The sequence below is a fragment of the Nicotiana tomentosiformis genome, chromosome 9 (genome assembly GCF_000390325.3).
Source record: "Nicotiana tomentosiformis chromosome 9, ASM39032v3, whole genome shotgun sequence".
NCBI lineage: Eukaryota > Viridiplantae > Streptophyta > Magnoliopsida > Solanales > Solanaceae > Nicotiana > Nicotiana tomentosiformis.
Window position 1 is genome coordinate 102,187,197 of NC_090820.1, and position 72,089 is coordinate 102,259,285.

Consider the following 72,089-nt stretch of genomic DNA (forward strand, 5'->3'; position numbering starts at 1 on the left):
TATTTATGTAATTTTAATGATTTTTTACATACAAATTTTTACTCTGCATAAAAAATTATGAGTTTAATTGAACCCGACGGTAGAATGCTACATCCGCCCCTACCACTAGCTGTCACGGATGCTAGTTTTTAGGGCGTACTTTATCAAGTAAATAATTTTTATAATACTACATAGTAATATTTTCTAATATTTTGTTATTATTTTTAATATATTAATTTTTAAATAAAGATAAGTTATACACATTTGGATGCTTAGCAATTAAATAGTACTATGCGGTCATCATATTTAGAGATAAGATCCTAATTTTCAAACATGTATTTAAGTTTAGATATATTATTAATCATGATATAAACCAACGAGTCCTTGATTTAGGTTGGCAATGAACTTAACTTCTGTTGAATTTTTATAACATTATCAGTGTCACGACCCAAAATCCGCTACAGGTCGTGATGACACCTAACGCCGCCGTCAAGCAAGCCGATGATGATCTACCAATTTAATTACTCATTTTAGCATTTTGAAATCGTGATTTTTCCTTAATTGAACAACATCAATTAGAATTTACCGGGTAAATGCAAATATTTATGCAATTACAACAACGAACAACTCGTAGAGAACCCCCAAAACTCGGTGTCACAAGTGCATAAGCATTTTATAAAAATATAATAATGATACAACGTCTGTCCCGAATGTAATAAGACAGAATAAAATAAATAGTACAATGGGGACTCGGTAGACCGCGATGCGAAGCCTGGAATGTAGCTCACATAAAGTCTCCATAACATGTGCGCCTATGCGCCAAGGTGATCGTCAAATGAACCTGTCAGATCCTGCACATTTAGTGCAGAAATGCAACATGAGTACGTAAATCAATGCGTACCAAGTAAGTATCTAGCCTAACCCCGAAGAAGTAGTGACAAAGAGTCGACATCGACACTTACTAAATGTCCAATAAAGAAATATAATAAAACTTAAGCAGATATGCAGCGTACGATAATAATAAGATAAATCTATAAGGTTTATAGTCTTCCAATTATTTCTTTTAAAGTATAACTTCTCGATCTTGTATCCTGCCTTAACAGCTCAGAAATTATCAAGTGCCAATCCGAACTTCCCAAAATTCAATTCCAGCCACACGTACGAGTCAATATACCTGAAGTGAAGCTACTCAAGGCCTCAAACTGTTGAACGACGCACTAGAGCTGAAAATAACTGGTCGGGTCGTTATATTCTCTCCCACTTAAACATACGTTCGTCTTTGAACGTGCTAAGGACTGCTCCGGAGTTGTCCAAATTTATTGTTTAACACCTTGTGCACCTTCACGTTCCATCACAACCCAGTTGGGCACATTAGCTCGAGCCAGACTGAAGGTCCTCTCTTTTATTTAGCCAATAAGTTTTAGAACCAAATTCCAACTTCCGAATTTCTTTATAAGACCTGACTCTAACACACAAACGTCGTGCCAATCACCACACATTGTACCAAAACATGATCATGCATCTATGCGAAAATCACACCACGCACCACATAAGTCAGTTTCCCATAATAACATCCCTCAACCACAATAGCTGAAATTTTATGAATCTGATGTCCGCAATACACCTCATAATATAAATAAGCCCGGTTTCAATCCTCACAATATTGCCATAACAGAGAAGAGTGTAGAAACTCATAACCACCTGCTGAATTAATCAAATCATTGAGTCGCTTCTCCTGACAAGGACCATAACCTCATTCTGAACTGAATAACGATAATCTCTCTTTAATATACCTTATATAAATCTGATTGCACTGATTTCAGGTCTAATAGTCTCGTCTCACCTGGTATAAGTTACACATGTAATAAGCCACCTCAAACACTGACCAAGATCTCGTACGGCGCCAACAATGCACCAACAAGCTACAAACTCGAATGCGATATATAAGGAAAAGTGAACTCTGGAATGAAACTTCCTAGCCTGTGTAACAAATAAAATGGCTGAATAGATGCTGTGAACCTACCTTAGGGATGAAAACAAGGCCCACAAAATAAGTGTAAGGAGCTATTCTCAACATCTCGTTATCGCAGTGTGCAACCTGATCCGACATGATATTGTTGCGTCATGCAACCCGATCCAAATAATATATACCCGTGGCAGTGATCCGCACATAAAAATCAAGAAGAAAATATACATCAAGCCGTAACGCTTGTTCTTACAAAATACCCGAATATAAACCACAAGTACATCGAGTGCATAATACAATTCCCTGGGGAGACGAATAGTGCCATACGCTACAAACCCAACCATAACTAAGGTGCGATAAATGGCTTGCATCTCGAGAGCCATCCTGCTTACAAAACACCACAAGCTATACGTGACCTCAATACATGTGCGAATAATCAAGCCACTTCACAACCCACAAGGCACAATAGAGATTTACATGGAATAGCTAAATCTAATGATCGACTCCTCCTCCTTAAGAAACGCTATGACGACTAAACACATCTGACCTGACGCAGGTCACACACTCATATTAGGCCCACCAACGGACCTCACACCGATTCTGATCATACCATACTGGCCAATAACTTCCCAAAGATACATAATGGCCCTATTCATGACACATAAGGACAACCGCCCAATCCGGAATGAACTCACACAGTCCACATCCCAAGGAGTAGAACCCCTCTCAGGCATAAACTCTCGCATTAACGATAGTACCATAATCTTCATTCTTAGTTTCAATCCTTAACAATATAGTGACTAACATGTCACACTGATACAGATTCCCCCATGGAATACTCTCCCACAACCTCCCGCTCAGGTGGCAAAGTCTGCACATCCATACCACCAACCATACGAATTCTTCAAGGCAAATCACAATCTGCCAATCAATACACAATGCCTCTTCCACAGAACACCATTCTCAGGCGACACTAAGATAATGCCAGTTCACTCTAAACATCTGAATTCTTCCCTGCTCATCGGAGCTCATGGCATTCCTATCAACATTGAACCGAAACCTTGATCCTCAACTTCTAATTCCCATGCCGCTTACTGTACCCATCACATCGCTACGCGATAATACACGCATTTACCATGACCTTCGATCTACTAGTAGATTAACCACTTTATTGTCTAGAAATCTTTCACTTAGCTCATTTAAGAAGAACCACTGCAACACACAACTGAATTCTCAAACCGCAGAAAATACAAACCTCAAGTCGTGAACTAGACCGTCATGAATCTTTCGAAATCCATTTACACAACGAGGCCTTTTGGATAAATTACTTCCCAAATCAATCAAGTTATGGTGGTTGTCAAGCCTGTACGTACAACCACAACCAACATGTATGAATTCAAACACCGAATGGGCTGTTCATTGCCACAATCGTGCCAATTCAACCATTACTAACCGACCCAACTTCTTTCAATTTACTCTTGACCTGACTGAGAAAAATTATAGCCCCATTCACAACATACGAACTCAATCCGCACTCATCTCGAGTGACCCGAATCGCGAGACCACATTGTCTCAACACCCATGAATCATCTCATAGTGCCTTACGCGCACAATAGCATCTTCAACTGGTACACCTATTCTGCAAGACCTTCCGCAAATCTGACTATCTCTTCCCTTCCTCTAATATTGCACCACATACCCGATGATAACGTAGAATATTCCAAGTCCCATTCGTAATCCACTTTGGAAACACGATCCTTAACCACATGACGCACCCGAAGTCCTTAGGCACTGTACTTTAATTCTTGAACCCACTAGGGCCGTTGTTTAGAGTCACCCACTCTGACATGATTTCGAACATAACCAACTTCAACGCTCTGCAAGAACATGAACACACTCTCAAGGAATCAACCAGTTGAATTCTTTTCCGTGTACATTACATCCACAAGAAGCATAAACTCGGAGTCTTCCCAAATCTTGCACCTTAATTGATAAGGTGGAATATAGCACACATTTATCAATTTCTCCGTTTGAATTACCCCTGATGTTTCCTTTTCTTAGTCACAATTAATCCACCAATACACCGATAACCAGAAGCTGCACAAGCCGATAACCACGCGATCCAATCATAGACGGTGAGGCTCCCCCACTTAGCTTTAAGATACCACCATATAATATAGAGCCCACAACAATTCCTCCTTCTTATTTACCATGATCCTGTATCGTTAACCCGCCAAATTTCTCGAAGTCTTTTGTTAAGCTTTGCATGAACATTCTGAATCATCAGTCACGATCACATACTCGACCTTTTATCGGGTAGCAAGTAGTATTCTTCGCAGAAGCTTTATCAATATCACACAACTACTAACCTTCTCGCAGGAGATAACCCACCTGTGGAATTCCATGCCGACATCTTCCAACGATGCTGCACTGGTTACAACTACCACGAAATAAGTAAAATTCTTTTGAGCCCATGCTCGCCCACCAGCTGTATAAGTTTGCTCCTTCCCCATTGACATCAACTGAAAGTTCAACAATACCTTCTAAACTCAAGTCATATTGCATCTGAAACGATACTCAAATCTTCACACCCCTCTTTAATTCAAGCAAACTCGTTTCTTCCATATTCAATCTTTCTTCGTACAGTAACCATCATTCCAAATGAAACCCGTAGACCAAATCACCTTCCATCACGATTCCCAAACCGTTCTACACCTTGTCAAGGAACGCTGCTAGCCTACCACAGAATCCATATGCTAATATGCCAATCTTACTTCGGCTAAACTATCTCCTTTAAGCAACTCCTCGACCTCTGTTGTGCGTACTTGACCATGCTAGAAATTCAACTACTGCAAGACATTTCCCGCCATGTCTTTCCTCAAACTTCGATACCCAATTTTTGCCTCAAATCAAATCCATACCTACAGCACCGGAACTAATGAATTGCCTTTCCTCCGATGGAATTAAATGCTGAACCCCTTAGTCATGCTCTGAGAAATTCTCTCTTCAAGTCATTCACTGCCTCAACACATAAACGAGCACCCTACCATTACACCAACATCATGGCAATCCGTGGATAGCCTTAAAACCATAGGAAGTATAGATACTGAACTGGAACGACAGAATAACCTCCTGCAAGGCGATGATAATAGCCTGCTCGAACACGTAGGGAAAAATATCATGCACCACATCTGCAGTACCACCACAACTATTCGATGCCCAATTAATAACAAGCGCTTCACGTCGCATAAGATTGAGTAGGAAATAACTAAATGCACAAGCCTCAATAGAATTAAATCGCACGATGAGGAATCAAGAAGGGAAGTGCTCCTAACAGCCTCGTAGCCTTTCGAAGATAAGTACAAACGTCTCTGTACCGATCCGCAAGACTCTACTGGACTTGCTCATGACTCGTGAGACCTAAGTGAACCTAACGCTCTGATACCAAGCTGTCACGACCCAAAACCTGCTATAAGTCGTGATGGCGCCTAATGCCACCGTCAGGCAAGCCGACGATGATTTACTAATTTAGTTACTCATTTTAGTATTTTGAAATCATGATTTTTTTTAATTGAGCAATATCAATTAGAATTTGCTGGGTAAATGAAAATATTTATGCAATTACAACAACGAACAACCCGTAGAGAACCCCCAAAACCCGGTGTCACAGTTGCATCAGCATTTTCTAAAAAATATAATAATGATACAACGTCTGTCCCGAATGTAATAAGATAGAATAAAATAAATAGTACAATGAGGACTCGGTGGACTACGATGCAAAGCCTGTAATGCGGCTCACATAAAGTCTCCTCAACAGGTGCGCCTATGCGCCAAGGTAATAGTCAAATGAACATGTCGGATCCTACACATTTAGTGCAGAAGTGCAGCATGAGTACGTAAATCGACGCGTACTCAGTAAGTATCTAGCCTAATCCCAGAGAAATAGTGACGAGAGGTCGACATCGATACTTACTAAATGTCCAATAAAGAAATATAATAAAACTTAAGCACATATGCAGCGTACGACAATAATAAGATAAATCTGTAAGGTTCATAATCTTTCAATTATTTCTTTTAAAGTATAAACTTCTCGACCTTGTATCCTGCCTTAACAGTTCAAAAATTATCAAGTGCCAATCTCGATTAAATAAGGAACACCGTATAATATGTTGGGCGTCCGTAGAAAGATTAACTCGTGAACGTTCGGACTACTAGCGATATAACGCACGATTCCATCGAGGTTGTTCGGCTCGATCCAGAATAATGTGTACACTGCCGACGATCGAGCGACACTAACCATAGATGCATCTATACACTGCCGAGGTGTTCGCCCTGCTCTACAAGAAAAGGAAAGAAGTTACTGAATTACGAGACACGTGTTTATAACACCGTACATGAATACATAAATGAATATAATCTTTACCGTTTTCTCAAATAACTCACCCACAACTCAAAGTGTTAAGTCCTAGCCTAGTGTACATATAATTATTTCTAGATTCATTTCGATTATAACTTCGATTGATTAAGCCAGCAGAATGGATTCAAATAATTCAATTAGTACATGATATGGTCCTAAATCTACCCGAACATAAACATGCTTTAGCTACGTACGGACTCTCGTCACCTCGTGTGTACGTAGCACCCATAACTAGTTGCACATTACAATAATTATCACCTAGGGAATAGTTTTCCCCTCACAGAGTTAGACATGAGACTTACCTCGCTCCGAAGTTCCATAACCGGATCCAAGGCCTCTATAACGCCTCAAACCAAAGCCCGTCGATCCAAAATTATGCAAACCAATCAAAATGTACTCTAATACCCATAATTAATCAATTTATATTACTTCCCAACTCCGCTCGAAAAGTCTATAAAATCAACCCTCAGGTCCACGTGCCAGAATTTCAAAAATGTTCGAAGATAAACCTTACCCATAACACTACAAACTCAAATATATAATATATTCTCAATTCCATGTCCAATTTCGTGGTCAAAATCCAAAAATACAAAATTCTAGATTTTCTACCAAAATCTCAAATTTATACTAATTTCTATGTTTAATCCCTATACAAACCATGTATTTATCTTGTAATATGGGGGAATCACTTACCTTGTGTTGCTTGATGACAATCTCCCCTTGAAGCTCTCCAAAATCACCCCAATCAAGTGAGAAAATGATAGAAAGTGAGCAAAACCCCGATTTAAAATGCCCAGCCGACTTTCCGCACATGCGGAACACTAGCCGCACCTGCGAAATTTCCATTGCAGGTGTGATTCCAACTTAGTCCAAGCACGTCCGCATCTGCGGACCTAAATGCGCATCTGCGCTTCCGCTTCTGCGCACATGCTTCTGCGAACCATGTCTGCTTCTGCGATCAACAGGCCTCCCAGGCCTTTCCGCTTCTGCGCTCCTTCCTCCACAGGATCGACTTCGCTTCTGCGGTCTTCGCGTCGCACCTGGGACCATAGGCCACCTTCTTCAGGTCCGCTTCTGTGAGCTCGCAGTTGCGGTCAATCTTCCGCAGGTGTGATTACCCCAGAGCTGGTGCACTTCAGCCATTCATACAAGACCAAATTGATCTGTTAACCATCCGAAAATCACCCGAGGCCCTCGGGACCTCGATCAAATATACTAACCAGTCCTAAAATATCATAGGGAGTTAGTCGACCCTTTAAATCACATCAAACAATGCTAAAAATATGAATCACGCATCGATTCATGCCTAATGAACTTTAAAATTTCATACTTCTACATCTGACGACGAAACCTATCAAATCAAGTCCGATTGACCTCAAATTTTGCACACAAGTCATAATTGACATTACGGACCTATTTCAACTTCCGAAATCGGAATCCGACCCCGATATCAAAAAGTCCACTGCCGGTCAAACTTTCCGAAAATCATCCAATTTCAAACTTTTGCCAATTGATGCCGGAATGACCTGCGGACCTCCAAATCAACATTCGGACACGCTCCTAAGATCAAAATCACCATGCGAAATTATTTCCATGCTCGCAATCCCAATCGGACATCGATAACATCAAAATCTACTCCAACCCAAACTTAAAAAATTCTTAAACCTTCAAAATGCCAACCTTCTGTAATAAGCACTGAAATACACCGGGGCCACCCGATACTCGATCCGAACATACGCCCAAGTCCGAAATTATCATACGAACCTATTGGAATCTTCAAATCCCGATTCCGAGGTCGTTTACTCAAAAGTCCAATCTTAGTCAATTCTTTCAACTTAAAGCTTCCGAAACTAGAATTTTGCTTCCAAATCAACTCCGAACTTCCCGAAATTCAATTCCGGCCACACGTACAAGTCAATATACCTGAAGTGAAGCTACTCAAGGCCTCAAACCGCTGAACGACATGCTATAGCTCAAAACGACTGATCGAGTCGTTACAATTAGATCACCAGAGGTGTTCTTATAAAATATGGATAATTTTAACATGAAAAATAAAACATCTTACCTGGAGTTTGAGTAAAGAATTGTATATATCAGTATATATAGTAAATCTGTTGGGAATTAACAGCTTTATCTTCTCTCACATTTTAATGAGTAAAGTCATCATTGGAGAATATCAACATATAAATTGTTGAAAAAAAGAGATTGTACTTCCAATAATTCAAAGAGATCTAGTTCACATTATTTTGAGAGACAATCTCTTGTGATTGATATAGACATTTTAGCTCTTCATGATAAAGTCATCATGGGAATATTTGACTTATAAATTGGTGAAAAATGAGATTTGGGCTACTAATAATTCTAAAATAAGAATGTCAAATGGCAAGTAGCTTGTTTAAAATTGAATTTGACAAGACAATGACCTCTTAAAATGGTAAAATTAGAATTATCAGCTTCAAAGGCCGCAAAGAACGATTAATTATAGATAGGTTCACACTAAAAACTCGTGTTGAGGGAGGCGGAGTGAGGTTTCTAAGTTTATGGGTTAAGGATCTTAATACTTTTAAGTTACTGGATTCTAAATTAATAATTTGTACATATTTAACAAAAATAATAAGACAAATATATAATTTAAATCAAAATTATTGAGTTCGCCGAACCAATCGCTGACATTATGGCTCCACCTATGCTCGTGTTGCACAACACATGTCGAACCCGCCGCCGACATTTATTAGCCAACGATGAACATCAAGATATCTAATGTTTTGAAATATTACAAGAAAAAGACAACGTTAAGCAGCTTATATAATTTGAAGCGGCAATCTGTCACGTCTAGAGCAACTTAATTATAATAACGACATAATTACTTTTTAAACTATAATTTTCCTATAGTTTGAATGTAAAAGATGACTTTCACTTCTGAGTATTACTATAATTGGAAAGTGAAAAAGTAATAAAAAAAATAGTAGAAATGGTTGAAAATTAAATTCAAGCAGCAAACCAACAAACTCTCTTATGAGTTGGCACTTTTCGGACTAGCTAAGTAATTATTTGTAAGTGACCGCTTTCATAATTTTTCCCGAATTTCATCAGTTCCAGACACTCAAAATTATCAAATGTATATTTGGTTATACATGTCTTTATAATCGTCGATTTCACTAGTAGGACCAAGTACTTAAACTCGAACTCAATTAAAAGTTAAAACTCATATCATTTATATTAAGTATGCTAACATTGGAATTTAGCAAATACTTTATTCTCCTCAATTTATGTGATACTTTACTTCTCGAAAGTAAATTTGATTAATCTTTGAAACTAAGTTAAATTAAATAATTTAACTTATTAAAATTAAAATTTAAATATTCAAAAACTAGATCAAAAGAACTATAAGTTGCAGGGATTATAGCACGTGCCTACGAACTAAGGTGTAGGAGGTTCAAATCCCTATTTGCCAGCAATTGGCCCCAAAGGGAAGTACCTTCTTTTTGGGGTAAGAAAATCATGATCGAGATAGCGAACTAAAAGTTATGAAACTTAGGTGTTGGTCTTTTATCAAAATATAATGACTTTTCTTTTTAACTTTTTATTTATTATTTATCAATGAATGGGGAGACATTGCACATATTTTGCCCGATTTAATAGTATGTATATGTATCATATAATTTGAATCTCAAGAAGTAAAAAGTATCATACATAAATTAAAATAAAGAAAGTATTATTAAATCCTTGCTTGCAAACTCATAGATTAAAATTTCAAACGAGTACTTCTCCTAGTGTATAGTGAGTTAGGATCTGGAAAATATATCAAAATTAAAGTCATTTGATTCTAATAGTATGTATATGTATCTGAAAGTCCAGAGAGGGTAGAATTGCCCTACACCGCGAAAAAAATCGCTAGTCATGATTTGGTGATTTTCCAGCCTCTATATATAAATGTTAAACTCAGACTAATATCTTAAATTAAAAATAGCCGATGGTTATATAATATATGTATAATTTATATATAATACATGTACAATCAATGTATAATTTATGAATATTACTAAAAAATATAAACAGTAAATTCGTTAGATTATTTGTGTAAATATCCCCTATTTCATTGGCTTTTCTTTGGGCTTGGAAGGCTTAAGATCAGTTAGATCTATTTGGCATAGCTTAGTTTTGGGCTTGCTACTTCTCTGAAGAGGTTTTTACACACTTGATCCCCTTTTAACTATTATTTAAAAAAATAGCATCATTTATTGTTTATTCCCTAAAGAGTACTTTTTTTTCTTTATTATTAGCATATTATAAAAATTAAGCCCAATATTCATCTTCTTCATTCCATTTTTTAAAATCTGATGTATATGTGAATGCCACCTAAATTCAAGATGTATTGATTTATATGTCTTTTATACTTTGTATATCAAGTATCACTTTAATTCAAAATGTATTTTTATGTATATAATTTTATATATTTATTTATGAAGTGCCATCTTATTTTAAGATGTATTTTTAATGTATATTTCAAATATATTTTATATGTCAAGTGCCATTTTAATTCAAGATGTATTTTTTATATATATGTTTTTTGTTTAAGATATATTTTTTATGTATATTTCACATGTCTAAGTGTCATCTTAATTGAAGATGTATTTTTATGTATATTTTATATGTGTTAATTCAATATATTCTTTTATATACGTTTTGTATATATTAACGTATATTATTATCGAAGTAAGATCTTTATGTTAAGAAAGGAAGAAAGAAGGAAGAGAAAATACTTAAGAAAGATAATTAAAAAGAAAACGAATGGAACAAATTTAGAAAATATATATTGGCTTCAGCAGAAAACAAAATTAAGAAGATGAAGAAAAAGAAGGAAAGCTTATAGATAAAGAGAAAAAAAGGCATGATTTTTGTATATAGAATTATTGACTTTCCATTCAAATTGCTTATGTTTAGAGACTAATATTTAATATTCCTATTTTAATTGAACTGTGTGCAATAAATATAAATATTTTCTTGCCACAACTGTAATATTGGATTTTATGCTAAGAATTTGATATATTTCTTTTAAACTGTAACAGTTATGTAAAGTTCCCAATTCTGAATCACTAGTGAGTGCAATATTAGACAAAATAATGCTTGTGTTTATGGTAATTGGTAAGTGAACATTCATTTAAACAGCTGCATTGACTTTTTATTAGTTTAAATTGAGTTTTGATCCTCTAAGCTAGATCTATTTCACCAATTAAATCCTTAAAATATTTTTGGAGTTCCCATTAAATTGTTTTGGGCAAAGATCACTTCTACCATGCAATCAAAACTATTTATATCCGGTAGCCGTAAAAGTATATAATATTTGTATATTTTTTGTATATAATATACAGAAATGTATCTATATACCAAAAAAAGTTTATTTTTCGGCTATTATTTTGAGAGCGGCTATACAATGTCATTTTTCCTAATTATGTTTTCTTTGAATTCTCATAATAGGATGGGTCAGTTTTCTTTAGTGTTTCTTTAGCTCAGACAAGACTTAAAATTTTAATTTTAAAATATAGCATTGAAAGTGCGTTATATTTTAATTAGGTATCTCTTTTAGCATAAATTTTACTCTAGTTAATGTATACTAGTATAAGGAAAAAAAAAACAAAGGTAAGCTAGAATCTCATAGTAACCATTCCTAGTTAGAAAATGTAGAAGGGTGAGGTAAAAATAACTATTAAAAACAGAGATAGTTTGGTGTGTGAACTTTTTAGAACTTGTCATTCTTAGTTAATATTCCAGTACAATTAAGGGTGGTAAGCCATAATTTCATTTCAATAGAATCATTGACACAAACTTTCTTCTTCTTTTTTTTTTTGGAAATATTGATTGAAGAAAATATTAAAGAAACAAAAAGAATTTCAGTCTATTCTGAGATTTGAAGTTTGACAATGTCCTAAAAAGACAAAAAAATAAAAAAATAAAAGTAAGATTCTAACTCAAAAAGTCACTGAAGATTAGGACATGAGAATAATCCTACATTTAGAATGTTTAATTTAGTGCGTGGGCTGACTCATTTTATTTTCCTTTTTTTAAAAATAATTATTTTCATATTTATAAAGAAACCACATCTAGAAATTTGTATTATAGAAGTTACTCCTTATGTTATTGACATGTTCAAACCTCAAATAATGTCAACCAATGAATGCTTTCGAAATTGGTTAGAATTTTAAGCTCAACACTACTATGGAAGAAATTAAAATATAGCCACTTTTAACCCCTACTGTTAGAATTTAGCCAGTATTTAAGTAGCTATTAGCATTTAGCAACTCTTTTGACACGAAAAAATATTTGAATAAAAATACTCCCAGCCTAAACACGGAAAACTCCAGGAATAACGACGGCACGTTGAATATTTATATGTTCAAGTTCTAGGAATTATTCATGGACGTTGAAATTCTCTATATGTGAAACTCCAAAACAACTACTAGACTTTGAACATATATATATAAATATTCAAATTTCAGGAATTGTTCCTGAAATTGAAATTCTCGTATATGTGGAAAAAAAAATTAAACGACTAACATTTGTAATTGGAGAGAGTACGATAATTCAACATATCTAATTTGATTTGAATTGGGATTCTCCATTAAGTTATAAAAACATGCACTAGTATTGTTCTGGTTAGGAGTGTCAAATGGATATTTAAAAATAGACTAAACCGATCGAATCGTATCGCGTCGAATTAATTTTTCGGTTTCTTTTAATAAAACCATATATTTTTTTATATAAATTTATAATTGTACCGATAATTAGGGTAGGTTTTTATTTTATGAAAATAAACCGAAAAAATACTGAACCGTACCGAATAAATTTACATATGAAAGATATTCTATATATTAAGTTTAAAAATAATAAAATATTAAATTTTTCCTTGGTACTTGGAATTATGAAAATGGTTACAAACAACAAGTAATTAAAATCAAATTCTAATTCCCAAACCTATTATGCTACTCCTACTGAAACTAAATTATTTCCAGCATATTCACTAGTAAGATGCAAGTATTCTAGCGATTATGGATAGAAAACTACAATGTATTGAATATGTTTTCTTTCATATGATTTAGATTTATCTTTTTAAATATTTAATCTTCTATAGACTTTATTTTTGAGTCCCAACTTGGTTAATATTTTTCTACTCGTGTAATTTATCTTCTTTTTTTCCCTTTGCTTAGTTTCTTTTATGATGTTTTACTGTAGTTGATGGATCTATACTCTAGCTATCTTTCATATTTTTTTAATTTATCACCATTTAAACAGTAAAACTGTCTAAAGAGTTTTGTTATGTAACGACCCGACTTGTCATTTTGAGAATTAACGTCCCGTTCAGCGACGTAAGGTCCCGAGCAGCTTCATAATTTGTATTATGACTTGCGTGTGTGGTTGAATTTGATTTTCGGATGATCCGAGATTAAATTGAAAGAACAATTCTTATTTTTGAAGTTTAAGTGAAAAGAGTTGACCGGAGTTTGACTTTTGTGCAAACGACTCCGGAATGAAATTTTTATGATTTCAATAGTTTCGTATGGTGATTTCGGATTTAGGCGTAACTCCGAATTTGGATTTGAAAGTTAGCAGGACGATTCGGTACATTTTGGCGAAAACTGGAAAGTTGAAGTTTTGAAATATTTATAAGTTTGACCGAGGGTTGACTTTGGTGATATCGGGGTCGAATTTTAATTCCTAGAGTTGAATTAGCTCTGTTACGTCATTTGGGACTTGTGTGCAAAATTTGACATCGTTCTGTGTTGATTTGGTATGTTTTGGCATAAGATATAGGATTTGGAAATTTGAAAATGTATAAGTGCGATTCGAGGTGCAATTCATAATTTTGACATTGTTTGATGTAATTTGAAACCCCGAGTAAGTCTGTGTTATGTTATAGGACTTATTGGTATAGTTGGATGAGGTCCCTAGTTGCTCGGATGAGTTTCAGACGGGGTCTGGATCGTTTGGAGCCTTATTGAAGTTGCTGGAAATTTTGGTTGATGATGCCTTCGCACCTGCGCTTTTAGGACCGCAGGTGCGTGCTCGTTGAAGCGGAGGAGAAGGCGCAGAAGTTGACTTGGGCGAGCTAGGCGTGTGCTCGCAGAAGCAGAAACAAGCAACGCACCTGCGTGTACGTAGAAGCGAAACCACTGCCGCATGTGGGGGGAAATGCGCAGATGTGCGAGGAAGTGTCGCACCTGCTATTGCGCAGGAGTGGAAGAATTTTCGCAAGTGCGATGGGGTTGCTGGCTAGTGTGCTCCGTAGAAGCGACGCTTGTGTCGCAAAAGCGACTCCGCGGGCGCGATGAAATCCTTTGCATGATGGGTCAGCGAGGAAATGGAAACAACGGCTTAAGCCATTAGGTGTAGGCAGAAACGAAACTTGGCAGAACATTTAGGGGTCGAAATTGGCCATTCTCTTCATTTCGTTTTGAGATTGAAAGCCTCAGTTTTTGGTGATTTTGGAGGAGTTCTTCACGACTTTGACTTGGGTAAATATTTTATATCCGGAATTGATTATATTTCATGATTCTATGATTATATTCATCGTTTTTTTCGAATTTAATGGAAGAAATTGAGAAAAATTGTAAAACCTTTCAAAAACGAAAAATGGAGATTTGGAGGACGATTTGTTATCATAAATTGATAATTTTGGTATGGTTGAAATCGCATCGGAATGGGTGTTCGGGTTTTGTGAATTATATCTGGTTCCGAGGTCCGGGCCCAGGGTTTGAATTTTGGGTTGACTTTTTAGTTTTTGTTAAAGATTGAAGCTTTATTATCCGACATTGTTTCCTATGAGTTTTATTTATGATTTGAAGTTATTTTGGCAAGATTTGTGCCGTCCGGAGGTTGTTTCTACCGAGAAGATTATTTTAGAGTAACGGTCTAGCTTCCTTAAGGTAAGTATCTTTCCTAATTTTCTGTGGGAGAAACTACCCCTTAGGATTTGAGTCCTCGGTGCTAATGGTTTCATGTGAAGGCCGAGTACGCGAGGTGACGAGTATGTGCTCGGACTTATTTGTGAAAATTTGACTGTTTAATGCTCTTAGGTTCTTATATTCATTAAATATGAAGTTGTTTTGTCATGTTAAATTCCTCATTTATTAAATTCACCCTTGCGTATCTTATTTGGAAATTATTGCTTCACGTTTTACCCTTATTGTCGATTAAACTCTTATGTGCCTTAACTGAAGTTGTTGCCTCTTTATTGCCATGCTATCCTTTACATAATTATTTATCCTTAATTGAAGTTATTATTATCTTTTCCGTAATTGCTTATCATTAGTTGAAGTTATTATTATCTTTTTCTATAATTTGCTTATCCTTAATTGAATTTGTTGTATTTCTTCCGTAATTGCTCAACCCTAAATGAAGTTTTGTTATCCCTTATCATTGTTGACTTATCCTTATTTGGAATCATTGATTCATGTTATCCCTCTTACCGTTGAATTGTACTTTTGTGGAATCATTACTATATATTATCTCTTCCTTGTTGAGCTATTGCTATGTTGTACCATTATCTCCTGTTGTGTCTTTCTTTGTGAGTTCGTTCTTCCATTTTCTTTGTATTCTGAAGTTACAAAATTATTTTACTTGTCGTATTCTCGTGTCATTTTCTTTGTTGTTGTATTTAGTATTGTGATCACGCCCAACTATGCTTCCTAAGAGGTATAGCGATCGATGCAAATATAATTTGGGTTATAAGTCCGGAGTTGAATCCCATAGGGAAATAACGTACTAATTACAACCAATAGTTTTGCACGAATTCAAGTAATCAACCTTCGGAAATATTATATAACGATTTGAGAAGTTAATAACTAATATCAAAGTAATTAAAAATACAGTAATTTATAACTATCAAAACAAATATTGTAGACAAGATTTAGAAAAGTCTAAGGTTATGATTTTCCCTATTGTCGGAATCTTCCCCGCTATATTTTCTATGAATTTGCCTAAATATTCTCTACCAATCGTGAGTACTTTGATTGTCGTAGCTCTCTCTCGAGCAACTACCATAATTTACTAGACGTATTCTCTCGAACTATGCTAACTGGCACTAATTTACTGCTTACTACGATCGCACCAAGGCTTTGTTATCTCTAATCCCGCCTTTAAACCCTACGTGTTGATCTCTCAACTACGTTAGGAGTGGTGTTGTTCAATAACTACCTAAATGTGTACTCTCTCTCGAGCAATATACACACTAAATAGGCACAGTTAATTGAGAGCTGTTCAATTAACAACAATGAAAATGTAGTTAAACAAGTAGAGAAAAATCAAAGGCAAATCTATATTAAATGTAGTAGGAAATCAGCATCCAATAGGTTCCATCAAACCTTAGATAAGAGAGTTTAGCTACCCATAAATACAACAACAATTAACATAATGTTCAAAGACATTAAACTACAAAGTAAAGAGATAAAGAAAGGGAAAACTCGTTTGATTCTTGCTCCACAGTGCTTGGCAGCCTGTTTCTTCTCCAAAATCATTTGCAACCCTAGAATAACTCGTTTGGGGAGTATTTATATGTAAGGCCGAGATCCCTCAGTCCAAATCCGGGTTAGGGTCTTTTAACCCGTGACTTTTAATTACCGTGTTATAGACCTCGCGAAGCCTGGTCTGTAGCGCGGTCAACCTAGCTATAGACCTCGCGAAGCCTGGTCTATAGCGCGGTCAACCTGGCTATAGACCTCGCGAAGCCTGGTTTATAGCGCGGTCAACCTGGCTATAGACCTCGCGAAGCCTAGTCTATAGCATGGTCAATCTGGCTATAGATCTCGCAAAGCCTGGTCTGTAGCACGGCTTGGGTACTTGATGCTTTTGCGCTTTTTTCTTGCATTTTTATCCTCTTTTTATGCAACTTTCATTCGACGATTTCTTCCGATGTTCCTACACATAAAACAACACAATTTAGCTAAAATATTGCACAATAACTCACTAAACCAACAAAATATAGGGTGAGTAATGTGTTAAAAGTATAGCATTTTGGCCTAACATCACCACCCCACACTTAAACGTTGCTCGTCCTCGAGTCAACCACCAATTCGTAGAGCACCTTTATTCTCTTTTAGCATATCTGAAGCACACCATACCTATGACTTTGGTTGATAGCAACAATTAAACTTTAGCATATGCCTTCAAACTTCCCTTTACTTTATGCCATACTTCAAATCTTTATTCAACAAAAAGATAACATGTTTATAACAATCCTAACCTCACAAACCGACTCAATATCATAATGCATTCATGGCTTGAACACTTAACATCATAGAAAAATCTAATAAGTGCACCCGGGGTTGGCTAAGGACATGTCTGTCCCTCGCCTAGAACTGAGCATTGCTCTCGCGTGCACAGTCTAATCCTCAAGCTTGACACTCGCCTTGTGCATCCGCACCCAGCTTGTGCTTCACCCGATTAAGGCAACCTTTAGTACTTGGCCTTCGTCATGTGCGTCTTTCATGGCATGCCCGTGGTTGTCTTATGGCATGTTCGAACATAGCCCTCATGACATACTTCCATCCCGAATAGTGCAATGTCGCCCCAAAACTGCACGTCTAGGCCAACGGACCCCTGCACCAAAATTTAATCACGCCCAACTATGCCTCCTAAGAGGTCTAGCGGTCGTTGCAAATATAATCCGGTTTACATGTCCGGAGTCGAATCCCACAGGGAAGTAACGTACTAATTACAACCAATAGTTTTGTACGAATTCAAGTAATCAACTTTCGAAAATATTATATAACGATTTGAGAAGTTAATAACTAAGATCAAAGTAATTAAAAATACAGTAATTTATAACTATCAAAGCAAATATTGTAGACAAGATTTGGAAAAGTCTATGGTTATGATTTCCCCTATTGTCGGAATCTTCCCCGCTATATTTTCTATGAATTTGCCTAAATATTGTCTACCAATCGTGAGTACTTTGATTGTCGTAGCTCTCTCTCGAGCAACTACCATAATTTACTAGACGTATTCTCTTGAACTACGCTAACTGGCACTAATTTACTGCTCACTACGATCGCACCAAGGCTTTGTTATCTCTAATCCCGCCTTTAAACCCTACGTGTTGATCTCTCAACTACGTTAGGAGTGGTGTTGTTCAATAACTACCTAAATGTGTACTCTCTCTCGAGCAATATACACACTAAATAGGCACAGTTAATTGAGAGCTCTTCAATTAACAACAATGAAAATGTAGTTGAACAAGTATAGAAAAATCAAAGGCAAATCTATATTAAATGTAGAAGAAAATCATCATCCAATAAGTTCCATCAAACCTTATATAAGAGAGTTTAGCTACTCATAAATATAACAACAATTAACATAATGTTCAAAGACATTAAACTACAAAGTAAAGAGATAAAGGAAGGGAAAACTCGTTTGATTCTTGCTCCACAGTGCTTGGTAGCCTTTTTCTTCTCCAAAACCATGTCCAACCCTAGAATAACTCGTTTGGGGAGTATTTATATGTAAGGCCGAGATCCCTCAGTCCAAATTTGGGCTGGGGTCTTTTAACCCGCGACTTTTAATTAACGCGCTATAGACCTCGCGAAGCCTGGTCTGTAGCGTGGTCAACCTGGCTATAGACCTCGCGAAGCCTGGTCTATAGTGCGATCAACCTGACTATAGACCTCACGAAGCTTGGTCTATAGCGCGATCAACCTGGCTATAGACCTTGCGAAGCCTGGTCTATAGCGCGGTCAACCTGGCTATAGACCTCGCGAAGCCTGGTCTATAGCGCGGTCAACCTGGCTATAGACCTTGTAAAACCTGGTCTGTAGCACGGTTTGGGTGCTTGATGCTTTTGCGCACTTTTCTTGCATTTTTATCCTCTTTTTGTGAAACTTTCATTCGACGATTTCTTCTGATGTTCCTACACATAAAACAACATAATTTAGCTCAAATGTCGCACAATAACTCACTAAACCAACAAAATATAGGGTGAGTAATGTACTAAAAGTATAGCATTTTGGCCTAACATCATGTTGTTGAGCCGAGGGCTATTTGTGGTTGTGATATTAAAACTGTTTTGAGGAAATGTTGTGGGATGTGGGCACATATTGTGAAAAGTCATTTATTTTAGTTGGTATGTTTTTGGCATACGTTTTTTGTTAAGAGAATTGTTATGTTGTTTGCACGAGGTTTCTGTCGTGCGGTTGTTATTGTGTTTGCATGAGGTTTCTTCCGTGCGGTTGTTATTGTGTTTGCACGCATTTTTTGCCATGCGGTTGTTATTGTATTGCACGAGGTTTCTGTCGTGCTGTTGTTATTATTGATACGCATGCGGTGGTATAAGGTCTGGGTATTAAAACGCATGTAGTGAGATAAGGTGGGCTTGAAATGGGTGGCTAGTAGGGGAACTACTAGAAGCCATGCAGTATGATAAGGTGGGCTAAAGCGCGGGATGCTATTTTGGAAAAATAATTTTCAAAACTAAATATAAAGGCTCCCGCGATGATATAATTGTGATTCATTTTACGATTTGAGACTACGAGGCGGTACCTCGGGAGGGCTCTTGTTGTCATTTCCCTTTTCTGTGCACTAGTCTTTGATTGTTGTTTTCTTTAGCATACTACTAATTATTTTCCTCCGTGATGCACTTTTTGATCAGTTCTATGTAATTAATCTTGTTGTGTTGGTCACTGCTTCAAACCTCATTGCTTCTTTTATTACACTTTACATTTCGTGGTGATCTATGTGCCATCCATTGTCTCTACTCCTGCTTGTTGACCGGTGATATTTAGCTTAAAGTATATATATTTATATGTATATCGCCTCATGTTTTACTCATGTTTCGTGGATTTTGGATGCAAAATATATTGATTTATATTAATTCGTGGTGTTTTTATGTGTAGAAATCATTCGGAAGTAATTGGGGGTGAAAGATGCGAGATTAGACCCAAAATGGAGGGAAAATGGGAAATGTTGAATTCCAGCGCCACAGGCAGTGCCCCACGCCACCTAGCGTCGTGAACAGAATGTTCAATTTGCCAGCACCAGCGCTAGCGCCCTACGCTGCCCTAGACGCTGGTGACGGGAATTTCTCCAACTTTGTACGGGACAAGGTTATTTCGGCCCTAGACCTACCCAATGTGTATAAAAGCAAGACTAAGCCTATTTTGAGAGGGGGGATGCCACTTTGAAGGGAAAATACACACAAGAAACATCGGGGAGCGAGGATATCTTAGTTTTCTTCATCATTTCTTAGTATTTTCAATTATCCAACACTTATGAAATTGTTTGATACTATCATGAGTGGCTAAAACCCATAGTTATGGGTTTGTGATTTAGCCATGAATATTGTTGTTTAATACTGACTTAATATTAATTATAATTCACCAATATATGGTTATTTCTTCAATTCTGTGATTAATTGCTTAATCGTCTGGCCAGCAGTTAGGTTCTATTTACTATCTATGCTATGCTTGGGAAATCTATGTTTAGATTCGAGAAGAATTGAAGAGAGCACGATCTTAACTCTGAGGGGGGCGGATTTGTGGTTATAATAGGAATATACATAGTCGTTGTGCTTAATTAAATATCTTAATTTAATGCGTTCTTAATAGATTAATTTCATAGGAATATAGGCGTTAATCTATTTTGAATAGGCGGGTAGTACTTCGGGAGAATGCTACGAGAGCAATTGTTTATTTAATTAGCAACCATGATTGAATTGTATGAAAGTGAGAGTTAACTAGAACACAATAGGATTGGTGAATCAATCAAAACCCTAGAATATTTGTCTCTACTGATTACACAATAATCATTTTGTTGTTTGATAATTTAGTTACTAGTTAGAATTATTATTTTGTATAATCACACTTTTGAACTCGAATTGGCTCGACTGAATAACAATCTTGGTGAATTTAGTGGGTAGTTAATACAAGTCTCAGTGGGTTCGATACTCGACTTATCATTTTATTGCTTGTACGACTATGTATACATGCATGTGCATTTTGGAGCAACATGTTTTTAGCACCGTTGCCGGGGACTTAAATATTGACTACTTTCTAGTTTTTGCTTTAATTGTTCACTTCGTCAAGTATAATGTTACTTGATTGTTGCTCTGCTCTCAGGAACTTTGATTGAATGCGGAGGGTCAGAAGCCAGGATAGACTTCAAGGCTTTGACCCCGAACCTGAGAGAATATTTCACAGGAGGTTGAGGGAAGCAAGGGACACAAATAATCTTCAGGTACTTGTTCAATTTCCTGTGAACATGGCAGAGGAGCAACACAGGGTTATTCTGGAGGTGGCGATGCCCAGCATTGCTAATGTCACCTCCAGCATTGTGAAGCCCAGAATCACTGGGAAATTTGAGCTGAAACAGAGCATGATCCAGCTACTACATGCGAATGGGCAGTTTATGGGTCTTCCACACGAGGATCCACAATAGCACATCCTGAACTTCTTGAAGATTAGTGATACTTATATCACTAACGGAGTCACTCCAGGCTATGTGAGGCTCACATTGTTCCCGTTCTCTCTGTTGTACGAAGCAAAGCGATGGATGGAGGCAGAACTATCTAATTCTATTACATCATGTAATGATCTAGCAAGGAAATTTTTGGCAAGGTTCTTCCCTTCAGGAAAAACTGCAAAGATCAGAAGTGAGATAGTCGCCTTCAAACAGAAATTGGAGGAGTCTTTATACTCAGCTTGGGAGAGGTTCAAGGGGCTGCTCAGAGACTATCCTCATCACAATCAGACAAACAAAGTATTGGCTCACAGTTTCATAGAAGGGGTACATCTTGAGACAAAGATTGTGGTAGATGTTGTAGCTGGAAGTCAAGTGTTAGAGAAAATCTTTGAAGAGATATATGCGTTATTGAACAAATTCTCCAAAAGCAATCCTGATTGGCAAGGAGAGATGGGAAGACACACAGTGCAAATATCTGTAGGGGTTCTCGAGTTAGATATTGTCTTTGCATTATCAGCGCAGATTTTCACATTGACTAACCAAGTTAATCAGATGACCCTGGTTATTAACAAGCAACAAGCCCAGCTAGTGCAACAGGTTCAATTATTTTGTGAAGTATGTGGAGAGGGTCACACAAGCGACTTATGCCCAGACAAACTAGTATGGGAAAACTTACAATCCTAACTGGAGAAACCACCCAAACTTCTCTTGGGGTGAAAACCAAGGTGCTTAGAATCAGTACAGGCCACAAGCATATCAACAACAATATAGACCACCTCAGGTTGAACAACATACAAACTCGACGATCACCTTGAGGAGATGATGAAGAGATTTATGGCTGACTAGCATGCCCAAGCAGCAGCGATGAGAAATTTGGAGCGACAAATGGGACAACTTGCTAGTGCCCAAAATACTCGACCAACTGGGGCTTTTCCTAGTGATACAGAGCCTAATCCCAAAGCTCAAGTCAATGCGGTTACCTTGAGAAATGGAAGAGTGTTAGAAGAAGTTCAAAAGAAAAAGAAGTATACGACTAGTCTTGAAGGAGAATTAGTTCCAAAGCCAGTTGAGGAGAATGAGAAAGAGAACAAAGTATCAGAGCCAGTAATTGTGACAAGGCAACCACTTTTGTTTCCACAAAGACTGCAGAAGCAAAAAGATGATGCTAAGTACAAGAAATTCTTAGATATTTTGATCCAAGTGCGTGTGAATTTTCCTTTGGTGGAATTTTTACAGGAAGTGCCTAAGTATGCAAGGTATCTCAGAGATATTGTGTCAAACAAGCGAAGACATACAGATTTTGAAACAGTTACATTTACTGAAGAGTGCAGTGCTATAGTTCAGAGTAAACTTTCTCCTAAGTTGAAGGATCTTAGGAGTTTTACAATTACTCTATCTCTTGGAAAACAAGAAGATGGTAGAGCTCTATGTGATTTAGGGGCTAGTATAAATTTGATGCCATCCTCTTTGTTCAAGCAACTTGGATTGGGGGTGCTTAGACCTACCACAATCACTTTACAGTTAGCAGATAGGTCACTAGTTATGCTAGAAGGAATTATTGAGGATGTGTTAGTTCGAGTGGGAAAGTTTATTCTTCCTACTGATTTTATTGCTCTTGATTACGAGGCAGATGAAGAAGTACCCATTATTTTGGAGCGACCATTCTTAGCCACTAGTGGAGCGATTATTGATGTGGGGAAGGGAAGTTGAAGATGAGAGTTGACGATGACGAAATAACTTTTAATGTGTACAAGACACTTAAGCTCCCTAAGCATTATACGGACTTTGTGCATGATTACTATGGTAGAATTTAAGGGGATAGAGCAGAGTCCTTATGTGAATTGTAATGATCCAGATGGGACAACTGAGATAGAGGAGGTGGTTTTGCAAGCCGAGTGTGTAAAGATGATTGAGAAAAGAGCGAGAGACGAAAGAGGAGACCTTTTGAGAGCGTGCAAAAAGGCTAGAATTCATGGGAGAAAGAAAAAGAGAAAGCACCCAGCCTGAGCAGAGTAGCAGAGTCGTGCCATAACTATAAATAAGGCGCTTGTTTAGAGGCAACCCAACTTGTATTTTTTTATTTATTATTTTTTTAATTGTCAAGTTTTGTGTTGTTTTTATTTTGCAGAGTAGGGGAAGTTTGAGGACTCGAAGTTGAAGTTGAGGAGCATGTTTGAGCTTAAGTGTGGGGTCATCCCGACCCTTAATATCGAGGATCATGTCCGAGCTAGGCCCGAGAGGGTCTCAGGGAGTATTTCTCACCCATGTTTTAATATTTTTTTTTCTGTGATCATGTATCGAGGACTATGCATAAAATAAGTGTGGGGTGGGGGAGACTACTTTTTGAAGTGTAATTGTACTATTTTTTTATTAATTTTTATTTTAGAACTCATAGTAGACATAGTCAAGGTTCGCAAAAAAATGAAAATAGAAAAAAAAAATCAGAAAAAGCTCGGACTTTTCCCGACAATGGATCTTTTGGACAATTTTCTTGAGGGATTAAAGTTCGATTAAAAAAAATACCAAAAAGTTTTTTTTAGGATAGTTAGGTAGTATCCAAGGGTGTAGCTCGAACCGGATACTTTGTTTTTTTAGGAGTAGGATAGGAAGAAACTGAGTTGCTCTAAGGTACCTAGTGACGTGTTTGGTGCCGGCACATTAAGCTATGGCATGCACTATGTCTTTCCGTACATTTGATTTGAATTGTGATGCCTGAGTAAAATAAATAGCCTACTCTGTGATGCCTTTTCTCAGTTGTTTGACTTGTATGTCACATAGTGCAATATTGATTAAAATTTCTCAATTATATGTGCTTGCTTGACTTGAGAGTTGAACGGAACTGTTTCGATTGAGTCATGTACAATGTGTATGTGAGAATTTGTGATTTTTTGTGCTATCTTGTGTAGTCTAGAACTATCCCCGTATATTAATCGAAGCGAAATCAGTAAGTTGTGCTAGTCTAGGAGATGACGTAGGCGTTTCTTGCTTGATCATAGATGTGCTTGTCACTTAAAAATAAAATTTCTGTTGCTAGCCCCTTTGAGTTTATAGACCTTTTCTTTGGCACCCACATTACAATCCGTACCCCTATTTTGTTCTTAATTTGAGATTATTGAACCTTTACCTCCTAATGAACTTAGTCGCTAAAAGAAGTAAGGTGAGAGATTGGGGAGTAGCTTTCGATTGGAACCATGGAAGGGCCCCTTGGTGCAATAAAGTTGAAAAAAGTTCATTAGCCAATGAACCTTAATGTATGGAGTGTGTGTAGAAAAGAAAAAAAAAAGAGAGAAAAAGAAAAAATTGCAAGAAACAAAATGATAGTCAAATAATGTAAAAAAAATACACACCTCCTAATCTTACTAATTTGTGCTAGTGGGAGTATAGAAGTGCTTAATGAAAAAAGGCTATGTCCTATGTGGTATATGGTTTGTAGAGAGTGAATTGGTTGAGAAGAATATATGCTCGATTTGTGAGTGTAGTGTATTAAAGTGCTTAGAAGGATTAGTCACTATTTCTAAATATATCCTACCCATCCCTTAGCATACATTACAACCTTAAAGTCCTAATTGATCCTAGATTTGGCTAGCTTAGATTAGTAGAGATGTACACTACGGAAAAGCTTATGGTACGACCACGGGATGCATATGAATTCTTTGTGAGAGTGAGCGAACTTTGCTCAATTATGTGATGTCCTTAATTTATATTTAAAAGCATACTTGAATGTGTGGACTATTCTATATGCATTCTTTTATTTGTTGGTGAGGGAACATGATCTCATGAAGGATTGGTAATGTTGTAAACGTCTCTTATTGGGTAAGTGCGCGAGTTGAGAGCGCTTAGTAGTAACGAGTTGGCTTTTGAGGTAGGGTGGTTACGGATAGGTTGTTTGAATTGATTGAATTGAAATGGATATAGTTGGGCATGTTTAGAATGGGAAGAATGTGAATTTTGTATGTTCATGCTTGATTGCCGGTATCGATCATAGTCAAGGGTAGAGTGTATGGTTAATAAAATTGAAGTGCTCCTCTCTAGTTGAGATTTGTACGTAGTTAGGATATAGTTGATAGTCCCATTGCTAGAGGACAAACAAGAGTCTTAGTGTGGGGTGTTGATATTTAGCTTAAAGTATATATATTTATATGTATATCGCCTCATGTTTTACTCGTGTTTCGTGGACTTCGGATGTAAAATGTATTGATTTATATTAATTCGTGGTGTTTTTATGTGTAGGCATCATTTGGAAGCAATTGGGGGCGAAAGGTGCGAGATTAGACCCAAAATGGAGGAAAAATGGGAAATGTTGAATTCCAGCGCCATAGGCAGCGCCCCACGCTACTTGTGGTGCCGTGGACAGAATGTTCAATTTGCTAGTGCCAGGGCCAGCGCCCCATGCTGCTCTGAACGCTGGTGACGGAAATTTCTCTAACTTTGTCCGGGACAAGGTTATTTCGGCCCTAGACCTACCCAACGCGTATAAAAGCAAGACTAAGCCTACTTTGAGAGGGGGCGCCACTTTGAAGGAAAAATACACACAAAAAACATCGGGGAGCAAGGATATCTCAGTTTTCTTCATCTTTTCTTAGTATTTTTAATTATCCAACACTTATAAAATTGTTTGATACTATCATGAGTGGCTAAAACCCATAGTTTTGGGGTTATGATTTAGCCATGAATATTGTTGTTTAACGTTGACTTAATATTAATTATAATTCACCAATATATGATTGTTTCTTCAATTCTGTGATTAATTGCTTAATCGTCTGGCCAGTAGTTAGGTTCTATTTACTATCTATGCTATGCTTGGGAAAGCCATGTTTAGATTAGAGAAGAATTGAAGAGAGAACGATCTTAACTCTGAGGGGGGCGGATTTGTGGTTAGGATAGGAATATACCTAGTCGTCGTACTTAATTAAATATCATAATCTTAATGCGTTCTTAATAGATTGATTTCATAGGAATATAGGTATTAATCTATTTTGAATAGGCGGGTAATACTTCGGGAGAAGGCTACGAGAGCAATTGTTCGTTTAATTAGCAACCATGAGTGAATTGTATGAAAGTGAGAGTTAACTAGAACACAATAGGATTGGTGAATCAATCACAACCCTAGAATATTTGTCTCTACTGATTATACAATAATCATTTTATTGTTTGATAATTTAGTTACTAGTTAGAATTAATGTTTAGCATAATCATACTTTTGAACTCGAATTGGCTCGATTGAATAACAATCTTGGTGAATTTAGTGGGTAGTTAATACAAGTCTCTGTGGGTTTGACACTCGACTTATCATTTTATTATTTGTATGACCACGTATACTTGCGTGTGCGTTTTGGAGCAACAACTGGAATTGTGGTAGGACACTTGCACAAGTATACATGTAGTTAAATCCTAACGTCATTAACCATTATACGTACTCTTGTCTACTTGCCTACTGTGTGAGGAATGCTCTATTGGCATGTGAGTCGTCCGTACAGATATAAGTTGTAATGTGGGCACAAGATGCCAAGTGATCAGGGTTCAAGAATTGGGACCCGTGATCTGTGATTATGAGGTTCGGTACCTCATGAAAATGCTTGAACAAATCTGGTGTGACAGCGGTTGTTCTTATTGAGTTGTTGCTGATTTTTCCTTTATTTTGATTTCACTGGACTTAGACTGTGTCCAGCTTACTCTACGACATTATTACATGACTGTTTCCTGTTAAATATTATTGTTATCGGTGTCTCGTTACAAGTATTATTTGGTATTCTTTATCCTGTTTAGTTGTATATTAATATTGTTTTTCTTTGTTAGCTCACCTTCACATTTGTTCAGGTTGTTTAGTCCGGTAGGTATCTTGAGTGTCCCTCGTCACTACTCCACCGAGGTTAGTCTTGATACTTAATGGGTACCTCTGTGGTGTACTCATACTATGCTTCTGCACATTTTTTGTGCAGATCCGGGTGCCACGGTTGTTGTTGATTATTAGCTGGCTGGTCGAGCTGTGGAGACTCAAGGTAAATCTGTCGTCACGTTCGCACGCCTCAGAGTCATCTTTTGATATTTTCATTGTATTGTTAAATTCTATCCCGAATAGTTGCATTTAGGAATTTTGTTTTCTAGCAAACTTAATAGAGCTTATGACTTGTACTACTGGTTTTGGGAATTGTAATTGTGTATAAGATTTTTATTTCGTATTTATCATTCGATGGTTGAATTCTTCTATTTATTTAGTAAGTGTTTGACTTGCCTAGTCTTAGAGATTAGGTGCGGTCACGACATCCTACGGAAGAAAATTGAAGTCGTGACATGTTAAGTCCTATAAAAGTATGTATGTTATTGCATTCTACTTTTACTTGTGACTTTTACATGACAGTTAAAAAATTACCGAAAATAAATCGAACTGTACCGATACAGAAGAGAAATCGACATGATTGAGACGGTTTTGAAAAGTCGAATTTTGGTTATACATAATAGAATAACCAAAAAATTAGTATGATATAAATTTTATAAAATAACCGGCCGAACCAAACCATTGACACCCCTAGTTGTGATCATGGTAATGGCTAAGGACAGTATCTAAACCTTGAAACTAACAAAGTCCAAAACTAAAACAGAATTTAGCTCTAGGCCATGTGATGTTAATTAAGTTCATATAACTAAAATTCGAGAATAAATAATTAAACTGCTACAACAACAAAAATAACAACATACTCAATATGATCCCATAAGCTAAAGAGTGTGAGGTGTACGTAAACATTATCTCTATCTTTATAGGGTAGAAAGACTATTTTAGATAGACCCTCGTCCCAAAAAAAATTAAATTGCGACAGGAAGAGTAAATTATTTTGCAGTATATAATTTCATTCTCTCGCAAGTATATTCCTTCCAAAAAACCTTAAAACCAATATCCTAAAATTCAATCATTGAAATAAACTTCTCAATAAAATTAATGTATTGGTAAAAAATAACTCTATCTGTAGCCAGAAAACCAAGAATTGAGCTGTGAACTTCTGGGTGAAATTTGATTGAGCATTGTAAGAAATGAACTCGAATTTCCCTCCATTAATGGCGTATCATCGCCATTTTCATATTCATTTTTGGCTATTTTCATGTCATTTTCCAAAAACTCATCAAAATTAGAACCTACTCTTAAAGCTCCTATACTTGGATTTTGGTCGAAATAATTCATTGATGAAGCTGGCAATATCGAAGTTGAACCTGTTGTGTCCTCAATAGAATCCTCCTTGTCCATTTCCATTATTGTACTTGAACTGTTTTTCTTGTAAATCCGACACAATACCCAATCATCAAGCTACACAAAATAAATAAATTAATAAATTAATAAAACATCATGAAATTATATTAATATAAGCCGACAAAAAAAATTAATTTATTGAGACTTAGGTATCGAGAAACTAGGGCAGAGCTACAACAATCAATGGATTAACAGTTAAACATCTTCCGGGAAAAATTATACTATGTATATAAGTTCTACGGATTCTAAGGTTCTACGGTGTAGTGGTTAGCACTCTGGACTTTGAAGCCAGCGACATGGGTTCCCAGTAGGACCTTCACTATTTTTGTACCCCTTCCTTTTTTCTTTCTTGAGCCGAGGGTCTACCATAAATAGTTTTTTTACCTTCTTAAATGCAAGGGTAAGGTTTGCGTACACTCTACCCTCCTCGGACCCTACTTATGAAACTATACACCTTATTGTTGTAAAACTTAATAGTCTATACTTTTTTTGATTTTATTTTCTCTCTTTTATTTGTTTTTGAAATGAGAAAGTTACCTTACCCGTAAAGAGCATTTCTTGGTTAGAGAAGAATTATTATCAACAAGGCGATATTCATGCATGACCCAATTGGATTTCATTCCTTTAAGAGGCTTTCCCCGGTAGAAAATAAGTGTCTTTTTCACACCAATCTTTTTAGTACCATTGCTTGTAAATATTGGCTTGTCTGTTCCAGTAGCCTTCCAATAACCTGAAGTTGCCGCCCGATTAGGCCTCGCCCCGTTCGGATACTTTCTATCTCTCGGACTAAAAAAATACCATTCTTGCTCCCCAAAATTTGCCTTACCTACAAATATAATCAAAAACTTTCATATGTATGATCCTATTCCCTTTAAAAAGGAAAGCATTTCACATAAAATGAAACGAAAAGAAAGCAATAGTTACTTGGTAATTCCCATGGATCGAATTTGTAAAGATGAACCTCAGCTATGATTGTGACCGACAAAGGAGCGGAAGCTACCTTTTTCTCGAGGTAATGAACCACGAGCTCCTCGTCGGTCGGGTGGAACCGAAACCCCGGTGGAAGTTGAAGGTGGTTCGAACCGGACATCAAACCGGTGCTCTCCATTTTTTTTATACAATATCTACACAAAATTTTGTAAGTTTTGGGACAATTTGAATGTTACATAGAGAAATCATGAACAAAATTGACATTAGTAGAATGAACTATATGGCATATGAGGAAGAATATATACTAGGGATGGTCCAAGGTAACTAACTTCTTACTTCCACCAATCGTAATGCGACACATCGCGTACTGGTGACGAATCGGATTAGGCCACGACAGCTGGAAGTGATGTTTGTATGGACCAAATGTTTGTATGGACCAAATATACAACAAAAAAATGGAACTAACACCAACATGCTTTCGATGTCATGTTTTTTTTTTAAAAAAAATGTAACAGACGAAATCCCCTTTCGTGACCTTCCCCAACAAAACTTCCAACAAATTTATTTTTTTTTTAACTTCTTTCTCCATTAAATCAAGGAGTCGTCTTTTTTAGTTAATTTTTATATATTTTTTCAAAATTGTGGTAGGGGGAGAAGGCGGGTGTTTGGCCGTTGTCAACCCCAATGCAGCATTTATTGGTTTGTATTTATTTTTTTTATAATAATGGTGTTTGGATCAATTTTAAATATTTCAATTATTTCTTCGGATATATGCTATCTTACATCAACACAACTATCGACAATGACAACGCCTTGATTTCAAGAGAATGAGTGATTACTACCTAGTACCTAATATACTTCATCCGTCTCAAAATATATGTCGTGTTTCTTTTTTATATGTCTATTAAGAAATATTAATAAGGAGAGGTTTTAGACTATTTTGCCCTTATTTATGTCTTAAGATATAATATCTATTCATTGAATATTTACTCTATTTATCTATCTTCATTTTCTAGAACAATTGCTATTAAGGGTAAGATAGGAAAAATATAATTTATTATCTTGAACTTTTAAAATAACAAATAATTTTGAGACAACTATTTTTAAAAATCATTAAAAATATTTTGAGACGGAGGGAGTAACCGCTAGAGCCAACGACCACTAGGCATTTGTTTTAAATATAAATGTTTGAAGGCCGCCGCAAATTATACTATTATGTTATAAAATCATCATTAATATAAAATTTCCCAAAACTTTATACTTTCTTTTTAAATTTAAGAGAAAATGCATAAAGATTCCATTCAACTTGTCCTAAACATCATTTACACACTTAAACTTTACGGGTGTCCTAATACCCCACTATTATTAAAATAATTATATTTATTTACTCCCTCCTAAGCCCTGGCCCAACTATAATAACTTGAGTGGAAACACGCACTTTGATTATGAAGTCACGTAATTAAAATATTCAGTAAATTAAAATATAAGCCTTCCACTATTACTAACACTCCTCGTTAGTTAAAAATTCCCTAATTGAAGAACCCTAATGCCTAACCTTCAAAGATTCGATTTGCCTCACCAAAATCGATTTGCATGACCAAAATCAAAGGGACCTGTTGCAAAATCCTTTGATTTCATTGTTCTTTAGGGTTATGTTTGTTGTTATTGTTTCATTTGACGAGTTGGTGGAAGACCCGTTCGAAGCTGAAGGTCTTTGAAGAATCAAGTTCAAATGATTTTCTCTGTTTTAGTTTGGAGGTAAATCCATCAACCCTAGCCTTTTCTATCAGCAACCTTAAACGTTATCTTTGTTTTAGTTTGTTTAATATCATCCGTAACTAGGGTTTTGAACTTGCTTCAAATTTCTTCACTGTATCTTTTTCAATGTAAAATCGAGTAACAGAAATACAATTTTTAAGGTGTAATAATAACCAAATTTCAATTTTTTCTTGTTGCATGGGTTGTCACTTGTAAGGATCAGGTCTAATAGTAACTATTAATCCTTAATTAGTTTATTTTCTACTATATTAAGGTATTTCAATGTCTTTTGTACTTGTTATACTGAGGTTTTTCCATGGCGAAAAAATCTCCATGGATAAGTTACATTCCTTTGCAATGGAGGATTATGTTAGTGGGATGATTAGTGATTGTGTTGATGTCGATGTTGATAGGTTCTCATATTTTGAGTTTCTAGGTTATGTGAAAGAGTTTGGGTACAATAGTTTTTCTACTTTTATTTATGTTAGACCGCCTAATTGTCCCAGTTTAGTAGTAATTAAAGTTAATAGGGACCTTATGGGTATTTGTGAAGAGTTAAAAAGTAGGAATATTTTGGAGGTATATGTAGATCACATGGTTGATGATGTTGTAGTGTTCCCCTCCCCCCTCCAAATTAGAATATGGCAGCCAAGTGGGGGTGATAGTAATGTTACTTTTGAGAAGGAATATGGTCAAGATTTGGGGGGCTGTGAGGGTTTGGAAACTTTTGAAAAGGCATCCAATGCTGCTGAAAATTAGTGCCAATAATAGTGTGCATGCAGCTGTTACTACTGATGATAGTTCAAACTCCTCATCTGAATCTAGCAGCAGCACTGATAATAGCTCAGATTCAGAGTATGAGGAATTATTTGAAGAAGGAGAAGCTGATTATGGCAGTGATACACATGAGGAGTACAAGGCATTTAGGGCAGAAAGAAGGACTGTAGAGAGAAGGAAGAGAAAAGAAAGTGCTCCTAAACAAGAACATGTTAAACTAGGTAAGAGAGGGATGTGGGGTATGATGAATATGAATCTAGGAAGAAGAAGAATTTAGAAGGTAAGATAGGTGGTGATGAGCCTTATTACTATTCAGATAAAGTTACTAGCTTTGAGACAGATCCAGATGATGTTGATGATAAAGGTGAAGGGGAGGTTCAACAAAAAGTTAAAGCTAGAAGAAGAAAGACTAAAAGAAGAGTAATCTTTGATAAGACGTGCAAGAAAATAGTTAGGGAAACTGGACTTATATTTGCAAGTGTGAGAGATTTCAGAGAAGCCGTAACTAAATATGTTGTTCAACAAAAGGTTTTTATAGAAGAGTATGTAAATGAACCTACAAGGGTGAGGGTTAAGTGCAAGAAGGTATATTGTCCTTGGCTTCTAGTTGCTAGTTATGATTCTAGGACTAAGGATTTTGTAGTCAAGAACTACAATCCAGTTCACAAATATGACCCTACTAACAGAAACAAGCTATGTAATTCAAAGTTCTTGGCCAAAAGGTTCAATGAGAGGATAAAAGAACAACTTAACATTAGAATATTCAAGTTTCAGGAGTTTATTAGAAAGAAATTGGGATTGTATGTTGGGAGGACAGTTTATAGGAGGGTAAGAAATATTGTGTTGAATGAGATAATGGATGATCATAAACTGGAGTATGGCAGAATATTAGATTATAGTGATGAGTTTCTTAGATCTAATCCAGGGAGTACATGTGTAGTGAAGCTTAGTGATGAAACTTTTGAAGGTAGGAAGAAAATGTTTGTTGGGTTCTATATTTGTTTTGATGCAATGAAGAAATCATACTTGGCTGGTTGTAGGCCATGCATTGGGTTGGATGGATGTTTTCTGAAAGGGATATGTAGAGGCCAACTACTTGTAGCAGTTTGCTAAGATGGAAATAATCAGATGCTTCCACTTGCTTGGGCTGTTGTTGAGATTGAAAATATGCACAATTGGAGGTGGTTTGTCAACCTTTTAAGATGATCTTCAGGTTGGAGATGGTACAAATCTGACCATTATAACAAACATGCAAAAGGTAAGCAGTTGTAGTTTATTGTTATTTTTCTACTGCTATTTAACTTAAAACTAACTATCATTGTTCATTTTGCAGGGACTTGAGAATGCTATAACAAATCTACTTCCAAATACTGAGCATAGGATGTGTGCAAGGCACATCCTAGCTAACTGGTCAAAGAAATGGAGGGGCATAGAGAGAAGGAACTGCTTCTGGAGGTGTACAAGGTCTATCTATGAGTGGGAGTTAAAGAAAAATCTGGATGAAATAAAGAAATTGGGTAATAAGATAGTTGATGAACTGTTGTACTACAACATAGAAAGATGGAGCATGATGTATTTCAACACATTCTGCAAGTGTGACAGTGTTGACAATAATATGGCAAAATATTTCAATGCTTGGATTTTGGCAGCAAGGTAGAAGACTATAGTGACAATGCTTGAAGAAATAAGGGTGAAGATGATGAACAGAATAGGTCAACTCATGCACTTTGGAAACACTTGGATTACATATTTTTCACCAATGGCTATGAAAGTCTTAGAAGAGAACACAGAAAGGTCAATAAAATGTAACATTTCCTGGAATGGTGAGTTTGGATTTGAAGTGAAGCAAGGATCAGGTATAAGTGAAGTGAAGCATCCGGTGGATATCAAAAGGCAAACATGCACCTGTAGAGCTTGGATGTTAAAAGGCATAACATATGCTCATGCAGTTGCTGCCCTACATTATAAAAATCTGGAGCCTTTGAACTATATTTCTCACTGGTATAATCATGCCACTTACATGAAAACATACAGTTATTTTCTTCAGCCTGTTTTGGATATGAATATGTGGCCAGAGTCACAAAACCCAACTGTTATACCACCTCATGTCAAGAAGATGCCAGGCATGCCAAAGAAGCTTAGAAGAAAAGAGCCAGGTAAAAATAAGACAGAAAAATTGACCAAAAGTGGAGGGGAAATGACATATAGCAATTTTCATAACAAGGGTCATAACAAGAGGGGTTGTCATAAAGTTGCTGGAAGTAATACTGGTGCTACTTCAACAAGTTCTGTGCCTGCAAGTGTTGGTAGTTCAAAGCCACCAAAGCAAAGTACTGGAAGAGCAAGGGGTAAGCCAAAAGGTTCTAAAGAAAAGGTGAGGGTCTTCCCTTTAATGTCTTCTTTCTCTTTTTTAAATAATTGACAGATTCTTACTTTTAATTGGTTGATGTAGGGTGTTAGTACTAGCAGTGATGTAAGAACACAATATAACAGGCCAAGGATGGTTGGGATGAGAGTTTTACACACTCAAAATGGCTTCAAAATTCAAAATGTAAGTTCTAACACACCCTCTCATATTTAGGTGAATTCATTGCCTAATTTTCTGTTGGATTTTGGCAGCCTGGAATGTCCTCTACGAACTTTAAGAATGTGAGGTATTCAACAGAAGTAATTAGAGATCTAGTCCATTAACCAACATGAGGTGTTAAATAAAAAGGTAAAGAAACTATGACATCAAGGCAACTTCAACAATTGGGAAGCAAGAAACTCATTCAAACAAGGTCTAGGGCTGCTAAGTTGAGCCAGGAAAGCACCACTGTAAAACCACCATATTGATCAAGATACTGTTTTGTGAATTACTGTATTGCAATAGACTGCATTATGATAAAATTTTAGGCAGCTATAGACTGCAATTCTGTATTATGATAAGGATTTTTAGGCAGCTATAGACTGCATTTCACATTTTGTTATCTTATGGTGTCTTTTTTGCTGCTGCTACAATGAGAACAAATAGATGTTTTGTTATCTCATTTTGTGACTGTTTATTAGGACTGCTTCTTTTAGGTCAATGAGACCAAATATGTGTTTTAATACAGTTTATGTAGTTGCCATATTAAGTCTTTTATCTGTCTATTATTGATATTAAACAATAAAAATAGATGTATGAAGATACACACTTGATTGATTGACAAGTTCTGGGCATACAAAGAAATAACAAGAACACATCCACAATATTTCAAAATGTAAAAATATCACTTCATTAGAAACAACACTAGATTACATTCCGTTGAAAGGCTCATTACATTCAAATGAACTGTCCATTACAAACATACAAAACAATACCTACAAGCAATAACTACATACATATTGAGATGACAAAATTAGATTCAAAATGGCAACCTCATTGTATCTTCTTTCAATGACATTCCTGGATACCTACAAGTAACAAGTATAATACACATCCCCAATATAATGAACCAAAGTACATTTTCCCTAGTCTTTGACTTAGCCAATTTGCTCTTCCACTTCTTTTCCTTCTCTTTCATCTTCTCCATATCAACTTGCAATTTCACCAATTGAGCCTCAATCTTCTTCATCTTCTCCCCTTTTATGGTGTTTTCAACCTTTAAAGTTGCCCTCATCTTGGCAAGATTTTCAAAGCCTTCTAATGCAGTCTTAAGTTCACCCATTTTGTCAAGCAATTTTGGAATAACAAATTTGGACCTAGGATCAATTTCGGAATCCTTCCAAACCCAGAAATCACAAGATCATGGACCCTAAGATGAATAATAAAAGAAAATTAATCAATACTATTTTTTCGCAACTCAATTATTGAAAGAATTTTTACTATCATTTACCCCATAGTATGGACAAACCCAATATCTTCTTCCTGGGTTTCGAGGGGTCCAAGCTGTTAACAAAGGCAGCACATAGCCATGGTTGTATCGAATTTATCCACTTGACGCATTTTCTTCCTCTTCCGTGCAAAGCCTTGTTAAATTCAAGCCTTTTGAAGGCATTGCAACAACTACAACACAAACAAACAATACCAAAGTCAGATCATATGCCGACAAAAAAATTAAAAACATCAGCCACATTACAATGTTTAACTGGGAGAAATTGAATTTTAGGAGAAAGAAATAATAATAATAATAAAAGAAAGAAATTAGGGTTCTTAAGAAGCAGAAAGATCTACCTTTGCTTTCAAAGATCAAAACTTCAAAAGGCAATTTAATGCAATTTCGGCAGAATTTAGATGAAGAAGAAATTAGGGTTCTTTAATTGGGTTTGGTAAAATGTTTGGGAACAATGGATTTTACCATTGGTTGGGGTTATATTGAAGTTAAAAATTTAATTTCTTTCTTTTTCTAGGTGTTTTTAACGATTAAAAGAGAGCAAAGACGCGCTCAATTCCGTTGTCAAAGACACGCGGCTGGCCAGGTCTTAGGAGGGAGTAAATAAATACATTTATTTTAATAATAGTGGGGTGTTAGGGCACCCATACAGTTTAGATGTGTAAATGATTTTTCAAGACAAATTGAATGGGGTCTTTATGCATTTTCTCTCTAAATTTGATTGAGGTTGCTTGGACAAGTATATCTCAGTTTTTCAATAAACATACAACATGTAGAAAGTAACAATCTGATAACACGTCGATAATAAAACAACAAAATCTTTGAAAAATCGTTTTGACTTGGTTAATTCTTAAAAGATATGGTGGATCAATTCATTTTCACTTCCAAATATATTAAACTATTCAAAATGTATAAAATTATTCTTAAACTTCTGGATAAAATTTTGAGATCAATATGTAGATGCTAATAATTAAGAAAAGAAATTACCTTAGTCTTCTCAGAAACATTACCCGAACCTTGGGGGGTCGTGTAACCTCACGTTTCTATTAGTGTGATATAGTAGATAACTAGTAAATAGTCGAGGTGCATGCTGCTAAGATGGTCTGAACACCATCGTCATAAAATTCAAATAAAACATACACAAATTTTATAGAATAAACTTAATGTTACTTATTAAAATTTAGCTTTAGGCCACAAAATTTATCAATCCTCCCCTTCATCCAGCCAAGACAGCTCCAAACTTTAAAAAAAAAAATACTAATAGTCCTTTATCTAAATTAGTACTAATTACTGATGGTAGACTATAATTGCGTATTTTCGTCGCTTATTATACTCTAAATTACTGTACTTTAATTGTGTTTCAGCTTTAATCGCTAGTGTCTTGCACAAATTACGTATTTTATGCCTTGTATGAGTGATTTTGAGTTATGCATATATTATGGAGCTAATTCGAGTTATTTGGAGCTTTGAAATCTAAGTAAAAGCCCAAAGAATTAAGCCGAGATCGTGTTCGGAGGTCGAAGATCAATTCTGGACGTAAAAATTCAAGGAAGAAGCAACTGTTGAAGAAATGCACTAGTACGATGCACAGTGCGATGCATTAGTGTAATTTTATGTCAGAAATTTCTAAAGTTCAGAGACTAAGTTTTTTGGTCTTACAGGAAAAAGCACTAGTGCGACGCACGGGGCGACGCACGGTGTAACACATGAAAATCAATAAGTTTGCAAGTTTTCCTATTTCGGCTAGAAAATGTATTTTCGTCTGGGCCCGACCCTAATTAGTATAAATACATGTAAAAATATTTTTTATAGGACTTTTGACATACTTTAGACCTAGGGAGATCACGGAGCCGTCGTGGAGGCCGGAATTGATTAGATTCCATCTTTCTTTCATCAAACTTATTAATCTTTATTTTTTTTGATAATTTATTGTTTAGCTACCATGTCTATGTGGAGCTAAATTTCACGTTCTAAGGTTGTGATTGTCATGAATATTGAAGTTTATTAATTATACTACCGTTAATTTGAGTTATCATCTTTGGTTATTTCTCTAATTCTGTGCATAATTGCTTAATTATTTGGCCAGCAGTTGAGTTCTATTTACTATCTATGCTATGCTTGGGAAAGCCGTGTTTATATTAGAGTAGAATTAGAGAGAGCTTATTTCTGCACCCGTGGCTCGGGGAAAGATTTCGCAGTTAGGATAGGAATATACCTAACAGTCTTGCTTAGTTGAATACCGTATTATATTTCTTCATGATAGATTCAAGACCATGGGAATATAGGGTTGATATATTATGGATAGACGGATAGTATTGTGGGAACATTCTATTTATATAAACGATATAGTCAACTAGCAATCATAGATAATTTGGATTAACAGGTATAATTACGAACTCAATAAGATTGATAAACCGATTACAGCCCTGAAATCTATATCTCCCTGTGTAACGTGTTTAAATTTCACAATAGTAGTTGTAATGGAAAAATCAAACTCTTGATTATCTTGGACAATTAACTGATTTTAGCTTGCTTAGTAACGGTTAATCTAAGTCTCTGTGGGTTCGACATCCGACTTTCGAGTCACTTTATTACTTGACGGCCATATATACTTGCGTGTACTTGGGGAACCAATAAGTGTTTGGCGTCGTTGTCGGGGACTTTGTTCTTGATTGTTTATCCAAGTTAAGCTTTTAATTGATTTCTGTTCAAGTTTTAATTTTCCTATTTAGTTATTTTTCTTTATTAGACTTTTACTTTTATCTTTACAGGTTTTGCTTATTTCTTTTTTTTAGTAAATATTTTTTATTTTTATAACAATTTGATTTTTCTCTAAGTTTGTTCATAGTTCTCCTAACATGACATCTGGGGATGAAATATCCGGAGATAAGGTTATTGATGAAGACGCTTGATTGATAGAAGACTTTTATAGCCCGTCTTTTTGGGCTTGTCATGACCTGAACTTTAGGAGGTCTGAATTTGAATATAGGAGTAAGGGTTGGTATTGGGATGGATATTCACGATTAAGAGAATATGCGGAACGACGTTATCTTCTAACAAAGTTGGTGAATGATTGGTCGGAGGAGAGAGTTGATCTTGCACAAGAAATTGACAAGTTTGGCTCGGGTTTGCACAACTTGGATGCAGATTTGAGTGCAAAGGTTGGTGCGTTCAATGCCCAATAATTTAATGATGAGCTGTGTGAAACTGAAAAAAATCTTCTAGACCAAATTGAGGAGCTAAAACGAGAATTCCAATCATTAGACCATTTTTTTCTTGATGATGCCAATATTAGGAAAAGTGCTCTAGAGTCATATGAGACAGTAAATAACATTACTTTTAGGGAATTGAGTGTCTGTGTAAATGGGGATATAAATAGTAGTACAATTCATGAGTTTGGGCGCATTAGACCTCATTCCAATCATTTTTCCACATTGTGTTTAGATAGTGAGATGCTAATCAAGTCATCTGAGCCTATGGGGGAGTCAAAGGGTGAGTATGAGAGTGCCGATACTCTTGAATTTATTGTGCCAAAAAGTAAAAATTACATTCCTCATCTAAAGGAAGTGTAGAGTGAAAAATTTATTACTTGGCCTGGTTATCTTTGTAGCCCCACCACTGGAGCATAGCTGCAGACTGGATGCCATGTTAGGGGTACAATTTATAAGTTCAAGGTGGATGAAAAAGTGGTTCACATCGTGCTGCGATGTTAAATCAGGCGCTTGTTGGGAGGCAACCCAACTTTACTGCTTTCTTTTGTTTTTATTATATTATTTTTGTAGTGTTTGTTTTTATTTTGTAGGATTATAAGCATATGAAGCAAATCCATTGGAAGAGTGCAAAAGCGAGCTAGATGGTGAGAACTACATGTGGGGTGCCCACACAAAGGGCCATGCCTGGGGGAAGTCTGAGTACCTGTGAGCCGCTATTGCTTCGGCTTTTGGCCTTTCAGGGAGTTTTTTGTCCACCCTCGTTATTATTTTATTTTATTTGTGCATTGGGGAAACTGCACTCATTTAAGTGTGGGGTGGGAGAATTTCTTTAGATCATTAGCAGTATTATATTTCTTTTTTTTAGTTTCATATTTTTGTTTTTTATAGTTGTGTAGTATTTTAGTAGCTCCTGAGAAAAATCAAAAAACAAAAGTAGAAAAAATTGGACTTTTCCCGATGATGGATCTCCTAGATAGTTTTCTTGAGGGATTTAAGTCTAAAGAAAAAGGACGAAAAGATTTTCTTTGTATGTAGTGTAGTAATTCCACCTTGTTTTTTCTTTGTGTCATGGTTCTTTTCCAAGGATTTTGTTTGAACCGGATGTAGTTAGTTTTATTTTTTTTAGGAGTAGGATCCATTATGCTGTGAACTGAATTGAAGCAACATGTAACGACCCGACCGGTCGTTTTGATCTCCCGTATCATTTTCTGCTTATATGACTTGCCGGGAGGTTTTATTGTTGGTTTTGGAGTATTTTGAGATACTTAGTCCATAAACGGAAGCTTAAACCTTAAGATTTTGACCGCACTCAGAACTGTGTGAAGACGACTCCGGAATAGAGTTCTTTCGGTTCCGTTAGCTCCGTGATTTTGGACTTAGGGGGCAGGGGCGTGTCCGGTTTGTGTTTTGGAGGTCTGTAGGTGATTTAGCCTTGAATTGGCGAAAGTCAAATTTTTGGAGATTTTGACCGGTAGTGAAATTTTTGATATCGGGGTCCGATTCTAATTCTGGAGGTTGGAGTAGGTCCGTAATGTCAATTATGACTTGTGTACAAAAATTGAGGTCAATCGGACGTGATTTGATAGGTTTCGGCATCGCTTGTAGAAGTTTGAAGTTTCAAAGTTCATTAAGTTTGAATCAGAGGGCGATTCATATTTTTAGCATTGTTTGATGTAATTTGAGGGCTCGACTAAGTTTGTATGGTATTTTAGGACTTGTTGGTATGTTTGGTTGAGGTCCCGGGGGCCTCGGGTGTATTTTGGATGCTTAACGGATCGAAATTTGGACTTGTGTAGTTGCTGAAGTTTCTGGTTTCTGGTGTTTTCACACCTGCGTTGGGGAGACCGCAGGTGCGGACTCTCGCGTGCAGATGAAGGAGAACAGATGCGGGATTTGGCAGCCCAAGCTGGGTTCACAGGTGTGTAGGTAATTGCGCAGAAGCGGCCTCGCTTCTGCTGTTGGCCCGTGCGCTGGAGCGGTGAGGGTCGCAAGTGCGGTTCCTTGGTCGTAGGAGCGTATCCGCAAGTGCAACACTTCTCTCACAGATGCGGATCCAGGGGACTTAAGTTAAGTCCACACCTGCGATGGAATTTCTGCAGGTGCAGCATCGCAGGTGCGATTATAGGCCCGCAAATGCGAAATCGCTGGGCAGAAAAGGCCAAGTTCGAGGGCTTTATCCTATTTTCAATTTTGGAACTTTGAGAGCTCGTATTTGGGCGATAATTTGGGAGATTTTCAGAGGAAGCTTTTGGGTAACGATTCTTAATCCATTTATGATTATATTCCACTAATCTATCACTAATTTCGTCTTTTAATTTAGGATTTGGGTGAAAATTTGGGGAAAATGGGAAGAAGTTCTTCAACTAAGATGTTGGGTTTTGATTAAGATTTTGATATCGGATTTGGATAATTTTGGTACGAGTGAACTCGTGAGTGAATGGGTGTTCATATTTTGTGACTTTTATCCGATTCTGAGACGTGATCCCGGAGAGGCTTTTTGGGGCGATTTTCTAATTTCTTGCTTTAGCTTTGATTTCATTAATTAGATTAGTTTTTTATTGTTGTATTTATGGTATGTAATTGATTTTGGATAGATTTTGGTCATTCGGAGTCGGATATTCATGGAAAAGGCATTCTTACTGATTGATTAAGCTTGGTTCGAGGTAAGTGGCTTGCCTAACCTTGTGTGGGGGAAATCCCCTTATGATTTGGTACTGTTGTGATATGTGAGTGTTGTGTACATGAGGTGACGAGTACATACACGGGCTATTTGTTGTAATTCCCGATTTATTTTACTGAGTAGTAATTTGCTTTTCCTTTAATTTGAGTTATACCGTTTGAATGAGTATTAGTCTATTTTCATTCTTAATTGAGCTATTCCAATATGTGTAGCTATCCTATTTAGTCTAATATCGCATGTCTACATGCTTTAACTGCTTATTTGAACTCTTTGCAGCATGCCTAGTGAATTCCTGCTTCTTTTCTTGACTTGTACTTAGTCTAAACTGTAGATTCTCTTGTTGTACCTATCATCTATAATTGTTTGAGTTGTGTGTTTACTTTTGAGACTACAAGGCTGTTCCTCTGGAGTTCTCCCTGCATATTTACTTTTGAGACTACGAGGCGGTTTCTCAGGAGTTCTCCCTGCATATTTACTTTTGAGACTACGAGGTGGTACCTCGAGAGTTCTCCTTGGACATTTACTTTTGAGACTATGAGGCGGTACCTCGTAAGTTCTCCCTGTATATTTACTTTTGAGACTACGAGGAGGTACCTTGGGAGTTCTCCCTGTATATTTATTTTGGGACTATGAGACGGTATCTCGTGAGATCCCCTGTTATTTATCTCTGTGTTGCACTGTTATTTTGTTGTATGTTTCTTTTGTTAAATTCCAGTCTCTTATTATACTGTGATATTCTCCCGCTTTATTTATTATATACCAGTGGGCCTGACTTGACCTCGTCACTACTCTATCGAGGTTAGGTTTGGCACTTACTGGTTACCGTTGAGGTATACTCATACTACTCTTATGCATATGTTTTTGTGTGCAGATCCAGATACTTCTTATTAGCCCTGCTATTAGCTAAGAGTACTTGCTATTGTACGGAGACTTCAAGGTACATCTGCCGCGTTCGCAGACCTCGGAGTCCCCCTCTATTCTCTCCTATGTCATTTACCTTCCGTACTTCTTTTGTTATACTCTGGTGTATAGAGATACTAGTTTCCTTCTATAGATTGTGACTTATGATGTTCCAGGTTTTGGGAAGATTGTGTATTTATAGAGTATTAGTTATTATACATGCCGAGCGACATTGTTACTAGTTATTTAATTATCCACTGTTGTTAGTTGCCAAGTTTTACTTTTGTTTTGTTATTTTCCGCAATTTGTTAGGCTTACTTAGTCGTAGAGACTAGGTGTTGTCACGACATTATACGGAGGGAGTTTGGGTCGTGACAAGTTGGTATCATAGCTCTAGGTTCATAGGTGTCGTGAGTCACAAGCCGGTTTATTAGAGTCTCGCGGATCGGTACAGAGACGTCTGTACTTATCTTCGGGAGGCTATGGAACTGTTAGGAAAAATTACATTTCTTTGATTCCTTGTCGTGCGAAATTTGTTGACATCAAAAATTCTAAACTTCTATATTCTATTCTCTCATAGATGGTGAGGACACGTACATGCGGATCTGATGACCAGGCACCCGCGCCCCCTACTAGAGCCGCAAGAGGCCGGGGCTGGGGTAGAGGTCGAGGACGTCCATGCGGTGCAGCCAGAGCACTCGTACGAGCTGCTACAAAGGATCCCCCAATAGCTCCAGCTGGAGGGTAGACACCTGAGATACCTGTTGCTGCACCAGCCCTCTGATGTCACCCAAACTCACACCACTAATTGGGATTGTGAGGCGGTCGATGCAATTATAAATACCCAACGTGAGTCGGGGTCGATTCCACAGAGAGCTTTATGTTGGATTAGATATATACCTAGTCTAAGTATATGACGTGCCCAAGATTGCACTTCCACATATTCAGTTGTTTCTTTACTACTTCTAATTTTTATGCTAATGCTTGTAATTGTAAAGCTAAGGGACAATGTTTTTGATATTGTTATTTTAAGGTTATAAAAGATCTAGGCTAAATATCATATGCCCAATCATAAATAAGCCCTAAATCAATCATCCATTAGATACCCATACTAGGGTTGGGTCACAGCCTTAGCTAAGGGTTTAGATACTCATAGGAAATGAAGAAATTAAAGAATAAACTAAGATAAAACTCATAATAGATGATAAAAGGGAAGAAAATCTAATGTTAAAATGATAAAATATTACAAAGTTGCCCAAAACAGTAAAGAAAAATGATTATCTATTTTCTGGAGTTCAAAACATAACCTAAAAATGAGAAAAAGATCTTTTTATACCCGCTAAAATTATCGGACAAAATTGTCCCTGCGGAGGTTGTGCGGCCGCATAATTCTGTGTGCGGTCCGCACTTTGAAGCTGACATGACAGGGTGGTCTTCTGCGGCCGCATAAATCTGGTGTGCGGCCGTACTTCCTATGATTGTGCGTACTGCACATTTCTGAGTGCAGACGCACTCTTGATCTTGGGTTGGACATGGAAAATTTCTGCGGACCCCACATTTATGAGTGCGGCCGCACTTTTGCATTTTGCGGCCGCACAATAATAGTGCGATCCGCACATCTTCAGGTACCCAAAACACATCTCTTTGAACCTTGTCTACTATGGCCGTACAATAATTGTGCGGTCCGCACTTTATTAAGGAATTATGATAGTGGTTCTTGTCCAATGTTTACTCCTTCTTAGTTGATTTTTATTTCTTTGGCTCGTTTTCCAATATTCCTGCAAGAAAGCACATTTCATTAGTTCTCGGGAATACATTTAAGCATTTTGAGCTAAAACGTAAGTAAAAGAGAGAAAATAAGCAGTCAAAATCCCTACTTATCAACTCCCCCAAACTTAAGCTTTTGCTTGTCCTCAAGCAATTAAGGCAATTCCCACCTCCACTAGAAAAGGGCTATTTCAGCTAGCCTAAGTTGAATCAAACACACATCAATTGGGACCAACAATTACCCACACACTCATGAATCATTAACAAGCCTATGATTTGAATGTTAAAGTACAAATAGCTCTAATGTGACGCTTGAGCATCATGAGTTGATTTAATTCCTCAAGGAAGTTTGTACTTTTATATAGGTCGTTATGGATCCCAAACTCCTCCTCATATACTCTCTGGAAGCTCATCTCACTTAATAATATAGCACACAATGCAATGAATAGAGAAAGGTTCACTCATCACTCTCAAAAGAATGTCACAAGCCCGGCTCTAAGTACCATATGCTTGCCCCTCTTGTAGATCACCACTAATGTAAGTTTACCCGGCTTGAAATCACGTAGGACTTTTTCAGCATGTAACGAAGGCTTTTGGACTAAGGAGGGAAATATTGGAATGGAATTGATTCATCTTTCCTTTAGCACTACATTTCCTCTTTGTGGCTCATATTTTGCCGACTCTTTGAGTCATTTTATTTTTTCTTAGGGGGAACTAGAGAGACTTGACATCACTCTTTCTTGGTCATGCTATTCATATTCTCCTTCTTTGTTTTCTCCATGCTTTGCACTTTTGCTTTCTTTTGAATCTTTTCAACCCTTTCACATTATTCACTTTATTTTTGTGTTTTTCTTTTGTTCTTCCTTCTTCTTTTTTTGCCTTTCCTCTTCTTCATTTCTTTTCTCTTTTTGTGCCTTGATACCATCTTTAAACTCCCCGTCTCTCCCTCCAAACTTATGTTTTAGCCATTTGTTTCTCATGAGTGCTAAAGAAAGCTTGGGTGCCAAGAGAGGGTCACTATAAAATGGGTAAAGGCTTGTAACGCGGTAATCGAATAAAAGAGGTTTTAGGGTCAAAAGGGTTGACTAAGGATGATATCATTGGTGGGCCATGGAAGGTTTCAAAACGGGTTAAGGAGAGCCTACAATCACTTTTCAAGCCAAGCTAACTTAGAATTTCGCCTAGAAACACATTCGGGGCAAGTTCTAGACCATTTGTACGGGTACTTGGACTTGTAACAAAATACCTCACTTCTCACACCACCGGATTGTTAAAGAGAATAGAGTCGAGGGGCCACAACAACCGCATTCAAGTTTGAAAGTCGCTAATGGTTCAACTAAACCACCCGATAATTACCTAAGTCAACACAAGAGTCACAAGGTCACTAAATAGAGCCATTTCTTTCCAAAAACTTATTTTTAACCATAAGCGTGTAGTTAAGTGTGTTGGTACCAAGTGAAGCCTGCTCGACCCTTATTTATTCATTTTTAATATTGTTTCTACCTAAACATCAAGAACGGACTTGATCCCTTAAGAAGGCTGTCACGCCATCCATCGTTGGGAAGAGCCACCCGGTTCACACAAAACCTACCTTGGAAAGAGCTGTGGCATAAAGAAAACCAAAGGCTTATTGTTCACTTAAACGTAAAAAGAAACTAACAAATCAAAAAGAAGCTAACAAATCAAAAAGAAGCTATTAAACTAACTAAGAAGCTATAATATTAAGAAAACAAAATGAAGAAGTTATGAAATAAACTACTGAAAGTAAGGCAAATGAATATACAGACCGAGAGAAATATAATATATACAAGAGGGATGAATATATACATAATGAGGGAGGAAATAAAGATAAAAGAAAAAGAGTATTAAAGTTATTACAGGCCAATGTCATCAAATCAAACCAAAATAGACCACCCCCCTGAATAAGAACAAGCATTATCCTCAATGCTTAGCAAAATCAAAATAAGGAAGGGTAGAGAGTAGAGAAAACTCCTTATCTCGTCTCAGGGTGACTGTCAGTATCACCACCCTCGGGCTCCTCCAACTGTATCTCATCATCATCTGGCTGGGGAACAACAGGGTTGGCGAGCATCTGAAGCATCTCCTCAACAGTGTGGGCAGCAAGATCTGGCTCGTCAGACTGGCCAGCTGGTGCCTCTACTGATGGTGCTGCTGGGTCTGCTGGTACTGATAGATCTGTCTCTATCAGTAGGTCAAATGGCAAATCACCCACGGCTGCGATCTTCGTCACCTCCTTCCTCAATCTCTCCACTGATTTCTTTGAAGCCTGGGATTTCCTCATCTTCTTTGCTTGCTTGCCCAACTCCTCAATAGCTCCCCCATAAGCCACCAGTGTATACATAATGATCTTCTGGTTCTCCAAAATCTTCTTCAATGTTTTCTCCACTGATGGAGGGACCTGTGGTGCTGCTGGGGTAGAAGATTGTGCTGCAACAATGCTGGATATGTCAGACAGCTTAAAAGTGGTTGTCTTCATCCAGTTGTTGAGACTCGCCAATGTCTGGGAGACACACAGCGCAGTAAGTGGATAAGTGGATGAAGCTGGCACTGGTTCTGAGGCTGATGGTCTAGAAGATAAAGGTGGTGGCATGTCAGATGTCCCAGTGGAAGGCCCGGCTGCTCTAGGAGGTATGGGAGATGTAGATGGCTCACCAGCAGACTCTGTACCCACCACCGATGGCTCATCAGATTGACCAACAGTGGTAGTGGCCTTAACGGTGGTAGTGGCCTTACCCTTGAACTTTGGGTTGTCTGTACCCTGCAGGTGGTACCATGAGAAGGGCTTCTTGGCCCTCACTTTCATATCAAATGTCCTTGGCTCCACCTTTGCATCGTTGAAATATTATGTGAGGGTGCTGGAATATGGGTATGAGCTTTCACCTTTTCGAACATCTATTGTCATGTTGTCCGACATGATGGCACCCACATTGATTGGGTACCCCGCCATAATCGAAGCCACCAAAACTGCTCGGGGAAGAGGAAGATTGTTCTCATTTCTGCTCGAGTTGATACGGCTGCACACAAAGGTCTGCCACCTTTTTGCTTCAAAATTTATGGTGTCCCGGAGGATAGGAACCCTTGCTGTGATCCACGATGGTGGTGGTCCTCGAGCAGCCAAAATCGTAGCTAGCCAAGGGCAAGCTGCATCACCCATAGCGTACTTGACTGCCTCTACCTCCTCAAAGCCCAGTTAAGTGTTCAAAGTGCTGGGGTCGAACTTGACTTTAAAATTTCTCACCTTTGTTATCTTGGTACCCTTCTTTATGTGAGTCACATTGGCACAGAACTCCCGAACCAAGTGCTCATTTACATTGATGACACTTTGGGTGAACCCCATCCACCCCTTTCACTCCCAGAACTGTCGAAGGACATTTGGATTGTATTTATCCAAATCCTTCATTAAGATTTATCGCTCAAGTGTGAGCGATCTCTGGGGCCACCACTCTTTAAATCTTGTGAAGGCTGTCAAACTCACAAACTGATCCTCCCATGCTTCCTTCTTTTTCGACCTCTCTAGGTCGCCCACTCGAGTGTCACCTCCTCTACCATCATCATCATCATCTATTGCCACTGGTACCGGAGGAGCATGTGTAGATGAGGGCTCTAAACCCTGGCTACCGGCATCGGAACCCTCAGAAGAACTTGCTGCATTGGAGGGTTCGTAGCGCAATTGTTATCTCCCAGTGGGTTGTGGTGGTTGGGACTGGGCCTCAGGTTGTACCTCCATTGACTGACCCTCAGAAACTTCCCTAGACGGGTCATAGGAACTAGATTCAGAGGGCTCTATGGCCCTACCTCTCCCAGTGGTCGGCTTTTTGGCGATTAATTTAGATTGCACTCCCAGTGGGTTAGTGCCCTTTCCTCTGCCTCGGGAGGGCTCACCTCTCCCTTTGGATGTATCGCCTCTACCTCGTGAACGAACCATTATCTGCAATATAAGGCACATAAGTCAGTTGGAGTTCAAAACAGGTTAAACATTTGCAGTACAGTTGTAGGACAATAATTTACAAAAGAGACAGTGTAGACTGCACAGTTTTGAGTGCGGCCGAACTATCATGTGCGGACCGCACAATTTTAAAATGCGGTCGCACACCCTGAAATACGGACCGCACAATTTTAAGTGCGGCCGCACATGCTGAAGTATGGACCGTATAAATTTGAGTTCGGCCGCACAATTCCAAGCTGAAACACTGGTTCTATGAAGTTCCAATGTGCGGTCGCACACATTTTTCTGCGGCCGCACAATTGTTTCTACGGACCGCACAATTTTGAGTGCAGTCCGCACTTTTCAAACACATGTTTGCCCTAATCGACAGATCTGCGGACCGCACAATTTTATGTGCGGCCACACAATTTGAAAACATACGGCTGTGACTTTAGGTTTCTTGCAATTCTTTCAAAAATTAGACATGGTATTAGCAAATAAACATGATCAATGGTCTACCCAGTCCCCAATTAGCATACATGAAAATACCCACATGGTTTTAAGCACATATGAAGAACATTTGACATTTTTAGGCCTAAAAATAACTAAACTAATGAAGAACAAAAATTAAGAAAAATGGAGAAAGTCAAACATGGGTTGAACATACCAATGATGAAGGAATGCAGGTGAGAATCTAGACTTGATGAATTGATTATGAAGTGTGAACTATTTTGTGATGCACAGTGTTTGCTTAGGGTTCAAGAATTCAAAGAGTGTAAAGTGTGAATAGTATTCAAAAGCCCTATTTATAGTTTGACCGTTTGAGCTGAGATTCTGAGGTCCGCACAAAAGTGAGTGCGGCCGCAGAAATTTGTGCGGTCCGCACATTTTTGTGTGCGGCCGCAGATTGGCCTATTTTCTACAACTCAAAACTTCAGAGAGTTCACATTTTTGGGTCTCCAGTTGTGCGGTTGCAATCATAATTGTGCAGTCCGCACAATAAATGTGCGGTCCGCACGTTTTCAACACTTGGCCAATTTTTCAATCATAGTATCTGCAATGCACACTCATTCCTGCAAATCACTTCAAACCCAGTTAGCTCAATAAAAAACCTATCTAAAAAGGAAGAGAATGAAAAATGAAAAATGAAAAGAAACATGGGTTTCCTCCCAAGAAGTACCTGATTTAACGTCGCGGCACGACGCAGGTTACCATCAATCACTTGAAATGGATTAACGCCACAACGTGGCCATCATCAACTTTGCCAAGATAATGTTTCACCCGGTGACCATTGACTCTAAATACTTCATTATTCTTGTTCTTCAAGTCTAGTTCACTAAAGGGTGTTACATGCACAACCTCAAATGGACCACTCCATTTGGACTTCAACTTTCCCGGAAACATCCGCAACCAAGAATTGAACAATAGCACAAGATCACCTTCTTTGAACTCCTTATTCCGTACTTGTCATAGAGGTACTTCATCTTGTCCTTGTATAAGGACGAACTTGAATATACATGGTACCATAATTCATCAAGCTCATTCAATTGTGCCACCCTTAAGTTGACGGCAATATCCCATTCAAGATTAAGCTTCTTCAATGCCCACATAGCCTTGTACTCAAGTTCCACCGGTAGGTGACAAGCTTTCCCGAACACTAACCGATACGGAGACATACCAATCGGTGTTTTGTAAGCCGTCCTATAAGCCCAAATAGCACCATCAAGTTTCTTCGACCAATCCATCCGGTTGGCATTCACAGTCTTTGACAAAATACTCTTGATCTCCCGGTTGGAGACTTCGACTTGCCCACTTGCTTGAGGATGATAGGGAGTTGACACTTTGTGAGTGACACCATACTTTGTGAGTAAGGTATCAAAAGCTTTGTTACAAAAGTGCGATCCCCCATCATTAATAATGGCCCTTGGAGTACCAAATCTCGTGAAGATGTTCTTTTTCAAAATTTCCACTACACTTCGAGCTTCATTGTTGGGTAAAGCCACGGATTCGACCCACTTTGACACATAATCCACATCTACCAATATGTAAGTGTTCCCACAAGAGATCACGAACGGACCCATGAAATCAATGCCCCACACATCAAAAATATCAATCTCCAAGATGGTGGTGAGGGGCATCTCATTTTTCTTAGAAATCCCACCGGCTCTTTGACATTTATCACAACGCTTGACGAGATCGCTAGCGTCCTTGTAAAGAGTAGGCCAATAGAATCCACAACTCAACACTTTTGTTGTCATTCTAGCTCCACCATAGTAACCACCATATGGTGAAGAGTGGCAAGCCTGAATTTCCATTTGTTCCTCCTTCGGCACATATCGTTGAATCACACCATCGGTACAAATCCGGAAGAGATAAGGATCATCCTAATAATAGTCAAGGCAATCCCGTTTGAGCTTCTTCCTTTGGTTTGAAGAGAACTCATTCGGTACAATACAACTCACAAGATAATTGGCTAAATCGGTGAACCATGGCATCCCGGTCATTGAAATGGCTAGAAGCTGCTCGTCGGGGAAGGAATCATTTATCTCAAGGCCGTCATGTGGCCTCCCCTCCTCCTCCAAACGAGACAAGTGATCCGCCACTTGGTTTTCACTACCATTGCCGTCTTGAATCTCTAGATCAAACTATTGCAATAGAAGCACCCACCACATTAACCTTGCCTTTGAATCCTTTTTGCTCATTAAATACCGAAGCGCCGCATGATCGGTGTGGGCAATCACCTTTGTACCCATCAAGTACGGGCGAAACTTCTCCATAGGAAAGACAATAGCAAGGAGCTCTTTTTTGGTCACTGTATAATTGACTTGGGCATCATTCATGGTCTTACTAGCATAGTAGATCGGATGAAAGATTTTGTCGATACATTTCCCTAAAACTACTCCGAGCGCCACATCGCTTGCATCACACATGAGCTCGAAAGGCAAGCTCCAATTCGGTGCGGTGATAATAGGAGTAGTAGTCAACTTGAACTTGAGCAATTCGAATGCCTTCATACAATCCTCATTGAAATGGAACTTGGCATCCTTCTCCAAAAGTTTACACAAGGGGTTTACCACCTTAGAAAAGTCCTTGATGAATCGGTGATAGAACCCCGCATGATCCAAGAAGCTCCTCACTCCCTTCACGGATGTAGGGGGAGGGAGTTTGGAGATCACCTCAATTTTGGCCTTGTCGACCTCAATACCGTGCTTTGAAATTTTGTGGCCGAGGACTATGCCTTCCTCGACCATGAAGTGACATTTCTCCCTATTCAAAACCAAGTTTGTTTCCTCACATCTTGCCAAAACCTTGTCCAAGTTGTCCAAGCACTCATTAAAAGAATTCCCCACTATGGAAAAGTCATCCATGAAGACCTCAAGAAAATCCTCCACCATGTCGGTGAAGATGGCCATCATACACCGTTGAAAAGTCGTCGGTGCATTTCTTAACCCAAATGGCATCCGCGAGAATGCGAAAGTACCATAGGGACAAGTGAAAATAGTCTTCTCTTGGTCCTCAGGAGCAATAAGAATTTGATTGTAGCCGAAATACCCATCAAGGAAACAATAAAAAGATCATCTGGCCAACCTATCAAGCATTTGATCAAGAAATGGAAGCGGAAAATGATCTTTCCAAGTGACTTTGTTGAGCTTCCTATAGTCCATGCAAACTCTCCACGTGGTGACCGTTCTTGTGGGGATCAACTCGTTCTTGTCATTTGTTACCACAGTTATGCCTCCTTTCTTTGGGACACATTGCACCGGAGAGTTCCACGAGCTATCAAAAATGGGGTAAACAACCCCGGCATCCAACCATTTTATGATCTCCTTCTTCACCACCTCTTGTATTGCTTCATTTAATCTTCTTTGATGTTCAATGAAGGGTTTGGTATCCTCCTCCAAAATAATCTTGTGCATCAAAAAGGCGGGGCTTATACCCCGAATATCCGCCAATGTCCATCCTATAGCTTTCTTCTCCTTTTGAAGCACCACCAAAGTAGAATCTACCTGCACGTTAGTCAAGCAAGAGGAAAGAATAACAGGTAAAGTAGAACATGGGCCAAGAAACTCATACCTGAGATATGAAGGCAATGGCTTTAACTCAAAAGTGGTAGGCTTCTCGATTGAGGGCTTTGTTGGAGGAGTCTTCCGGTTCTTAAGATCTAAGGACAATTTTTGGGGTTCATAAGTATACGACCCCATTCCTTGTAATGCATTTACACATTCCACAAAGCCTTCTTTCTCATCATCATCAAGATTAAGCAATACGGCCTCCAAAGTATCATCAACATTCATCATGGCACTAGCATCATCAACAATCACCTAGTACACTAAGTCCACAAACGAACAAACTTCATTGCTATTCGGTTGCGTCATATATTTGCATACATGGAAAACCACCTTTTCATCGCCCACCCGGAGGTGAGCTCGCCGGCTTTCACATCAACAAGAGCCTTCCCCGTAGCAAGGAAAGGTCTACCCAAGATAATAGGCACCTCATAGTCCACTTCGCAATCAAGAATCACAAAGTCAGTCGGGAGAATGAATTTATCAACACGAACCAACACATCATCAATAATACCCAATGGTCTCTTTATAGTACGATCCGCCATTTGTAACCTCATAGATATAGGTCTTGGTTGCCCAATTCCCAAAGTATTGAACACCGAGTAGGGTATCAATTTGATACTCGGCCCTAGATCACATAGAGCTTTGGCAAAGTCGGGGCTTCCAATAGTGCAAGGGATTGTGAAAGTGCCGGGATCTTCCAATTTCGCAGCCATTGAGTGCACAATAGCATTTACTTGATGTGTCATCTTGATAGTCTCACAGTTGATCCTTTCTTTGTCACCAAATCCTTCATGAACTCTGCATAGCCGGGCATTTGTTCCAACGCCTCAACCAATGGCACATTAATGGATAAGCTCTTCATCATGTCAATAAACTTCTCGAATTGGTTCTCGCTATTTTGCTTGGTGAGCCTTTGAGGGTATGGAGGAGGAGGCCTTGGCATTGGTGTCTTGGCCTTTGGTACTACCAGTTCCGGTATGTCAATCACGTGTTCCCTAGACGGGTTCACTTCTTCTTGAGTCTCCTCCACATTTTCATCAATATAAATTCTCGCTTCTTCATTAGCTTGAACCATATTGCTTGGAATTTCATCTTCTTGAATCACTACATCATCACCCACAATTCTTATTTGGTTTGATGTTGTTGCCTCCCCACCTTTTCCACTCCTTGTGGTTACAGCCATGGCATGTCCCGTATTATTCCTACCCTTCAGGTTCACCACCGTGTCACTAGGTAGTGCCTCATTAGGATGAGTGTTTAAAGCTTGCGAGATTTTCCCTAATTAAACCTCCAAATTGCGGATTGAAGTGTTGTGAGAGGCTAGTTGAGCATCGGAGTCAGTATTTTTCTCCATCATTTGTTTGAACATATTTTTAATCCGTCCCATCTCGTTATTGGAAGAGCTGGAACCATGAGACGGATAAGGAGGCGGGTTGTTTGGTTGTTGATACATCGGGGGCCTTTAAAAGCTTGGCCCCTGATTCCCTTGGTTATTGTTACAACCCCCTTGGTTGTTGCCTCCCCAATATCCTTGATTGTTGCCACCCCAATTGCCTCGGTTGCCTTGATTGTTCCAATTGCCTTGATTATTGTTATTGTTCTAATTACCTTGATTTTTGGTACCACCACTCCAATTGCCTTGATTTCCTTAAGATCACCATTGTTGTGGATTCGGGCCTTGAGAGTTGTTTCTTTGCCTTTGGTAGTTATTCACATATTGAACTTCTTCCTCTTGTTCATTGTATGATTCGTCTTGGTCAAACCCAGTATCATCTTGCATAAATTGTTCCACACGGTTTTGCATATGTTGACCATTTTGCCTTCGCTTTTTCACCATCATATTGACACCTTCAATTGCATTTACTTGCTTAGGACCTTAAACCTATTGAAGTTGAGCTTTGGCCAATTGATTCATTGGAGTGGTCAACTCGGCAATTGCTTGCCCGTGATCATGTAATTTATTGTGTAGGTGAATCACATTTGGATCACCTTGAGTAACATTTGCTCTACTTTGCCATGCCAATGAAGTATTCGCCATTTCATCTAAGATTTCACAAGCTTCGGCATATGGTGTTGTCATGAAATTTCCACCGGCAAGTTCGTTGACCACGCATTGATTGGTAGTATTGATCCCCATGTAGAAGGTTTGTTGAATCATAGCCTCAGTCATGTCATTATTCGGGCACTCTTTCACTATAGTACGGTACCTCTCCCATATCTCGTGCAGGCTCAAGAGTAGCCATATGCCTGGGAGAAAAGAACTTGGCAATGAATTTTTTAGCCAATTCATCCCATGTATGGATAGAATGGTTTGGCAATCTTTCTAACCAGTCTAAGGCTTTCCCCCGTAGAGAGAAGGGAAATAGCCTCAACCTTAGAGCATCCTCAGAGACGTTGGTCTGTTTACTCCCCCAGAAAGTGTCCACAAATCCTTTCAAGTGTTTGTACGTATTTTGATTTGGAGCTCCAGTGAAGAATCCCCGTTGATCAAGCAATATGAGCATAACATTTGTGATTTGAAAGTTGCCCATCCTAAAGCGGGGTGGGGGGACTATGGCACTTGCATACCCTTCATTCGGCAACACCCGATGTGGAGCCGCTCTTGGTGGATTTGGGGGTGGAACGGGAATGTTGTCTTGAGGTGGTTGGCCTCGTCTATTTGCTTGAGGGTCAAGAGGAACCTCCTCAGCTAGGTCATCTTCCACGTCCACATCCCCCAAAGGCATGTTTCCGAGAGGATCATTGTTGAGAGCCATTTTTGTACCTACAATCGATTCACAAAAAGGTTAGTAACCCGGAAGGAAAAAAAGACAAATCACACACAAAACCAAATATATAGCTAAATCTGTTTTTAGCTCCCCGTCAACGGCGCCAAAAATTGATGTCGCTCAAACTCACACCACTAATTGGGATTGTGAGGTGGTCGATGCAATTATAAATGCCCAACGTGAGTCCGGGTCGATTCCACAGAGAGCTTTATGTTGGATTAGGTATATACCTAGTCTAAGTATATGACGTGCCCAAGATTGCACTTTCACATATTCGGTTATTTCTTTACTACTTCTAATTTCTATGCTAATGCTTGTAATTGTAAATCTAAGGGACAATGTTTTTGGTATTGTTATTTTAAGGTTATAAAAGATCTAGGGTTGTAACTTCTGCCTAGTTGGTTACCTAACGGATTGAGAGCTTTAGGGCATGTTTGGTTGGTCGGGATACAATATAGCAATCACACGCGATTACGCACTCTATACCTCTCGGTAGTTTGAGTGATTTTTCCCAACTTGGCTTTCTCAAGTCCAAATAGGTATCTCACGAAACAAGTGATAGATGCTCAAGTCGGGTCTTACTATCTCTAGATTCGACCCTTTAATTGGGGCTATCAATTTCTCGAGTTCACCCCAATTTCTTGTTAGACAAGTTTTCCTAGACTTAGTCTCTCTTTCTCAAGTAGAGACTAAGTCAATTACGCATGAATCAATGTTTGCAACCATCAATTCTTAAATTCAAGCAAGAACTAGGCTAAATATCATATACCCAATCATAAATAAGCCCTAAATCAATCACCCATTAGATACACATACTAGGGTTGGGTCACAACTCTAGCTAAGGGTTTATCTACTCATAGGAAATGAATAAATTAAAGAAGAAACTAAGATAAATCTCATAATAGATGATTAAGGGAAGAAATCTAATGTTAAAATGATAAACTATTACAAAGTTGCCCAAAACAGTAAAGAAAAATAGCTATCTATTTTCTAGAGTTCAAAACTTAACCTAAAAATGATAAAAAGATCTATCTATACCCAGCTAAAATTATCGGACAAAATTGCCCCTGCGGAGGTTGTGCGGCCGCACAATTCTGTGTGTGGTCCGCACTTTGAAGCTCACTTAACAGGGTGGTCTTCTGCGGCCGCATAAATCTGGGGTGCGACCGCACTTCCTCTGACTGTGCGGACCGCATATTTCTGAGTGTGGCCATACTCTTGATCTTGGGTTGGACATGGGAAATTTCTGGGGACCGCACATTTATGAGTGCAACCACACTTTTGCATTCTGCGGCCGCATAATAATAGTGTGGTCCGCACATCTTGTGGTCCCCAAACACATCTCTCTGAACCTTGTCTACTGCGGCTGCACAACAATTGTGCGGTCCGCACTTTATGAAGGAATTCTGACAGTGGCTCTTCAGAGTCTGCAGCCGCACACAGTATTGTGCGGTCCGCACTTTGGTCCATTTTGCCTTTTTTTGGTTCTTGTCCAATTTTTACTCCTTCTTAGTTGATTTTTGTTTCTTTGGCTCGTTTTCCAATATTCTTGCAAGAAAGCACATTTCATTAGTTCTCGGGAATACCTTTAAGCATTTTGAGCTAAAATGTAAGTAAAAGAGAGAAAATAAGGAGTAAAAATCCCTACTTATCACCGTCCAGGAGACTCTAGCCCAATTTTTGTGCATGTCCAGCACCTTAGCTCAAGCTAGATTGATTCCACTTGCTCCTGTCACATCTCAGTGTCACGCCCCAAACCTGGGGAGGCGTGGCTGGCACCCGGTGTCGTACTGGCCCGAGTGAACCACTCTGTAACTCATTTGTTTTCTTCTGCAACTATCAAGGGCCAACATGGCCATAACTCGTAATGTATAACTATAAGTGGGCAACACTGTATCAATAAACTATCGCTCTTAAAACATGAATACATATGGGCTGTCAAGGCTTCTAACATACTGTACAAAATGAACCTCTGTCTATAAAGCCTCTAGGATTATTTGACATCAAATGGGACAGGGTACCGGCCTACCCATAAGTCTGTAGAAAGACTCTGACACGATGACTCATAGACTCGGCTGCACTCCGAATGAGGTGGAGTCTTATCGATCCTTTGTTGAATGCTAATCTAGTCTACTATGAGGGCTCGTCAAACTGATTATCTATACCTGCAGGCATGAATGCAGTGTCCCCAATAAAAGGACGTCAGTACGAATAATGTACTGAGCATGTAAGGCATAACTGAAACATAACAATAAGTCCACATTACTTTAAAGACATATAAGAATCAACCTAAATCTCTTAAGTGACGTCGTATATGCATACTTATTATACTTACATATATAATGCTTCTCTTTGAGACTATTTCTATTATCCATATCGTATGATGCATGACTGCCCAACTGATCAGTGGTAACTGCCAGACCGGCTGTAGCATGGTAGTAAATGTATGACTGCCTGACCGACTGTAGCACAGTGGTAAATGCATGACTGCCCAACCGGCCGTAGCTCGCTGGTAAATATGTAACTGCCCGACGGGCCGTAGCTCGGTGGTAAATGCATGACTGCCTGAGAGGCCGTAGCGCGGTGGTAAATAAATATGCATGTCTTCCCAACCGGCAATAAATAATGATACATAACTGCCCAACCGGTGGTAACTGACCGACCGGCCTTAGCACGGTGGTAAATGCATGAAGATGCATGTATTACTATATTAAAAACATTAACATCTTTATCAAATAACTTCATAGGGATTAGATACATACTTAGACATGCTTGAATATCATTTTACAGGAATGAATAACGTAAACCTTCTTAGTTACTAAGAGTAGAACCATTTATGAAATAATATTACGTTTACGTATCGTTACTTGGATCATGCCAAAAGAAAGAAGTATTAGCCTTAACATACCTGGAGTAGGGAAATAATTCGTATGATATCCTGAAACATTTGTCTTCTTCTGTCTAACAACAATCAGAAACTTTAGTTTTCTTCTCCGTGTCAAGGGCGAGTCAAGCTATGCATATAGGTAGATGCATTGCTGCATGGGGGCTTTGCACTAAATTGTAAGAAGAAATTTGCAAGGTAATAAGCTTTGAAATAATACAAGAATCAACATAACATCTCATCCCGAAAATAGCTTTTGAGACTTCAATCTTCAAGATGAAGATTATGCATGCTGAATGCAACTTTCTGCCACCTTTTCACTCAATGCAAGAGTCATCATATGTATCTCTATGTGGCTGCCACGTGACATTTTGGTCTTTATCCAAAAGACCTTAATTAACCACTGATTAATAAATAACTAGGTAATGTCCCATTACCTAATAATTAACCAATTACCCACATAATTAAGAACTATCTCAAATTACTTAAAATACTACCCACTTTTAACACACTTTATATATACCCTACTATTGTGATCATGTGGTACCATATAAAATCAATACATACACTATTATTTCATTAAAATATCCGTGTAAAAATATAAATATATTTTCTCAACTTCTAATTTTCCTAATCTCATACAAAGAGAAAAAATTTCGTACGCTTAATTCTTAAAATGGTAAAAAGATAACCTTCTTTTCTTGTGAGAAAATAATTTCTATCTTTACAATAAAGAAAATCTCATAAACTTTCTCATATTATGTGTATAATTTATTATATTCGAAAATAGTAATAATGGTAACTATCCAAAATTATACTTATAAAACTTTTACTAAAATACTCCACTTAAAAGAAAATACCACATTAACATAATATCTAACGGTATCAATTTTATTAAACTTACGGGGTGTAACACTCAGGCCGGGGGAGGAGCACAGACTCTAGTCGTCGGTTCCCCAGAGCAACGAGTTCAGGTAGACCTGGATCCAGATATCATACCAGTACAGCCGGTAGCTCCTGTTCATCCCGAGGTTAGGGAGCAGCTTCTGAGGCGGAGCAGCTCAGACTTGAGAGGTACAAGAAGTACCACCCTCCTACCATCAGCGAATTGGCGTCAGATGATGCCCAGAGTTTTCTGGAGGAGTGTCACCGTATTCTCCGTACTATGGGTGTAGCAGAGTCGAGTGGGATTTCTTTTACTGTATTCCAGCTTAGAGGAGTAGCTTATTAGTGGTGGCATGCTTATGAGTTGAGTAGTCCGGTTGAGGCAGCTTCACTTACATGGACTCATTTCTCGAACATATTTTTGAGAGAGTATATCCCTCAGAGCCTTAGGGACGCATGGCGCACGGAGTTTGAGCAGCTGCGCCAGGGTGCTATGACTGTGTCACAGTATGCAGTTCGTTTCACTGATTTGGCCCGACATGCACCAGCCTTGGTTGCCACAGTTCGAGAGAGGGTTCGTCGGTTTATTGAGGGACTCCACCCCAGTATCAGGATTAGTATGGCCCGAGAGTTGGAGATGGATATTTCTTACCAGTAGGTTGTGAGTATTGCTAGGAGATTGGAGGGCATGCTCGCTCGGGATAGAGAGGAGAGGCATGCTAAGAGGTCCCGAGAGCCTGGAACTTATAGTGGTACTCGTGCCCCAGCTACAGTTCGCCATGGTAGGGGCTATGGGAGTCGCCCCATTCATTCATCTCTTCCAGCCACCAGTGTTATTCCGGTCCCTTCTTGACTTGCACCGCCAGTGTCTATTGTGTCTCCTACATGGGTGCTTTTAGCGGTCAGTCTAGCAGACCTGGCCCGAGCCAGTTACAGCAGCCACGCTCTCCGAGAGCTTGTTTTCAGTATGGCGACACTCACCATATGGTGAGGGATTGCCCCAAACTTAGGAGGGGTGCACCTCCACAGACTTCTCAGCCACCGCGTGCTCCACCGGGTCCTCAGGCTATGATTCTAGCACCAGTTACCGCCCCACCTGCTCAGCCAGCTCGGGGTAGAGGTCGGGGAGGTCGAGGTCGCCCTAGAGAGGGAGGCCAGGCCAGATATTATGCTCTTCCGGCTTGTACAGAGGTAGTTGCTTCCGACTCCGTCATTACAGGTATCGTTCCGGTCTGTCATAGAGACGCGTCAGTCTTATTTGATCCAGGCTCTACATATTCCTATGTGTCATCTTATTTTGCCCCGTATTTGGGCGTATCTCGGGACTTCTTGAGTTCCCCTGTTTATGTGTCTACTCCTATGGGAGATTCTCTTGTTGTGGACCGCGTGTATCGATCGTGTTTGATTGCTCTTAGTGGTTTTGAAACCAGAGCCGATTTATTATTGCTCAGTATGGTAAACTTTGATGTTATCTTGGGCATAGATAGGTTGTCTCCCCATTATGCTATTCTTGATTGTCACGCTAAGAACGTGACGCTGGCTATGCCAGGATTACCGCGATTAGAGTGGAAAGGTACCTTAGAGTATACTCCCAGCAGAGTTATTTCATTTCTTAAAGCTCAACGAATGGTTGAGAAGGGGTGTGACGCGTATCTAGCCTATGTGAGAGATGTCAGTATTGATACCCCTACAGTTGAGTCAGTCCCAGTAGTGAGGGATTTTCCAGATGTGTTTCCAGCTGATCTTCCGAGAATGCCGCCCGACAGAGAAATTGATTTTGGCATTAATTTATTGTCGGGCACTCAGCCCATCTCTATTACTCCATATCGTATGGCTCCTCCTGAGTTGAAGGAATTGAAAGAGCAGTTATAGGAATTGCTTGATAAGGGCTTCATTCGGCCTAGTGTATCACCTTGAGGTGCTCTTGTCTTATTTGTGAAGAAGAATGATAGTTCTATGTGGATGTGTATTGATTACCGCCAGTTGAACAAAGTCACAGTGAATAACAGGTATCCATTGCCTCGTATTGATGATTTATTTGATCAGCTACAGGGTGCCAGAGTGTTTTCCAAGATTGACTTACGTTCAGGCTATCATCAGTTGAAGATTCGGGAGCCAGATATCCCGAAGACTGCCTTCAGGACTCGGTATGGTCACTACGAGTTCCTTGTGATGTCATTTGGGCTGACCAATGCCCCAGTAGCTTTTATGCACTTGATGCACATTGTGTTCCGGCCCTATCTTGACTCATTCGTCATTGTGTTTATTGACGACATTCTGGTGTACTCCTGGACTCGGGAGGATCATGAGCAGCACCTAATGACTGCTTCAGACCCTGAGAGAAAATGGGTTATATGCAAAATTTTCAAAGTGTGAGTTTTGTCTAGACTCAGTGGAATTCTTGGGTCATGTAGTATCGAGTAATGGGATCTAGGTGGATCCGAAGAAGGTGAAAGCAGTGCATAGTTGTCCTAGACCGTCATCAGCTACGAAGATCCAGAGTTTTCTTGGTTTGGCGGGGTATTACCGTCGTTTTGTAGAGGGATTCTCATCTATTGCAGCACATATGACCAGGCTGACCTAGAAGGGTGCTCCGCTCAGGTGGACAGAGGAGTGTGAGGAGAGCTTTCAGAAGCTCAAGACAACTTTGACTACAGCCCCAGTATTGGTATTGCCTACAGGTTCGGGGTCTTATACTGTATATTGTGATGCCTCGCAGATTGGTTTTGGTGCGGTGTTGATACAGGACGGTAGGGTGATTGCCCACGCGTCCAGACAGCTGAAGGTGCATGAAAAGAACTATCATGTCCACGACCTTGAGTTAGCAGCTATTGTTCATGCCTTGAAGATTTGGCGGCACTATTTGTAGGGTGTCCCTTGTGAGATCTACACCGATCACCGGAGTTTGTAGCATCTGTTCAAATAGAAGGATCTTAAATTGCGTCAGCGGAGGTAGTTAGAGCTACTTAAGGATTATGATATCACCATTTTATACCATCCGGGGAAGGCCAATGTGGTGGCCAATACTTTGAGTCGCTGAGCAGAGAGTTTGGGGAGTTTAGCATATCTACCAGCAGCAGAGAGGCCATTAGCGTTGGATATTCAGGCCTTAGCCAGCCCATTTGTGAGATTAGATATTTCTGAGCCGAGTCGAGTATTGGCTTGTGTGGTCTCTTAGTGTTCTCTTTATGATCGTATCAGGGAGCGTCAGTATGATGACCCCCATCTGCTTGTCCTTAAGGACACAGTTCAGCACGGTGACGCAAAGGAGGTCGCTATTGGAGATGATGGTTCACTGAGGATGCAGGACAGGCTATATGTGCCCAATGTAGATGTTCTGCGTGAGTTGATTCTCCAGGAGGCTCACAGTTCGCGGTACTCCATTCACTTGGGTGTCGCGAAGATGTATCAGGACTTGAGGCAACATTACTAATGGAGGAGGATGAAAAAAGGACATAATGGAGTATGTAGCTCGGTGTCTAAATTGCCAGCAGGTGAAGTATGAGCATCAGCGGCCAGGTGGGTTACTTCAGAAGTTAGAGATTCTAGAGTAGAAATGGGAGCGGATCACTATGAATTTCATTGTTGGACTCCCACGGACTCAGCGGAGGTTCGATGCAATTTGGGTGATTGTGGATAGGCTGACCAAGTCAGCACATTTCCTTCCTGTAATGACTACCTATTCTTTCGAGCAGCTGGCTGGAATTTATATCCGCAAGATTGTCAGGCTTCATGGCGTACCGGTATCTATCATCTCTAACTGGGGTACGCAGTTTACATCATGGTTCTGGAGGTCCTTACAGCATGAGTTGGGTACTCGAGTGGAGCTGAGCACATCATTTCACCCTCAAACGGACGGGTAGTCCGAGCGCACTATTCAGATATTAGAGGATATGCTTCCTGCGTGTGTAATAGATTTTGGAGGTTCTTGGGATCAGTTCTTGCCACTTGCAGAGTTTGCCTACAACAACAGTTATTAGTCAAGCATCCAGATAGCACCGTATGAGGCTCTGTATAGTAGGCGGTGTCGGTCTCCAGTGGGTTGGTTCAAGCCGGGCGATGCTGGATTATTGGGTACAGACTTGGTTCAGGATGCTTTGGAAAAGGTTAAGGTGATTCAGGATTGACTTCGCATAGCCCAATCCAGACAGAAGAGTTATACAGATCGGAAGGTTCGTGACGTTGCATTCATGGTTAGAGAGCGGGTCTTTCTCCGGGTTTCACCTATGAAGGGTGTTATGAGGTTCGGAAAGAAGGACAAGTTGAGCGCAAGGTTTATCAGCCCATTTGAGGTGTTGCGACGTGTTGGGGAGGTTGCTTATGAGCTTGCCTTGCCTCTTAGTCTAGCAGGAGTTCATCCGGTATTCCATGTTTCTATGCTCCGAAAGTATCACGGTGATCCGTCTCATGTGTTAGATTTTAGCTCATCCAATTGGACAAGGATCTATCTTATGTTGAGGAGCCAATGGCTATTTGGACAGGCATGGTCAAAAGCTGAGTTCAAAGAACATTGCTTCCGTGAAGGTTCGGTGGAGGGGTCAGTCGGTCGAGGAGGCGACTTGGGAGACCGAGCATGATATGCACAGCCGCTATCCTCATATTTTTACCACTTCAGGTATGTCTCTATGCTCGTTCGAGGACGAACGATTGTTTTAAGAGGGGGAGGATGTAACGACCTGGCCCGTCATTTTGAGTGTATTAGACCAGATCCCCTATTTACTGCTTCTCCCGTATCTTTTTCTGCTTATGTGACTTGTCGGGAGGTTTTGTTGTTGGTTTCGGAGTATTTTGGGATACTTAGTCCCTAAACGGAAGCTTAAGCCTTAGGATTTTGACCGCAGTCGGAACTGTATGAAGACGACTCCGGAATGGAGTTCTGTCGGTTCCGTTAGCTCTATTGGGTGATTTTGGACTTAGGGGCATGTCCGGTTTGTGTTTAGGAGGTCTGTAGTTGATTTAGGCTTGAATTGGCTAAAGTCAATTATTTGGAGATTTTGACCGGTAGTGGACTTTTTGATATCGGGGTCGGATTCCGATTCTGGAGGTTGGAGTAGGTCTATAATGTCAATTATGACTTGTGTGCAAAAATTGAGGTCAATCGGACGCGATTTGATAGGTTTCGGCATCGCTTGTACAAGTTTGAAGTTTCAAAGTTCATTATGTTTGAATCGGATGGTGATTCATTTTTTAGCATTGTTTAATATAATTTGAGGGCTCGACTAAGTTTGTATGGTGTTTTAGGACTTGTTGGTATGTTTGGTTGAGGTCCCGGGGGCCTCGGGTGTATTTCGGATGCTTAACGGATCGAAAATTGGACTTGTGTAGTTGCTGAAGTTTCTGGGTTTTGATGTTTTCGCACCTGCAGTGGGGAGACCGCAGGTGCGGACTCTCACATACGGATGAAGGAGCGCAGATGTGGGTTTTGGCAGCCGAAGCTGGGTTCGCAGGTGCGGAGGTAATTGCACAGAAGCGGCCTCGCTTCTGCGGTTGGCCCGTGCGCAGGAGCGGTGAGGGTTGCAGGAGCGGTTCCTTGGACGCAGGAGCACATCCGCAGGTACGGCGCTTCTCTCGCAGATGCAGACCTAGGGGACTTAAGTTAAGTCCGCACTTGCGATGAAATTTCCGCAGGGGCGATTATAGGCCCACAGATGCGAAATCGCTGGGTAGAAAATGCCAAGTTCGAGGGTTTTATCCCATTTTCAATTTTGGGACTTTGAGAGCTCGGATTTGGGCGATAATTTGGGAGATTTTCAGAGGAAGCTTTTTGGTAACGATTCTTAACCTATTTATGGTTATATTCCACTAATCTATCATTAATTTTATCTTTTAATTTCGTATTTGGGTGAACATTTGGGGAAAATGGGAAGAAGTTCTTCAACTAAGATTTTGGATTTTGATTAAGATTTTGATATAGGATTTGAAAAATTTTGGTACGAGTGAACTTGTGTGTGAATGGGTGTTCATATTTTGTGACTTTTACCCGATTCTGAGACGTGGACCCGGGGAGGCTTTTTGGGGTGATTTTCTAATTTCTTGTTTTAGCTTTGATTTCATTAATTAGATTAGTTTCTTATAGTTGTATTTATATTTATGGCATGTAATTGATTTTGGCTAGATTTGGGCCATTCGGAGTCAGATATTCGTGGAAAAGGCATTCTTACTGATTGATTGAGCTGGGTTCGAGGTAAGTGGCTTGCCTAACCTTGTGTGGGGGAAATCCCCTTAGGATTTTGTACTGTTGTGATATGTGAGCGCCGTGTACGTGAGGTGACGAGTACGTACACGGGCTATTTGTTGTAAAACCCGATTTATTTTACTGAGTAGTAATCTGCTTTTCCTTTAATTTGAGTTATACCGTTTGAATAAGTATTAGTATGTTTTCATTCTTAATTGAGCTATTTCAATATGTATAGCTATCCTGTTTAGTCTAATATCGTATATCTACGTACTTGAACTGCTTATTTGAACTCTTTATAGCATGCCTAGTAAATTCTTGCTTCTTTTCTTGACTTGTACTTAGTCTAAACTGTAGATTCTCTTGTTGTACCTATCATCTGTAATTGTTTGAGCTGTGTGTTTACTTTTGAGACTACGAGGCGGTTCCTTGGGAGTTCTCCCTGTATATTTACTTTTGAGACTACGAGGTGGTTCCTCGGGAGTTCTCCCTGTATATTTACTTTTGAGACTACGAGGCAGTACCTCGGGAGTTCTCCTTGCACATTTACTTTTGAGACTACGAGGCGGTACCTCGCGAGTTCTCCCTGTATATTTACTTTTGGGACTACAAGGCAGTACCTCGGGAGTTCTCCCTGCATAATTGTTTTGTTACTATGAGACGGTATCTCGGGAGATCCCCTGCTGTTTATCCCTGCGTGTTGCACTGTTATTTTGCTGTATTTTCCTTTGTTAAATTACAATCTCTTATTATACTGTTATATTCTCCTGCTTTATTTATTATATACCAGTGGGCCTGACCTGACCTCGTCACTGCTCTACCGAGGTTAGCTTGGCACTTACTGGGTACTGTTGAGGTATACTCATGCTACTCTTATGCATATGTTTTTGTGTGCAGATCCAAGTACTTCTTATCAGCCCTGCTACTAGTTGAGAGTACTTGTTGTTGTACGGAGACTTCAAGGTACATCTGCCGCATCCGCAGACCTCGGAGTCCCCCTCTATTCTCTCCTATGTCATTTACCTTCCGTACTTCTTTTGTTATACTCTGGTGTATAGAGATACTAGTTTTCTTCTGTAGCTTGTGACTTATGATGTTTCAGGTTTTGGGAAGACTGTGTATTTATAGAGTATTGGTTATTGTACATGCCGAGCGACATTGTTACTAGTTATTTAATTATCTACTGGTGTTAGTTGCCAAGTTTTACTTTTGTTTTGTTATTTTCTGCAATTTGTTAGGCTTACTTAGTCGTAGAGACTAGGTGTCGTCACGACATTATACGGAGGAAGTTTGGGTCGTGACACAATATCTCTTGACTTTGTTATGCCTTGAGAATATTGAGTACTTTGGTTGTGACGCTTAGGCTCAGTTTTTGACTCTTGTATAAGTACCTTAAATTGTATGATCTTAACTTTGCTTAACTGCTTTGACTAGAGTGTCTTGATGAGTCCAATCCTGAGTGAGTTATGTGCCATGTGTGTGTGAGGTTTGTGTGTTATTCTATGCACTACATTTGATGTCTAGAACTTGCCCCGTGTGTTTGCAAAGCGAAATAGTAGTTTTGTTCAGTCTTGGAAGTGATATAGGCGTTTCTTTGTTGAGCCAGATATGTATATTTTACCTGCCTAATTGTTATGTATTGTAGTTAACTCTTTGAGCTTGTAATTTTGTTTCTTTGGAAACCATATTACAAACCTTACCCATTTGTTTGAATTACCTATCTATTTGAACCTTTTCACCTTTCATGAGCACTTGAATTATAATGAACTTTGTAAAAGTTAAAGTGTGGGGTGGTTGGTTTGGCTTTTGAGTGGAACTAATAAAATAAGGAGAAAGGTGCACTATTTTAAAAAAGTAAGAGCCACTTGAATTGAAAAAGGAAAAAAAATAGTTGTATTGCTGTGAAAAATATTCTTTGATAGTGGTTACTCTTGATGTAATTCTGCTTAAAGAAGCATGGAGTTAATATACATTGATCTGAAGGTAGAGTTATGGTTTGACATAAGTGTGGGATTTTAAATATTAAAGTGTATGTATTAAAGTGATTAGTGAGGTATAGTCACTCTTATATCCAAATGTATCCTACCCGACCCGCAGCCTACATTACAACCAATTAAAGTCCTACTTGATCCTAGACTGAATGAGCTCGATTAGTAGAGTAGTACACTACGGGCAAGCCTATGGTGCATATTTTGTGGCATATGAATATTATTTCTGAGATTGAGTAAATTTTTTCTATTTCGAGTTCCTAATTGTTCTTAAATTTTATTGTGTGTAGAACTACTCTCTTTTGTTATGTGAGGGCACTTGATTCATGAAGGAAAGGTAATGTCATTGACCTCTATGTTAGAGTAAGCGAGTGAGTTGTGAATAATGCATGGTACTTGTGAGTCAACTCTTGAGGTGAAAATATTACACTCATGTGCGTAGTTTATTTTAAAGATTCTTGGTGTGATGAGTTAGGAGAATTGTTTAAAAAGGTCGTGTCTATATAAAGTTTAGTCTGATTGCTCGAGGACGGGCAATGGTTTAAGTGTGGGGTATTGATGGTAGGCTATAATTGCGTATTTTAGTTGCTTATTATACTCTAAATTACTGCACTTTAATTGAGTTTGAGCTTTAATCGCTAGTATTTTGTACTAATTGCATGTTTTATGCCTTGTAGGAGTGATTCTGAGCTATGTAGATGTTATGGAGCCAACTAAGCAAGACTGTTGGGATCGTGTTTGGGGGTCGAGGATCAATTCTGGACGTAAAAATTCAAGGAAGAAGCAACAGCTAAAGAAAAACACTAGTGCGGGGCACTGTTCGAGGCACTGTGCGACTCATTAGTGTAATTTTATGTACGAAATTTTCAAAGTTCAGAGACTGAATTTTTTTGGTCTTACAGGAAAAAGCACTAGTGTGATGCACGGGGCGACGCACAGTGTGACACATGAAAAGCAATAAGTTTGTAAGTTTTTCTATTTCGGCTAAAAAGGTATTTTCATCTGGGCCCGACCCTACTTAGTATAAATACATGTAAAAATATTTTTTAGAGGAATTTTGACATACTTTAGACCTAGGGAGAGCACGGAGTCGCCATGGAGGCCAGAATTGATTAGATTTCATCTTTCTTCTATCAAACTTAGTAATCATTATTTTTTCTTGATGATTTGTTGTTTAGCTACCATATGTATGTGGAGCTAAACTTCACGTTCTAGGGTTGTGGTTGTCATGAATATTGAAGTTTATTAATTATATTATCGTTAATTTGAGTTATCATCTTTGATTGTTTCTCTAATTCTGTGCATAATTGCTTAATTATTTGGCCAGCAGTTGAGTTCTATTTACTATCTATGCTATGCTTGGGAAAGCCGTATTTAGATTAGAGTAGAATTAGAGAGGGCTTGTTTCTGCACCCGTGGCTCGGGAAAAGATTTCGCGGTTTGGATAAGAATATACCAAACAGTCTTGCTTAGTTGAATACCGTATTATATTTGTTCATGATAGATTCAAGACCATAGGAATATAGGGTTGATATATTATGGATAGACATATAGTATTGTGGGAACATACTATTTATATAAACGATCCGGTCAACTTGCAATCATAGATAATTTGGATTAACAGGTGTAATTACGAACTCAATAGGATTGAGAAACTGACCACAACCCTGGAATCTAGATCTCCCTGAGTTACGTGTTTAAATTTCACAATAGTAGTTGTAATAGAAAAATCAAACTCTTGATTATCTTGGACAATTAACTAATTTTAGCTTGCTTAGTAATGGTTAATCTAAGTCTCTGTGGGTTCGACATCCAACTTTCGAGTCACTTTATTACTTGACGACCATGTATACTTGCGTGTACTTGGGGAACCATACAATATATAGAAAGTAACAATCTGATAATACGTCGATAATAACACAACAAAATCTTTGAAAAATCGTTTTGACTATGTTAATTCTTAAAAAATATGGTGGATCAATTCATTTGCACTTTCAAATATATTAACTATTCAAAATATATAAAATTATTCTTAAAATTCTGGATAAAAATTTGAGATCAGTATATAGATGCTAATAATTAAGAAAAGAAATCACCTTAGTCTTCTCAGAAACATTACCCGAACCTTGGGGGCTGTGTAACCTCACGTTTCTATTAGTGTGATATAGCAGATAACTAGTAAATAGTCGAGGTGGTGCATGCTGCTAAGATGGTATGAACACCATCAGTCATAAAATTCAAACAAAACATATACAAATTTTATAGAATAAATTTAATATTACTTATTAAAATTTAACTTTAGGCCACAAATTTCATTAATCCTCCCCTTCATTCAGCCAAGACAGCTCCAAACTTTAAAAAAATAACAAATACTAATAATCATTTATCTAAATTAGTACTAATTACATAAACTCACTAAACCTCCGGATAAATTAATGGTTATTTTTGCCTCCGAAAAAAAAAACCAAGAAAAATAATTACCATAATCAAACCTTTCTTTCTTTCTCTCTTTTTTTTTTGGAAAAACGAAGGAGAGAAGTGTTTGTCCCATGACGATTTTGGAATAGCCAATTCTTCATTTGGCTCAAGAGCCAAGGCACTCATCGTCCTTTTTTGTTTGCTCTGCACTTCACATAATTCTCTTTTTTCGAATTTCTCACATCTTTTATTTTCTTAATTAAAATTTCTTTTACCAAAACATAAATTTTGGTTATAGGAATTTGAAAGTTTAAACGTTAATTCTTTTGTTCTTCTTCCTTCCTCTTTAAGCCTTTTTTCCAAAAACTTCTAATTATTTGTTGGGAAAATGGCAATTGGTGTATTCTGTGGTGTGGTTCCTTTTATATTCCGCAGGAAGCCTTCTGAGTTTAAGGTATTTTCTTCTATTTCTTTCATTTATTGTTTACCTCATTTTCTTTTCCATATAATTTCTAATGTTATTAAAACATGTTTGTCTAAACGTTGAATACGTAAAGTTTCCGCATTTTTACATGAAAATCCTTATCATACGACGACTAAGAAGAAGAAGAAGAAAAAAAAGCAAAATTCTGCATTTTCATTATTCCATGCAAACATCAACGTGGCAATTTTCTTCCTATTTTATTGGATATCCTAAAAGGACCTCTCTCGCAATCTTTTTTCAAAACCATGTTTTGGTTTATGGGATTGTCGCCGCTTGACAGGAGGTCAAAAGTTCAAGTTGGTACGGTAAACTTGAGTACAATAGACCCAATGTGGTTAGATCTTTTCCTTGCGCACAGCGGAAGCTTTGTGCACCAAAGTGTCCTTAAACATATAAGTTGATGGATGACAAATACTTAAAAAATAAAAACCACCTCAAAAAGTTTCATCATATCAAATGAAGTCTTTGTTAAATTTTTTATATACATGAAAAAAAAAAACTCATTCACGTTGAATTTTGACATATCAATGATATTCCCGCTATAGAAGGGGAACCCAAGAGCAACGGTTAAGTTATTTTAGTATGACCTATAGGTCACATATTCGAACGGTAAATTAAGTTGTCTCCGTATGATCTATAGGTCACGGGTTCGAGCTGTGAAATCAATCACTGATGTTTGCATCAGGGTAGACTACCTACGTTACGACCTTTTTCCGGACCCTGCATGAACACGAGATGTTTTATGCACCGAACTACTCTCTTCGTGATATTCCTGTTATAAAATAGCATGCTAACAGAAATTAACAATATTTTTCAGGAAGAAGACACACGTAAGACAAGGAGATTACATACTAGAGTAATAAAGAAATTACCTTCTATATTAGTATCAAAAAAATATAAAGCAGCCAAAGGTTCCAAAGTACGCAATTCATGTGGGGTGAAAACACCAAAAGCTGCAACTTTGCACAATTCAAGTGTGGCAAAAACAACAAAAAGTCCAACTTTTCATAATTCATGTGGAGTAGCCAGCAACTTCAGAATAATGACAGATATAAGAAACAAGATCCTCTCCTTAAGAGACTTGCTTGATCTTTCTCCTTGTGATGGCTCTGAATCTGCAAATGAGGTATTTCTTCAGTTACTTTATCTTCAAGGATTTAATAAGTTTAAGTTATATATACTGTCGAATGGGAGCCTTGAAGCAACGGTAAAGTTGTTTCCGTGTGACCTATAGGCGACGGGTTCGAGCCATGGAATCAGCCATTGATGCTTGCATCAGGGTAGGATGCCTACATCACCCCCTTGGGATGCGGCCCTTCCCGGACCCTGAATGAACGCGGGATGCTTCGTTCACCGGGCTGCCCTAAGTTATATATACTGCCAGTGTAAAGAATGTTTACGTCATCATGTCAATTTTATCTATCGTAGCAGATAATCTGTCTTATTTTCAAGATTACAAATCCAACATTTTAAGGAGATTTACCTAAAGATATCATTTGGGTGACCTGATAACGTAAAAGATTTCTTCCACTAACAGTGTATATAAC

General features: G+C 38.5%; 4 protein-coding genes and 1 long non-coding RNA gene across 5 annotated transcripts in view; 3 read left to right on the top strand and 2 right to left on the bottom strand.

Moving 5' to 3' along the window:
* The first annotated feature begins 22,670 nt into the window (after nt 1-22,670).
* Nucleotides 22,671-23,516, top strand: LOC104090239 (uncharacterized). The gene has a single exon (XM_009595297.1). It carries the CDS (start codon nt 22,671-22,673, stop codon nt 23,514-23,516), a length of 846 nt encoding a protein of 281 aa, XP_009593592.1.
* A 4,971-nt stretch (nt 23,517-28,487) lies between these two features.
* LOC104090233 (NAC transcription factor 56) lies at nt 28,488-30,256 on the bottom strand. Its single transcript, XM_009595288.4, has 3 exons — nt 29,971-30,256; nt 29,589-29,872; nt 28,488-29,103 (listed from the first exon to the last, which is right to left on the bottom strand). The coding sequence occupies exons 1-3, from the start codon at nt 30,152-30,154 to the stop codon at nt 28,762-28,764; spliced, it is 810 nt and encodes a 269-aa protein (XP_009593583.1). The 5' UTR covers nt 30,155-30,256; the 3' UTR covers nt 28,488-28,761.
* Nucleotides 30,257-32,401: 2,145 nt separating this feature from the next.
* LOC138899293 (uncharacterized) lies at nt 32,402-34,168 on the top strand. Its single transcript, XM_070185447.1, has 4 exons — nt 32,402-32,732; nt 32,828-33,615; nt 33,725-33,769; nt 33,845-34,168. The coding sequence occupies exons 1-4, from the start codon at nt 32,402-32,404 to the stop codon at nt 34,166-34,168; spliced, it is 1,488 nt and encodes a 495-aa protein (XP_070041548.1).
* Nucleotides 34,169-35,791: 1,623 nt separating this feature from the next.
* Nucleotides 35,792-36,855, bottom strand: LOC104090234 (uncharacterized). Its single transcript, XR_684912.4, has 3 exons — nt 36,707-36,855; nt 36,369-36,538; nt 35,792-36,287 (listed from the first exon to the last, which is right to left on the bottom strand). It is a non-coding gene; the product is annotated as an uncharacterized lncRNA (long non-coding RNA).
* A 33,299-nt stretch (nt 36,856-70,154) lies between these two features.
* Nucleotides 70,155-72,089, top strand: part of LOC104090235 (uncharacterized protein At4g04980) — a 5,930-nt gene continuing 3,995 nt past the window's right edge. Inside the window, exons 1-2 of the mRNA XM_009595292.4 lie at nt 70,155-70,512; nt 71,360-71,668. Coding sequence (XP_009593587.1) covers nt 70,447-70,512; nt 71,360-71,668 — 375 coding nt within the window. The 5' untranslated portion in view covers nt 70,155-70,446. The remainder of the gene's footprint in view (nt 70,513-71,359; nt 71,669-72,089) is intronic.

Coding starts and splice junctions, on each gene's coding strand:
- LOC104090239 (XM_009595297.1), top strand. CDS start 22,671: ATGAGAAATTTGGAGCGACAAATGGGACAACTTGCTAGTGCCCAAAAT.
- LOC104090233 (XM_009595288.4), bottom strand. CDS start 30,154: ATGGAGAGCACCGGTTTGATGTCCGGTTCGAACCACCTTCAACTTCCA. Junction 29,873..29,970: donor CGATCCATGGGAATTACCAA/GTAACTATTGCT, acceptor TTATATTTGTAG/GTAAGGCAAATTTTGGGGAG. Junction 29,104..29,588: donor CCAAGAAATGCTCTTTACGG/GTAAGGTAACTT, acceptor TATTTTGTGTAG/CTTGATGATTGGGTATTGTG.
- LOC138899293 (XM_070185447.1), top strand. CDS start 32,402: ATGTTACTTTTGAGAAGGAATATGGTCAAGATTTGGGGGGCTGTGAGG. Junction 32,733..32,827: donor ACAAGAACATGTTAAACTAG/GTAAGAGAGGGA, acceptor ATTACTATTCAG/ATAAAGTTACTAGCTTTGAG. Junction 33,616..33,724: donor GAGGCCAACTACTTGTAGCA/GTTTGCTAAGAT, acceptor GATGATCTTCAG/GTTGGAGATGGTACAAATCT.